We start from the raw sequence: 72089 nt of genomic DNA, 5'->3' as shown, positions 1-72089 counted from the left end.
CGGCACGTAATAGATGCTCAACAGACAAGGAGGCGAGTCAAATGGGCAGGCGCCTGACCTCAGTAGAGGAGTTCAGGGGGCCAGAGAGCCTAGCTCACCTCCTCGTGATCCAGCACCTACGTGATTTGTAACTCCTTTTTTTGTGTGCGTGCTGTAGTCCTCCTCTCTGTGCAAGGCCCATTGCCCTCAGGCCTACTCACGGTGACTGCTGCAACAATTCTCTCTGCCTGCCCCATGCTATTGAGTTCACTCCTCTCTGCCAAGCACCTCCCTTCAGCACAGGGCCATTTCTTCCATCTGATGTAAATTTTCTCCTGACTGATTCTTCCTGCACCAGATGCTGCCCGATTTTTTTCCTCCCCTTTGCAGCAAAACTCCTTTTCAGACTTTTCTATACTCACCGACTCCTCTCTCCCCTGTCTCCCTTAAACTGCAAAGCAGGCTTTATCACCCAACCCTCCCATGAAGCCACTCTCATCAAGGTCACCCGGGACCTCTGCATCACTACATCCAACGGGCACTTCTCGCTCTCACTCTTATGTCGCCCAGCATCAGCACCCTGTGCCTAGTTGACCACTGGCTCTCCCTTGACCCCCTTTGCTTCACATGGTTCCCAAAGCACTATATTCTCCATCTACAGCACTGGGGACACCTCTCACTCTGCTAGGCTGGTGCCTCATCTTCTCCCTGATCCCTTTATGCTGCGGGCAACTGTCCATGATCTTCTCTCCTCTGCTCTTCTCTATATAACACTCACCCCCCTACCTGACTGCCTATGGTCGTCTAGCTTCAGGTTTAGCTTTAGGCACAACCGTTCAGCCAAATTCCTGACTTCCACACAACTCAACAGTATACAACTGCCTATTCAACGCACATGCGTGTCAGGGATATTTACTCAATTCGACATATCCAGACTGAATTCTTGATCCCCTGTCCCAGCTACAAAACCTACTCCATCCTCAGCCTTCCTCCATATCAGTGGACCGTCTTTCCATTCTACTAGCTTCTTGGGAGAAGAAAAAAAAAAACACAGTCATAGTTGACTCCTCCCTGACACTCCACATCCAACCCATCGGGAATTCTCTTAGGTCAACCTCAAAATATACCCAGAAACAGAGCAGTTCTCACCATATCTACTGTTACCAGGATGATCAAAATCACCACCCTCTCTAGCTGGACTTACAGCTATAACTTCCTACCTGGTCTCCCTGCCCCCACTATTGCCTGCTTTCACTCTGTTCTCAATAGAGTAAGTATTCAAAGGGATCCTGTCAAAAGGTGAGTCACATGGTGCTACTTCTCTGCTCAATCCCTCCCTGCCTCCCTCCTCCTGCCCCACTCCCCCCACATTTCACTGCCATCAAGGGGCCAAGTTCCTTGAAACGGCCTACTGGGCCCTCCAGAATGTGGGGTTCTGTTAATCTCTTTGACCATATCTTGTCCTGTTTGCTCATAACATGCCAGTCACAGTGGCCTCCCCACCATTCCTCAAACATGCTAGATGCTCCTGGGCCTTGGAGACTTTGAACTCAATGGTTTTATCGCGTGATCAATATTTCCTTTATATATCAGCAAAGTGAACCCCCTCACCTTCCTCCTTTCTTAGCTGAAATGCCAACCCCCCAATGAGGACAACCCTCACCACCCTTTAGCTTTGAATGTGATACTCCCCTTCTTTCTGGGCCTTTCCAGTGCACTTTTCTCTGTTCTCTGTGGGTTTACGACGCCCCCTCCCCCCCCCAACCAACGAACCAGAGTCCTTATCACCTTCTAAGGCACTGTATAATTTGTTATTGAAAAGGTTTACCTTTTATTTTCTGTTTCCGTGCCTGAGAGCTTGTGTTTTGTTCATATATGTTTCCCAGGCAACGGGAACTGTGACTAGCACAAATAGACCTTTGAAAACATGTGTTGAATGAGTGAATGGATGAATTGTTAGAGAATCTCACCATCCAAAATAACGTGGGCCCACTTATTTTTGAGACTTTGGAGCCCGAGCATGAATCAAGAGCCTCCTGGGTCAGAGTTACAGGAGGGATTTCAGGCACTTCTCATGTATTGCTTATTTTGAGATAACATTTGCAAGGGTGTCATTAGTGACAAGCTGCAGCAAAAATGGACCAGTCCAGAACTGGGCCTGATTTTCAGCAGCTATGTATGGACTCTACCTTCTGTTTCAACCTACCCCTGAGAGTTCTGTGCCTGTTGGGTGATGAGCGGTACAAGCCTAGCGTCCACTTTTCCCCCAAAGCCTCTTCTCCAAGCCCTGCATGGCTGCAGAGTCCTTCTTCCTTAATGCTCTGTGATATTTAACTGTTTCCCTCATTGGGAGCCCTGCAGTAACCTGTTTACAGATCTCAGTACATCTTCATGCCAATCACTGTTCTGCAACAGCACCACTACTTCAAAATCACTTCCTTCACAAAGCTGGGATTCTGTGCTTCTGCCCAAGGGTTGGAGGCAGAGGGATCCTGGCCGCCACCCACCTCACAGCGGTGCCTGTGAGCCCAGGCAGAATCCATATCTGCCTTTCACCATGGCTATGGTCTCCTCTGCCCCCCCCCCCCCCCCCCCGGACTGCTGAGGCCAAGGCCACAGCTCTGGGCCCAAGGAGGACACCCCTCAGCTTGTCTTTTTTTGGAGGGGGGAGACGATGCCATCAAAGTGTCTGGCACAATGGAGACACGCGGGAAATGGCAGCTGCCAGTCTTGCTATGCATTGGGGACTTGGGGGCTGTCTCCACCTGAGCTTCCTAAACAACTGGAGGGCTCTAGGACCCAGAAACTCAATTCACTTTAGAGGCATGCTGGCAACTAAAACTGCCACTTTTTAACTCACTTTGTGGAAACTCTGCTGGGTGGTGGGGGCAGCTTAGGTTGTTGATTTACACAGCAAGAGGCTCCCAGCCTGGTTCCCATCTGGATGCGGCACAAAGCTCAGGAACAATGTGAGAATTTATGGAAAAGAAACAATGAATATTCTGTTTATCTCACCACCTTCCAGAAGCCCCCTTTCCTGCCTCTCCCTCAGCCCTGTCATCCACTCCACAGCCACTGGAAATCCAGCCCTTGTTTAGTGTTGAGCTCATCAAATGAAGATTAACTGTTTGCAGTACCACTGCAGCGTGTGCGGGGTGGGGGAAGGGTGGGAGACACACTAAACCTCCACCAAGGGGTGGGAGGGAAGGAGCCTGGGCCAATGATAGCTTTCTGGCTGGGTGAGGCCAGGTCACCCAATCCTTTGTGCTTCCCTGTGGAGCCTTCTGCCTGGGGCCCTCAGGAGTCCAGCAGTCCTCATTTTACAGTGCAGTCTGTGGTGTGCTCCCACCTTTCTCCCTCTGTACTGGCTCTCTGACTGGATTAAGCTTCTTGACCCACACTTCCAAATCATCATTTTAGACCATTGGGTGATTATTCCCCACCGGAGCCAAAGAAAACATGGATTCAGACAGGCTCTAGAAGGACATTATTTCCTCCCCTGATCTAGCTGGTGCTTCCTATGAAATGGGGGGTGGGGGTGTGGGGTGATTTTACTGACTTGGCAGAGATCATATGCAGCAAGCCCCTGGGACAGAGGAGATGCTCAGTACACCTTTGTTCTGCAGGCTCTCCCACTTCCTAACTGGCTGACCTGGAGCTGGCTGACTTTTTAAAAAAAATTTATTAATTGATTTGAGTGGAGGTGAGAGAGCCTGAGAGACAGAGAGAGAGAGAGAGACAGAGAGAGAGTGGTGGGGAGAGAGGGAGAGGGAGATATCAATTTGTTGTTGTGCTTATTTATACATAAATTGGTTGCTTCTTGTATGTGCCTTGACCAGGATGGAACCTGCCAACTTGGCCTATCAGGAACATGCTCTAAGCAACTGAGCTACCCTACCTGGGCCTGTCTGACTTCTATGAGCCCCTTTGTATAAAAGGGGGAAGAGTTTAAAGTCCGCCTTGTCCCCAAGAGAATTTGAAGCTGCATTTAGGGTTACTGAGACCTGTTCCACTGACTTCACCAGTTTCTTTTGAAGACAGAGACTTTGTGAGTGCGTTGGCAGGCAGAGAGGGACAGCAGGGTGTCCTGCAGGAAAGCACTCTGGATTTATAGGGAAAGGAAATGGGGTCTTGCCTAAGATAGGTCATTTGCCACCCTTGTGGCTCTAGACAGGGAAGTCACTTAGTAATCTGAACCTGAGATTCATACCTGTCTACCTCTGCAGGTGGTATTGACAAATATGTCCCCTCCAGGGCCAGTTACCTGCCTTTTGATTTTTTGCAGCCCAGTTTCTGTTACTCTGCCTGAATCAAAGAAGGCTTTCTCTGTTTTCTTATTTGCTGAATGGATTTGAAGCTGCTGAGGGCTCCTAGTTCCTACTTTCATTTGAAGCCTCCGTAGCCTGCAGGCTTATGTCTATGTGTCCCTGAGCCTTTGTCACAAAGTCATTTGCTAGCCAACCCTGTCCCCAGGAACTTTGCCTTGCACACCTGGAAGCAGAGTAGGACTGACTAAAGGCAAAGACAGAAGAAGATGCCCTGGCGCCTCTTTTGTGTGTGATGGCTGTTCCCTCTGAGCCCCACAAAGCTAGGTGAGGCATCCTTCCTTGGTGTTCCCCATTAGTGGACTTAGTTCATAAAGTGTTGAGTTCTAGGGGGTAAATGTGGTCACTTTGGGGGTGGCCAGATCTCCTTATGCGTGCTCTTTGACTGTAGCTGATAAGTGTAAGGGATGACTCCCACATCTCTGCATTTGCTGCAGGGTGAGGTAGAGGCTTCCCAAGGCCCTGGTGATAGGATGGATGGGAAGTGCATGGAACTCCTTAGTACAATGAGGTAAGTATGAGAGCTGGAGGAGGGTAGAAAGCTGATAGCACGTGACTTAATATATACCATGGGCCACCACCATGCCAGATAGCCCTCTGGATTTACCACGCTGGCTGAGGGAGACAGTCTGAGTGCTAATTCTGCCCCACCCCTTGGACAGAAGCACACTGTACTTTTAAAACAATTCGTACACCCTAACAAACTGTAGTTTCTGAAAGCTCAGGTTCCTTTCAACAATGCCCCAGGTAAAACTCTCTCTGCCTCATCCAAGATTCTATGCTTTTCTGGGGTGTTCCCCCACCATTATTCCAGGATTATCATTATTAATCATTTGTGTTCTCATTATAACCAGCCATAACTCCCACCCTTTGATGTTCTAGACCCTTCTCACCTTTCCCAACTCATTTCTTTTTCTCCACTTCCCCTTGACATACCCTTGACTGTTCAGTGAAGAGCGTGTTTGCCTTAATGTTTAGTCTGTTTTGTGCCTCCATATTAATCTTTTCCCCAACTCCAATATTACTTTCAGACTTGAGGTTGTCATATCACTAAGAATTTTCTGACAGTCACATCTTTTTAATCTATAGTGCCTTACAATGTCCTTTTTCCCTACAAACACCCCTGTCTCCTCTTCCCTCCTGTCAAGCTGATTTAAGTGTATTTTCTATATCTACTGCACTCTGATGCTCCCTTCCCTTTGCCAATGCTGCCTCCTCCAAGCTGAGTTAAGTATCCAAAAAGTACCCGATGCACACTATTTCCATAGTATGCTCTGATGCCCCTTTCAAGTCCCCCCAAGCTAACTGTTGGATTTTCATAGCTCCCTATGATGTCCTCTTTCCTGTTCCAACCCAACACAGGTCACTTTAGCTTTTCTGCATTTTTATGGGACCCCAAGTTCATCCCTATTACAGCACTTACCACACTGCCAGTTTACATATTTGTCTTTCCCATGTAATCTATAACATTCTTTAGAAATGAAGGCTGTGTGCTAAGAAGTATTTTCAGAATGTATATTGGTGATTCACACATAATTGGTGGTCAATAAATGAGCAAGGTGTCTTTGTCATTATGCATTTATTTTTTCCCTATATTATGCAATAACTAAGCAAAATCACGGTAGTTTTAAGTCTTCTTTACACAACAGCAGACACAAAGATTTACAGAAAGGCCAGACATAAACGAATCCCTCAGTCCTTTCACATTTTACTGGTTATTTCAAAGTTTCAAAGAACAGCCTATTCAATGCTATAAAATAGGTACCAGATTATGGAATATGATGGAAAGATTTCATTGTATAACGTTAGCAAAACTGTTATACTAAGTCTCAATGACAAAAAAAAAGAAAAATTTTTTCTTCAATCATATTTTAAACATATTGTGACCTTAATCAACATTGTATTAAAATGAATAAAATTTTACAATATCCAAAGCAAATGCTCTTTTTGCACTTCAAACTATTAGCACTTATCACAAATACCAAACACAGTGTGCCCTCTTCCCCATAATATTCAACTGAGAACCCGGGTGATACACTCCTTGGGGTACCTGTGAAGCTCTTTACACCCCCCACCTAAGGGTCTGTGCCAGATTTCCCTAAGGGGCGGAGTAACCTCCAGCACCTGAATTGAGGATAGCCTCAACTTCTGCATCATCATCCGAATCCCAATCATAATTACATGGCCAGTCCTTGGAGCATCGGTTACGCACCCTTGCAACAAAATGCATGACTTTCAGCTTGCTCGATTCCACGTGTGCTCGAGGTCCCCAGAAGAACTCGTACTCAACAGGACTGCTACGGGGCACTGGCTTATAAATCAGGTACCCTCTGCGCACAAACTCTTCTGTGACAACCTTCTTTGGATCGCCAAAGATGCTGTGCTGCCGGCCAGGTTGCATCCCCAACTTCCCCAGCACTTTCCAGACCAGAGCCTCCTTGGCGCTGTTGCCCATGATGAAGATGAGGGCTAATATGGACATCAGGAGACTTTTCTTGGTGCCTTGGAAATTGCTCCGGGCTACTGAGGGCTTTTGAGCTTGAGCAGTACTGGAGGCTTCCTGAGGGGTGGTGGAGGCCTCCTCTGGAGTGCTTGGGTCTTCCTCCGGGCCGCTAAGGTCGTCCTCGGGGGTGCTCGGGACCACAGAAGCGGCCATCGGGGTTTCTGAGGCTTCTGAGGCCTGTATCTTACGGTTGTTGCGGTTCTCTTCTGCGGCCCTTGCGTTACGGCGGCGCCTACTCTTTCGTCCCCTCGGCATGTCTCTTGCTAGGGGCGCTGAGCCTACAGCAATCCTAGGGAAGGATGCCTATAAATTCTGCAAAAAGCAACTATCTCTACCTTAAGAACCGGCCACCGCTGAAGCCACCAACGGCAATAGAGTCTTTGTAGCAAGAAGCTAGAGATTCTCAGCTACAGTGCTCACTCCCACGCAAGCCGACTTGCGTGAACAACCGCCACCTGCACTCGCCCCAGCGGCCAACGCGCGATAACGCTCGGCAGGATTGGCTCCGCCTCTCTTGCCACGCACTCCCCTCAACTCTCAAAAGGAAGTGGGTGGTTCCTCCACCCAGACTTCCGCTGTCAGCTAGGAAAGGGGGCTGGCCACTGCAGGGGTGGGACTAGGGCCCAAATAACGGCTAGGGATCGGCGAGGTCAGGGGTGTGCAGAGGAGAAGTGCACAAGGACCCTGTATTTATCAGTGTAGTACAAGATTGGCTCGCGGTTCTCGGGAAGGAATGTGTGTCTTCCTTTCCAGGGAAGGCAGGCTGGGTGTGTTTGTGTGGTGGTGGTGGAGGGGGCAGGTATTCTTGGAAGGAATCAGCTATTCCCACCTCTCCTTTCCCGTCTTGACTTACGCGGCGCATTCATTCGCTCGCCCTGTTTTCAGAAGAATTCATGTGTAGACTAATTCATTCGTGGGCCCATCTAAGATCCAGATAAGAGGAGACAGAACTGAAAAAGCAAACTGTGCAAGAGGCGCAGAGCCTTTAAAATGTTATATATTCACGGGATTATTAAGCGGGGCACTAACTGGATCGGACTTGCGTCTGTACAGCCTTACAGAGGAGCAGACTATTGTCTGGCAGGTCATTTAGGAAGCAATTAGAATAAGAAGCAGGAGGGAATGAAAATGAGCCTTAAGGTGGTTGCCATGGGGATGGAGAGGCAGAAAGGCATTTTAAGGGTGATGACTGACAGGCTTTAGTGATTGGGTGAAAGTGGGAAATGGGGAGAGGGTAGCGGAGTGTAGGTTGGCTCTGAGGTTTCTAGGCTTCAGTCTACCTGAATGCTTGACTTCTTTTGCTTCTTTCTCTCGTTCGGTAATCTGAATGTAATTGGGAGCATATTCTGAACTTTATCCACTCCAGGTCTTTGCTCACTGTTTACTCTGCCCAAATTGCCTTTCCTCTCATCTCCAAGTATCTAAATTCCATCTGCCTGCTCACAGACCTTTCTGTCCCCAAGCTTGCCTTGGTCTGCCCCAAAGGGCAACAAGTCAGTATTTGCCCCCTCTGAGAAAGGAGTGTTTAGGGCAAGCACTGCCTATCTTTCTTTTTAAAACTTTTTTATTGAATTTATTTGTGTGACATTGATTAATAAGTTTATATCGGTTTCAGGTGTACAATTCTATAATACTACATCGTCTGTATGTTGCATTGTGTGTTCACCGCCCTAAGTCAAAGTCTCCTTCCATCACTATTATCCCACCTTTACCCTCTTCTACCTCCACCACCTGCCCCCTTCCCCTCTGGTAATCACCAGACTGTTGTCTGTCTATATGAGTTTCTCTCTTTCCTTTTATTTTTTTTCCTTAATCCCTTTACCTTTTTCACCCAGCCCCCAACTCCCCTTCCTTCTGAGAGCTGTCAGTCTGTTTTCTGAATCTATGACTCTTTCTATTTTGTTTACTTGTGAGCCTCCCTTTCCTCATCTTTAAAGTGGGGTTAATTGCCCCGGCCGGTGTGGCTCAGTTGGTTGAGCATTGTCCCATGCACCAAGAGGTCATTGGTTTGATTCCTGGTCAGGGTACTTACCGGGGTTTCAGGCTCCATCTCCAGTGGGGGGCCCTGTAGGTGGCAGGGGATGTATGTTTCTCTCCCTCTCCCCTCCTCTCTCTCTAAAGTCAATAAAAACATATTTTAAAAATTAAGAGGGATTAATTAAAGTACTGGTCTCATAGGATTGTGAGAATTAAATGAGATAATAAGTGAAAAGCGCTTATCACACAGGAAGCACAGCCTTTGCCACTCAAGGTGTTTAGGCAATGTGTGAGAGTGGCGTTTAATAAATGCACATTGAAGGAATACATGATGGAAACGACTTTGCACATGTTTTTACCTGAACTGTTAAAAAGCAAGTGAATGCTTTTTACTAGTTTGGCTGAAAAAGATTAAATGATTGCTTGTCAGGACTTCAGACTAATCCTAGTGAGGGAAGGAGCTCTGTGTAGCCCCTTGATGTCTCCCAGCCCTTGGTAGAGTTTGTGGAATAAGTTCTATGCCTGGTGAACAAGTTCTGGGGTAGGGCACTGTGACCTGTTCGGAAAGCTGAATTGCCAGCTGAATTGCCAACTGAATTGCTCCCAAAGAGGCGAAGCGCTCTCTGTACATGTGTAGAAGGGGAATGCCTGGTATAGAAGGATGAGCACTGAACTCAGACCTGGGAACATGAGTGCTGGTCCAGCCTGTGTCATTTACAAGCTCCTTGACCTTGATGGTTTTCCTAGTATCTGTGCTCTGTGATTTGTCCTCTGGAAAAAAAGAAAAGAAAAGGCTAATTTCTCCAGTCTTGCCTGCCAGGCTTTTTGTGAGGCACTCTCGGAATTCAAGAGCACATACCAAGGACCCTGGGTTGGAGCAGGTTCCTTTGAGTTCAGCTGGGATTTTTTTGCTTGTTTGTTTGCTGTTTGTTTTATATTTGCTGTTTGTGAATCTGTGTGCTGAGAGGACTGCAAAATTAACCAATATTCTTTCAAATAGCTTCTCCATTCTGATGGGATTTTATGGGAATGTAATGTAGCAAACTAATTTTCTCCCCAACAACTTTCTAATTGAAATGTTCTGTATATCCAGAGCCTACCATGACCTCCTGTTTGGGAAGCCTAGCCATAATCCAATCGGGAACAGTGCATGCTCTTTTCTGCATTGCCTTTTGCCCACCAACCAGTTGACTCAGGATAAGGTGCCATTTCTGTGTCCATACACAACATACAAGATTTTTTTTAGTGGATTTATTTTTATACTCATGTTATAAATTAGTTTATTTTCCAATTACAGATGGTATACAATATTATATTGGTTTCATGTACAACATGGTGATTAAACATTTATATACCTCATGAAGTGTTCATCTGGTAAGTGTGACATCATATATACTTATTACAATATTATTGACTTTATTCCCTATACTGTACTGTACATCCCTGTGACTAGTTTTATAACTGGTGATTTGTAGTTCTTAATCCCTTTCATCTTTTTCACCTGATGTTTAACCAAGTTGGTAAATGTAGCTCTAGCTCATTTAAATTTTGTTATGATTTATTTTAGTATTTGCAATGTACCTTTCTCCTGATGGTCTGGACTTTTGCTGTTTCCATTTTTACAGAACAAATACTTTTCCTATTAGTATTTTTCTACCTGTCCCCTGAAAACATGTGCATGGATATCTAGGATCAACATCTATGGGTAGAGTTACTGGATATATCTTCATAGATGTGCTTTGCTTCATTTATAAAAATTGGATCATTCTATACACAATTTCCACTTAGTTCTTTTTCCTAATTAACAATAAAATTTCCTCAAACCATAACTCTAATGTTTTCTTTGTAAAGGCTGAATGATGTGTTCCGTGCAGTGGTTTACAATAATCTCTTCAGGTATCCATTTTTTGGCTGGGTACAGTGTATGTCCAAATCATTTCTTCCTCTACAAACAATGCTGCAGTAAAAGTTCAATTGCTAATTTACCTGGATTTTTAAAAATGAGCAACATATTCAACTGAGTATGAGAGCCAAGTTTATGTTCAGGATGAATGATTTAAAATTCTTCCTTCTTCAACTGAAATCAATGTAATTTATGACATTTTCCTGATTCTTAAATAGGAAACAAAAGCTTGCCTGATTAAATAATTTTATGATATATAAAGTTCGTTGAACATTATGCCAAAGCCACTTAATTGGACATTACTGAATGGCTTTCAACAAGGGACAGGTCTGATTAGTGGTTTGGCTGCAGTATAGAGAATGGACTGTGGGAAATGGGAGAGTGTGGGATGGGAGATTTGATTAGAGGCTGTTGCCCTCATCTAGGCTAGTGGGAGTGGTGGCCTGAGATAGAGTGATGGCAGTGAAGATCAGGAGAAGGGGATGAATATCAGAGCTGATTAGAAGACAGAATCAACAAGCCTTTTGGGACTGCTTGCATTTGGGCAGTGAGGGGAAGAAACAAGTTAAGTGGGCCTCTCAGGGTTCTGGCTGTGGCAAGTGATAAGATTAGGAATGCAGGAGGAGATGCAGGTTGACTGCTGTGCTCTTCTGGGTGCCTTGGCCTTCTGGAGGGGCCCTTCGTTTGGTCCACTCTCTGCAGAATCATTGGATTTGAAATGTCTGCAGAAGCCTTGCTATTATCAGCCTCCCCCAACACACTGGCCACAGAGTAAATAAGGGTGCAGCCAGCCCTCAGAACTGTGGGAGGACTGGATATTGTCCATGGAATTTGAATCTTGGAAGAGATTCAAGGGTAATCCCATACTGAGTTTCCCAAAGACTCTTTCTTAGAATCATAAGCCCCCTCAAAACCCCAAAGTGAGCCAATTAGCCAACTCTGCATTATCATAGTAGTAATGGTGCTTCCTAAAATTCACCCTGAGGTTCTCTGGGGTCTTCAGGGTACTGACTCATCACGAGTGACATCAGGGACAATATGAACAAAAGGTGCCAAATATTATTCCCATGAAATCAGCCCATGTGCTCTTGTGAACCCTAGCTGCACACCACTTGTAGGCTTTAGAGTTCCTCCTTGGTTACTCCTGGACATGCCCAAACCCTTTCCATTGGGAATCCTAGTCCTTCATACTTTCTGTTTAAGGGTTGGAATGACTCTGAGAGGTAGGTGGAATATCTGCCTCCTGAAAATAAAATAATTAAGCAATTACATTAAAGTTCCCCCAGCTGTTAACTGAAACAACACTTATTCTTAACCAATTAACAATTATTGTGTTTCTTTCCTCACCATATATCTTAGATTTAGCCTATTATTATTCATAATGCCAATAATAAGTAACTCCCTTCTGCCATTTTTAATGTGCATATCTCTAGGTGGTCATTCTCATTAGAATGCCCAATGTAAATGTGAGCCATTCTCATGCTGTGACAGGCACAATAACTGGCCTGATATCAAATCCCTGACAGGTGATAGTATTTTTGGCTCACTTCCCCTGATACCACAAGCATTGTTCTTTTCTTCTCTGGGTCATTAATGTCACGGTTCCCTTATCACCACTCTGACTTACGGGGTTTCCTATCTAGATTTATGCAGCAGGCTTCTCTCTGGCTTTACCCCACCTCCAGTCCCTCCTCATCCAACAGGCACCTTGCATGTGGACATTAAGTTCCTCTTGAGCAGGCCCCCACTCATTGTTCACCACCAGACTATTACATGCTCTTTAGGTGCTGTGCGAGGATCCTTGCTAGCTCAGTAGGGCATGGTGGCCTATAGAAAGTCCTCGAAAAATGAGACCTGATGGAATGAATGAATGAATGAATGAATGTAGAAATGAGACAACCTATGTTTCTTCTACACCATCTCTCAGCTGGAGCCTTGGTGTGCTTGCCATTTAGAGCCAGGTTCACCTAGGTCCTGAGCTTTTCCTGACCAGGTAGGGGGACATGCTGTGGACACAGCCCCTCCATGTGTGTGCATGCCTATGTGCAATAATGCATGTGGAAGTCCACCATTCACATGTGCACCAGTGTTTACTTGCTCATGACTGCTTGCTTTTCTGTTTTGCGTGGAGGTTCTGACATTGATCCCTCTGGGTCAAATCATCTATTCAGAGCCTTTCTCGTCAGGACTTGGCGTACATTATCTCACTTAATCCTCACAACTTTCCTAAAGAGTGAGTACTCTAATTTGCATCTTGTAGATGTGGAAGCCTGACCTATAGGTACCTTACATAGGTAAGAAGCCTGGACACAAGAGAAATGGCAGTAGGATATATATATATATATATATATATATATATATATACACATATATAATAATAACCATTTCTTGAGCAGCTTCTCTGTTCCAGGATTCCACTTGCATACATTATTCTACTTAATCCCCACAATAATCCCACAAGGTAGTTACTATTATGCACATAATTCTGCAGATGAGGAATGCTAGACATAACAGGAGTATACAATTGCTCAACATCAGAGTTGAATTTGGGGGCCCAAATTCAAACCCAGATTTGTTTGATATTATAACCCAAGCCCTTATGACAATACTGAGACTGAGGCTCGGGGGGCAGACTGAAGCATCAAGGACTGCTTGTGTGACGGATTGGAAGTAACAAGGCAACTGAAGGAATCCCAGTTGAGCGTAATCCCATTCCTCACCCCAGAGCACTCAGAATCCTAGACGGTTCTTAGGCTGGGTCTTATCTATAGGTAATCTTCACTTTTTCCACAGTTGCCAGGTGTTAATGCTTCATGACTCATAGAAACCTTAATAACCTGGGAACTACAAAAGGGGATCAACTTCCTCATCACAACATACCTTCTGTTTGTCAGTCACCCAGGACTAAATGAACCAGTATCCTTCTTAAAAGGGGTTGTGTGGCTCAGGAAACTTTCAGTATTAATAGTTGCAATTCTGCCTGCTTGTAGTAAGCCCTTGAGGTAGTAAGAGCCCCTGATTGTTTCTTTACACTAGCACCAAAATGTTTGTATCTACTGACCACAATAAGAAATTCATTTTCAACTGTAAATATACCATTCAATATCCCCTTATACTTGTGTTACAATGGTGACAGTAGAGATGGAGAGCAGTGGACAGTGTTAGAGATAAACATGCGGTAAAATAGACTAGATTTAGTGTCTTACTGGCTATAGAAAGCAAGAGAAAGGGAAGAGTCCAGGATAAGCCAAATGGGTGTTTGTTTAGTTTTTGCTTTACGTAATTAATAAAGTGCTGGTACCATTTCCTTAGATAGACAGAAAAAAGGAGGAACAGGTTAACGAGGGGAAAAGACAATGAGTTCAGCTTTGGACATAATGAGTTTGAGGTACCCTGGACACTTTAATGGAGATGCTCATTAGATAGGCAATTGGATAAAGGAATCTGGAATTTCTAAACACTCCCAGGCTATAGCTAGAGATTTAGGAATCACCAGTGCATAGATGATAAATCAAAGAAGGAGGGTGAGGTCACTTAGAGGAAATGATTAAGTAAAATAATATAGGAACAAGCAAGCCTATTATTTAGGGTTTAGGCAGAAAATGAGAGCTCACAATGTTCAGAAAGCATTGTAAGATATTAAAGAACAATTAAAGAGTAAAATAGATTTAAAAGTCATCTCACATTTAATAGAGAGTCAATTTTGTTTTATCACTCAAGTGTTCAAGTAAGTAAAGTTCTTTAGTTGTTTCATAGTAGAAAAGTCATTGTTTCAGGCCCACAAATATGAGATATTTCTAAATCATCATTCCTCTTCTCTGACACACCTCACAACACCCATTGCCTTAGTCTTCAGGGGATGCCATAACAAAATACCATAGACTAAGAGACTTAAACAACAGGAATTTATTTCAACATAGTTCTGGAGACTAGAAGTCTGAGATCAAGGTTCAGTGGGGTCATGTTCTGGTTAAGGCTCTCTTCCTGGCTTGCAGATATGAGCCTTCTCTCTGGGTGTGCTCACAGGACTTCTTTATGCACTCACAGAGAGAGTGAGCAGGCTTGCTGGTATCTCTTCTTAAAAGTACATTAATTATATTGGACCAGGGTCCCACCCTTAAAACCTCATTTAACCTTAATTACTTCCTTAGAGGCCCATCTACCAATGTAGTCACATTGGGGCTTAGGGCTTGAACATATGGATTTTGGGGGAAACACAAATAATGCCCATACTGAACCCCTTCAGATATCCTATCTCCAAGAAACAAACACAAAATCATACCAGTAGGAAAAAAGCTAACAGGAAAAGTATCAGGAAATAAGAAAAGCAGAGGTTGCATTAGGTTCTAAACTGTCCTATGCCTCTCCTACTCCCAACCAGTTTACAGTTACAAACTAACCACTTTCCATTACATTTAATATTTCCTCCCAGATGATTCTGTTTATAAATTACAGTTTCCATCCAAGACAGAACTATTTGTGATCACATGACTATACAATCATATGCCAAAGGTGTGTTATGACATTCAAATTTTTCTCTTAATTTTATTTTTCAATTAAAGGTTACAGGTAATATAATGTATTAATTTCAGATATGCAGTGTAGTGGTTAGACAGTCATATACTTTACAAAGTGTTCCCCCTGATATTTCCAGTACCCGCCTGACACCATACAGAGTTATTACAATGTTATTGACTATATTCCCTATGCTGTACTTTACATCCCAGTGACTATTTTGTAACTTCCAATTTGTACTTCTTAGTCACTTCACCTATGTTACCCAGTGCACCAAGCCCCTACACTCTGGAAACCATCAGTCTGTTCTCTGTATCTGTAAGTCTGTTTCTGTTTTGTTTGTTCCTTTATTTTGTTCTTTAGATTCCACACATAATTGAAATAATAGAGTAGTGGTCTTTCTCTGACTGATGTATTTCACTTGCATAATACCCTCTGGGTCCATCCATACTGTTGCAAGTGGTAATATTTCATTTTTAATGGATGAATAATATATCACAACTTCTTTATCCACTTGTCTTTTGTTGGGCACTTCGGTTGCTTCTTGCTTATTGTAAACAATGCTGCAATGAACATAGGGGTGCATATATTCTTTCCAATTAGTGTTTTGGGTTTCTTCAGATATATCCCCAAAATTGCTGGGTCATAAGGCAGTTCCATTTTTAATTTTTTGAGGAACTTCTGTACTGTTTTCCATAGTGGCTGCACCAATCTGCATGCCCACCAACTGCACAGAAGTTGCCTTTTCTCCACATTCTCAATAACACTTCTATTTTGTAACTTCCAATTTGTGGATTTATTGATGATTGCCTGATATCTCATTGCAGTTTTAATTATCATTTCTCTGATGATTTGTGACAGTGAGCATCTATTCATGTCTATTCACCATCGGTATATCCTCTTTGGAAAAGTGTCTATTTAGATCCTTTGCCCATTTTTTTAAACTGGATTGTCTGTCTTCCCGGTGTTGAGATATATAAGTTCTTTATAAATTTTTGATATTAACCCCTTATTGGATGTATCATTAGCTAATATCTTCTTCCATTCAGTATGTTGTCTTTTCATTTTGTTGGTTTTATTTGCTGTGCCAAAACTTTTTAGTTTGATGTAGTCCCATTTGTTTATTTTTTTCTTTTGTTTTCCTTGCCTGAGGAAATATATCAGAAAAAATATTGCTGAGAGAAATGTCCAAGATTTTACTGCCTATATTTTCTTCTAGGATTTTTATGGTTTTGAGTCTCACATTTAAGTCTTTAATCCATTTTGAGTGTATTCTTGTACATGGTGATAGAAAGTGGTCTAGTTTCATTTTTTGCGTATATCTGCCCAATTTTCCCAGCACCATTTACTGAATAAACTGTCTTTACCCCATTGTATGTTCTTGCCTTCTTTGTCAAATATAGGTGTCCCAAAAAATGTATACACATACTATGAATAATTATAAAGGCAGTGCTTATTAAAATACATTTTCAAAATTGAGCACTATCACCTGTTAAAATGTGTATACATTTTTTGGGACACCCTGTATTAATTGGCCATATAGGCATGGGTTTATTTATGGGCTTGCTAGTCTGTTCCATTGATCTATGTGTCTATTTTTATGCCAGTACCATATTGTTTTGATTACTACAGCCTTGTAGTATAGTTTGATATCAGGTAGCATTATATCTTCAACTCTGTTCTTCTTTCCCAAGATTGCTATGGCAATTCTGGGTATTTGTAGTTTCATATAAATTTTTGGATTATTTGTTCTACTTCTGTGAAAAACACCATTGGTATTTTGATAAGAATTGCATTGAATCTATTGATTGCTTTGGGTAGTATAAACATTTTTAATGATGTTAATTCTTCCTACCCATGAGCATGGCATATGCTTCCACTTATTTCTATCTTCTTAAATTTCTTCGGTGTCTTATAATTTTATGAGTAACGATCTTTTACCATGTTGGTTAAATTTATTCCTAGGTATTTTATTTATTTGAGGTAATTATAAATGGTATTATTTTCTTAGTTTCCCTGTCTGATAGTTCATTATTGGTGTATAAAAATGCAACTGATTTCTGAATATTTATGTTGTATCCTGCTACTTTACTGAATTCATTTATCAGTTTTAGTAGTTTTTGGTGGAATCTTTAGGTTTCCGTATATGCAATAATTATATCATCTGCAAATAATTACAGTTTTACCTCTTTCTTTCCAGTTTGGATGCCTTTTCTTTCTTCTTGTCTGATTTCTGTGGCCAAGACTTCCAGTACTATGTTGAATAAGAGTGTGAAAGTGAACATCTTTGTCTTGCTCCTGATCTAAATATTTTTAGTTTTTCCCTGTTCAGTATGATGTCAGCTGTGGGTTCGTCATATATGGCCTTTATTATTTTAAGGTATGTCCCCTTTATTCCTACATTGCTGAGAGTTTTTAAATCATAAATGGGTGCTGGATTTTGTCAAATACTTTTCTGCATTTATTGATATAATCATGTGACTTTTATCCTTCATTTTGCTTATGTGGTGTATCATGTTAATTGTTTCATGGATATTGTACCAACCTTGCAGAAATAAATCCCACTTGATATTGATGTATGTTTTTAATGTATTGCTGCATTCCATGCTAATATTTGTTGAGGATTCTTGCATCTATGTTCATTAGAAACATTGGCATGTAATTTTCTTTTTTTGTAGTGTCTTTATCTGGATTTGGAATCAAACTAAGGCTGGTCTTCTAAAATGAGCTTGAGAGTCTTCCCTCCTCTTGAATTTTTTGGAATAATTTGTGAAGGATAGGTGTTAGTCTTTTTTGAGAGCTTGGTAAAATTTGCCTGTGCATCCATCCAGTCCAGGACTTTTGTTTGTTGTTTTTTAATACTGCTTCAAATATGTTGGTTGTAATCGGTCTGTTCAGATTTTATGTTTCTTCTTGATTCAGTTTGGAAGATTGTATGTTTCTAGAAATTTATCCATTTCTTCCAGATTGTCCAATTTTTTAGCATATAGTTGTTTGTAATATTTTTGTATAATTCTTTGTATTTCTGTGGTGTCAGTTGTTACCTCTTCTTTAGTTTCTCATTTCATTTATTTGGGTTCTCCCTCTTTTTTTCTTCATGAGTCCAGTTACAGGTTTATCAATCTTGTTTATCTGTTCAAAACACCAGCTCTTGTTTTCACTGAACTTTTGTACTTTTTTTTTACTCTATTTTGTTTTATCTGCTCTAATCTTTATTATTTCCTTCTTTCTGATCACTTTATTTTATTATTATTATTATTAAATTTATTGGGGTGACATTGGTTAATAGGATCATATAGGTTTCAAGTGTACATTTCTATGATACACGATCTGCATATTATATTGTGTGTCCACCACCCAAAGTCAAATCATCTTCTATCACCAAATATTTGGCTCCCTTTATCCCCCACCCCCCCACCCCCTTCCCTTTGGTAACCACCATACTGTTGTCTGGGTCTGTGAGTTTCAGTTTTATATCCCACATATGAGTGAAATCATATGGTTCTCAGCTTTTGTCTGGCTGTCTTATTTTGCTTAGCATTGTATTCTCAACACTTTGGACTTACTTTTTTGTTGTTTGTTTAGTTCCTGTAGGTTTGAAAATAGATTGTTTATTTGAGATTTTTAAAATTCTTGATGTGAGCCTGTAATGCTATGATTTTCCAGCTTTGGGCTGCCTTCACTGTGTCCAATGGATTTTGGGTTGTTGTGTTTTCATTTTCATGTGTCTCAAGGTAACTTGATTTCTTCCTTGATCTCATTGTTGTCCCATTCATTGTTTAGTAACATGCTATTTAACTTCCATGTGTTGGTGTGTTCTTCAGTTTTTTCCTTGTAATTGAATTCTAGTTTCATACCATTATGGTTGGAGAAGATGATTGATGTGATTTCAATCTTGTAAAATTTATTGAGACTTGCTTTGTGTCTTAATATGTGGTCTGTCTTGGAAAATGTTCCATGTGCACTTGAAAAGAATGTATATTTTGCTGCTTTAGGATGAAATGCTCTGACAATATCAGTTCAATCCATCTGATCCAGTGTGTTGTTTAAGGTTGTTGTTTCCTTGTTTGTTTTCTCTCTGGAAGATCTATCCATTGATATCAATAGAGTGTTAAAATCCTCTACTATGCCTGTATTACTGCCAGTCTCTCCTTTTATGTCCATCAATATTTGCTTTATATATATCAAGGTGCTCCTATGTTGGGTGCATAAATGTTTACGAGGGTTATATCCTCTTGTTGGATTGATCTCTTTAGTACTATGTAGAGCCTTTCTTTGTCTCTTATTATAGCCTGTGTTTTAAAGTCTGTTTCATCTAATATAAGTATTGCTACCCCAACTTTTATTTGTTTGCATTTGTATAAAATATATTTTTCCAATCTTTTACTTTTTGTCTGCCTGTGTTTTCCTTTCTGAGGTAGATCTCTTATAGCCAGCATATATATGAATCTTGTTCTCTTAGCCATTCATCTGCCCTATGTCTTTTGATTGGAGCACTTAATCCATTTACACATAAAGCGATTCTTGATAGGTAAGTATTTATTGCCATTTTATTTTTTAATACCATTTTATTTTATTTTTAAAAATTTTGTTCCTTTTTTCCTTCTTCTTAGAGTCCCTTTAACATTTCTTGTAATACTGGTTTAATGGTAATGAATTCCTTTAGCTTTTTCTTGTCCAGACAGCTCTTTATTTCTCCTTCAATTTTGAATGATAACCTCGCTGGGTAAAGTAGTCTTGTTTATAGTTCCTTGCTTTTTATCACTTTGAGTTTTTTGTGCCAATCCCTTCTTTCTGGCCTAAAATGTTTTTTAATTTATTTTTTTTAAAAAATATATCTTTATTGATTTCAGAGAGAGGAAAGGAGAGGGAGAGAAAGATAGAAACATCAATGATGAGAGAGTCATTGATTGGCTGCAGCCCGCAACCCAGGCATGTGCCCTGACTGGGAATCAAACCCTGATCGCCTGAATCTTAGGTCGATGCTTAACCACTGAGCCACGCCCGTTGAAATGTTTTTGTTGAGAAATCAGCTGACCGTCTTATGGGAACGCCCCTGTAGGTAACTAACTATTTTTCCCTTGCTACTTTTAAGATTCTTTCTTTGTCTTTAACCTTTGCCGTTTTCATTATGATGTGTCTTGGTATGGGTCTCTTTGGGTTCACTTTGTTTGTGTCTGTCTATGCTTCCTGGACTTATATGTCTTTCCTTCAGCAGGCTAGGGAAATTTTCAGTCATATTCTTGATCCCTCACTCTATCTCTCCCTCTTCCTTCTGGCACCCTTATGATGTGGATGCTGTTATGGTAGATGTCCCTTAGACTTTCCTCACTTAAAACTTTTTTTCTTTTTGCTGCTTTGATTGGGTGTTTTTTGCTACCAAATCTCTGATTTCTTGTCTTCCAAATCTCTGATTCAGTCCTGTGCTTCACCTAATCTGTTATTGATTCCTTCTAGTGTATTCTTTATTTCCAACTGGTTCTTTTTTATGGTATTTATGGGTTTTTTAATGTTTATTATCTCTCTCTCTTTTTTTAATCCTCAGCCAAGGATATTTTTTCCATTGTTTTTCAGAGAGAGTGGAAGAGAGGGAGAGAGAGAGAGGGAGAAAGAGAGACATCACTGTGAGAGAGACACATCGATTGGTTGCTTCCTGCATGTGCCCCGACCCCCAGGGCTGGGGATGGAGCCTGGAACAGAGGTATGTACCGTTGTCTGGAACTGAACCCAGGACCCTTCAGCCCATGGGCCAATGCTCTAACCACTGAGCAGAACTGGCAAAGACTATTATCTCTTTTTCTAAAGTTCTCCATTTTTGAGCTCATCCATTTTTTCCCTAAGTCCCTTGAACCTCCTAATAACCATTGTTTTGAACTCTGTATCTGGTAGATTGTTGCCTCCATTTCTTTTAGGTCTTTTCTGGGGAGTTGTCCATTTCTTTAATTTGGGTCATGTTTCTTTGTTTTCCCATTTTGGCTTCCTCTCTGTATTTGTTTCTGTGTATTACGTAGATCTGCTGTGTCTTGGTATGGTGGCCATATATAGTAGGTGCCCTATGGGGCTCAGTGGCACAACCTCCCTGATCACCTGAGCTAGGTGCTGCAGGAATGTATCTTGTGTGCGTTATGTGAACCCTCTTCTTTTAGTTTAGTCTTAATTGCTGTTGACCTGTCCATGGTTGGGGTTAACCATCAGGCAGGCTGACTCTGAAGATTGACCCCAACCATAGTGTATGCGCCGTTATGCAGGATATTACCCCATGAAGCAGACAGAATTCACCCTAGCAGATTCTCGTGCCTGCTGATATCTCCCTTTGGGTGTGCTGCTTGTAGAGCTAAGTGGGTCATGTTCTGTTGTACCCTGAAGTCCACTATCCGGTGCATTGTTTCTGAGGTCTCTTGGGAGAGACTCTGGTATGGGTCATTTCATACACTGCTTGTGAATGGTCCTGGGCTACCTGTTTGGAGCCACAAAGTGATCCACAGTTTGTGGCTGCCTCTGCTGGGCCTTGGTGCACACGGGAGGGGCCAAGCTGCATATCAAGGCCATCTTCCACCAGCACTGAGCCCAGGGGTAGGTCAGCAAAAAGCCCAAGTCACCTAGAGTTTCACCTTTGCCTGCCGGCTGTCTATTAAGCTTAGTCACTGAAGGAGCCTCTGGCAGTATGTGAGTTGCGTGTGGTATGCTCTCAGTGAGTCACAAGGTAGGAGCAAGTGATGTTCCCCAGGTTGGTACAGATTCATACTTGGTGCCAGTGCTGGGTCTGAGGCCACTCAGCAAAAGTGTCAGTCTGCACCAAGGCCAGCCACCACCCACTGGAGCCCACAGACCTCTCTGATGGGTTGGGGTCTTAGGCAGTCATCAGGGTGAGGCCAGCAGAGTTCACTAGGCTAAAACAGACCAAGATTTGGCCGTGTGAAAGGAGGGCTATGCACAGGAATGGTGGAGTCTTTCAGGCGTGGGAGGAAAAAATGGCCCTTGCCCTAGAGTTACACAACTCAGTCTCTTCTTGTGTGTCTCTGCCACCTCTCTGCCAAGTTTGCTTAGATCTCCTTGAGATCACCCCCCATGAAAGTCTACACCTTGGTCCAGGCTGGCTGTAGCCAGCTGACTACTCTGCAGGGCTTGAGTTTGTCAGGGTGGGGCCACAGGGAGTTGGAAGGGTGGGGCTAGTGCATTCCTGGAGGCTGATCCCATACTGAGTGGAGTGCTCAATCCAGGAAAGGAAAGATGGCGTCTGCGGTTGGTGCGGGAGAGGGACCCAGCACAGGGACCTTGGTATCGGGCCCTTCAACCCTCTCCCTGAAACGACATAAGCCAATGTCTCCCTGTATGACTCCAGTCCGCTCCAAGCCGCCTTCTGTTCGCCAGAGCTCAGGGTGAGTGTCTCAAAGGATATTTTGTCAGCTGGCCATTTAAGAGGGTGCCTGTTTCTCTAGCAGACTCCTGTCTCTCCCTGGCAGACAGGATCCTCACTGAATTTCACACCAGATATTATGTGGGCTCCCCTTCCTGGCTCTGATGCTTCAGACCCGGGACCTTGGCATTGGATTGAGAACCTTCGCTCCTCAGGGGGAATCTTTGTAGCTGAGATATCCCTTCAGACTCTCAGCTGCCATACATGGGTGCAAGGACAGCCCTTTTTGTGTTTCCACCCTTCCTACCTGTCTCAATGTGGCTTCTTCTGTAAATCCTTGGTTATAAGAGTTCTGTTCAGGTAGTTTTTAGTTGGTTATTCAGGCTGATTATTCTATAATTTAGTTGTAATTTCGGTTTCGTCCTGGGAGGAGGTGATTGTAGCTTCCTGTACTCTGTCACCATTGTGGGTCCCATAACATTCACAGTTTTCAAGGGTCAACTTTTTTGTCATGAACTTGAGTATCTGTGCTCCCTAAACAAATGGACTCCACATGGTTTCACCAGCCTGCCCAGAGATAATTACTGTTAATAATTTTCTTTAGTTTTTCCTCATAGTTTTCTGTACATTTACACACAAAGGTGTATGCGCACTCACAGAGGCTCACTCTCTTTAGATTATGTAATCTCAATGTCACACAACAGATCTTCAACTCATGCACCTCTGATTAACTGAGGGAAGTGCTGCTAAGTAGATGAGGATTCTATAGCCAGGATGTGAGATATCAAACACACACACACACACACACACACACACACACACACACACACACACACACTGTAGCTGGTAACTCTAGTGAGAAGGAAGATTTGGAAGGGAGTCTGAACTTGGAGCCAAAAGTTAGGTCCTGAGACTGTCCCTTTCTTCCACAGGTTTTGTGACAATTTTGGAGTATTATATAGTCCTTTTTTTCTTCAGTTTTATAGAATGTACTATGTGATCACTATCAGCAATGCTGACAAGTAAAAGAGAAAAACAAAGTCAATCAAATTTTCAAAGGTCATTTCAATCTTTCAGTTTTTTCAGACATTCCCATGTTTAAAAAAAATCCATGTATATAATTATTTTACTGGCTACATAGAATTTTATTTCAAATTTTGATAGGACATCCTGTTCTGTGAGAAAAATTTTATGTCCATTCCACATGAAATGCATGCTTTCTGTACAACTATCTTTCTTGTTAGGTTAATGGTGAATAATTGCCCACATGGTGTCCTGCAGAAAGAGAAACACTAGGGGAACCAGGCAACATGAGGAGAACACTGGAGTGTTAGGCAGGATATCTGCACCCTTTACTCACTACGTCATCTTCCATAGGTCTCTTTTTCTCCCTGCCTCATCTATAAAACTGTGCAATACAACCCATCTCTCCTTAGTCATAAAAAAAAAAGATTTCCATAGTGTCTCTTATTCTCTAAGGGAAGGCAGTAGTACACAGTGGTTTAAAGGCATGGGCTCTGAAGGGAGACTACCTAGGATCAATTCTAAATTCAACCATACACAAGACTGCAAACCTTGGAAAGATACTGAATATTTCTGTGCCTCAGTGTCCTTATCTGTGAAATCATGTTGAGGATTAAATGAGTTAATACATGTAAAGCACTTAGAATAATGTTTGGTTTGTGGTACATTTACAAATAATAATAGCTGCCTCTGGGCTGCTGAGTAGGAGTTCCCTTAAAGTGTCTCCAGTTATATCTAAAAACTCAGCACCATGCTCAGGATTCACCCTCAATATCTAAATTTTCCTGCTGTTCAGCAACTTGCAATATTCTCATTGACTTCCTACCTCTTCTCCTTCCATAATGTCTAGTTCAGAATAAAATACTAGTAGCAATACAAAGGTTACCATTTATTGAATACCTACTACTTGCCAGGCACTTTATTCATTTAGGAATTATATGTACTGAACATTTATTATACTCCAGGCATTAGCCTACCATTAGGGTTTTAAGGGTGAAGTCACAGTTTATTAGTGGAGACAGAAAATTGAAAAAGCTAAGCGTCACAGGTGCTGTCTTTGATTAGGAGAATTCTGGATGAGGCATATGGGCATGAAGGAGGAGAAATCAGCCTAATTAAGTGTGGTCCAGGAAGGTATCTTTGAGTAAATGAGTCACCTTTAGACTGAGAACTGAAAGTTCAGTAAAAGTTAAGCAGGGGAAGATTCAGAAAGTGTTCCATACAAATGGAACAGTATTTTTGATGACCTGGAAGCTAAAATGAACACAGGAACTTAGGATTTTGGTTATTGTAAACCATTATCTCTAGGGGCCAATTTTGTTTTAAAGAACATTTCATTGATTTTCTAGAGACAGGAAGGGAGAGGGAGAGGGAGAGGGAGAGGGAGAGGGAGAGGGAGAGAGAGAGAGAGAGAGAGAGAGAGAGAGAGAGAGAGAGAGAGAGAGAGAGAGAGAGAGAGAAATATTGATGTGAGAGTGAAACATCACCCTGCTGCCTCCTACACACCCCCTACTAGGGATCGAGCTTGCAACAGGGGCCTGTACCCCAACCGGGAATCAAACCAGCAACGTTTTGGTGAACTGGGCAGTGCCACACTGGCCAGGGCAAGAGGCCAAATTTTATTGCCTTCATGTGCATGAACTGAGGATCTCAAGGCACACATAGAATTTTTAGTTCGTAATATTACACTATATAACTGTATCATAATTTATTTCACCACAACCTTGCTGCAGAATATGTAGAGTATTTGTTCATATTTAGAATCAATGTTGTTGCTGTCATCCTATCTATACACATTTGGACATATGTCCACCTACTTAGTTAGAATATATTTCCAGTCATGGAATTTCTGACTCAGATGGTTTCATACATTTAAACTTTGATGCATATATCTAGATATATGTAGCCTGACTTCCTTAGATGGTTGTGTCATTTCATAGTAAGTATCACCAGTAGTGTGTGGAGAGTAAATGCTTTACCACATCTAACACCACCCTAAGCATTGCCAAGTATGCTACAAATAAGCAATCTGATAGGTAAGATACAATATTTCCTTGTTGCTTTTACTGAAGTTTTTTAGATGTAATTGGCATGTAATTTAATAAGTTTTGACATATGTATATAATTCCATTTTCTCCAAATCCTTGCCAACACTTGTTATTATGTGTGTGTTTTTCTTTTTTTTCTTTTTTTTTGGTTGTTATTCATAGCCATGCTAGTGAGTGAAAAGTGGTTTCGATTTGCATTACCTGATTTGTGTTTGACTTTTTGCAGTGACATCATTAGCATCCAAAGCCCACAGTTTACTTTAAGATTCACTCATGGTGGTGTACATTCTATGAGTTTGGAAAAATGTATCATGATATATTTCCATCAGTGTAGTATTATACAGAATAGTTTCAGTGGCCTAAAAATTTTTTGTGCTCTTTTTATTCATTCCTTCTTCACTCCAGCCCCAGGCAACCACTGCTCTTTTTAATTTCTCAATAGTTTTGACTTTTAAAAAATATGTTTTTATTGATTTTGTAGAGAGGGGAAGGGATAGGGATAGAGAGATAGAAACATCGATGAGAGAGAAACATCAATTGGCTGCCTCCTGCACACCCACCACTGGGGACTGAGCCCAGATTAGGAATCGAACCAGTGACCTCTTGGTTCATTGTTTGACGTTCAACCACTGAACCACCCTGGCCAGGCAATAGTTTTGACTTTTTTCAGAACGTCGTATAGTTGGAATCATAAAATATGTAGCCTTTTCAGATTGACTTCTTTCATTTAGTAATATGTATTTAAGATTCCTCTATGTCTTTCCATGCCTTCATCGCTTTCTTCAGTGCTGAATAATATTCCATTCTCTAGGTGGACCACAATTTACTTATGCATTCACCTACTGAAGGACATCTTGGTAGCTTCCAAGTTCTGTCAATTATGAAACAGCTGCTATAAAAGTCTGTGTGCAGTCTTTTGTGGGGAGATAAGCTTTCAACCCCTTTGGATAAATACAAAAGCACAATTGCTGGATCCTATGGTAACCTAAAGAGTATGTTTAGTTTTGTCATAAATCACTAAACTGTCTTCCAATATGGCTATAACATTTTGCATTTCAATTAGCAATGAATGAGAGTTCCAGTCATTCCATATTCTTGCCAGCATTTAGTGTTGCATATATCCTGTATATTGGCCTTTCTAACAGGCGTATTGTAGTATTTCAGTGTTGTTTTAACTTGCATTTCCTTAATGACATGATGTGGAGCATATTTTCATATGCTTATTTATCATCTTTATATTGTCTTTGGTAAAGTGTTTGTAAAGGTTTCTGGCCCATTTTCAATCAAGTTTTTTTTCCTTATTATTGAGTTTTAAGAATATTTTGGATAACAGTCCTTCACCAGATACGTCTTTTGCAAATATTTTCTCCCAGTCTGTGGCTTGTATTTTAATTCTCTTGACATCATCTTTTGCAGAGCAGAAGTTTTTTTAAAAAAGTAGTGATGTCCAGCTTATCAATTATTTCTTTAATGAATTATGTCTTTGTTGTTGTATCTAAAAAGGCATCACCATACCCCAGATAATCTAGGTTTTCTCCAATGTTATCTTCTAGGAGTTTTATAGTTTTGCATTTTAAATTTAGGTTCCTTGTCCATTTTGAGTTAATTTTCGTGAAGGGTGTATGGTTTGTATTTAGATATATTTTTTTGCTTGTGGGTGTCTGGTTGTTCTAGCACTATTTGTTTAAAATATTATCTTTCTCCACAGTAGAGCCTTTGCTCCTTTGTCAAAGATCAGTTGACTATATTTATATGGGCTTATTTCTGGGCTCTTGGTTCTGCTGCATTGGTCTATTTGCCCATTCTTTTGTGAGCACCACACTCTTTTGATTTTTGTGGCCTTATAATCAATCTTAACGTTGGGTAGTGTCAATGTTCCAGCTTTGTTCTTTGCAAAATTGTATTTGCTATTCTGGATCTTTTATCTCTCCATATTAACTTTAGATTCAGTTTGTCAACATCCACAAAATAACTTGTTGGATGATCTCAAGTATGGTGATGTTCTTTTAGATACAACAACAAATACATAATTCATGAAAGAAACAATCGATTGATAAGCTAGACATCATTACATTTTTTTAAAAACTTGCGCTCTGCAAAAGACAATGTCAAGAGAATTAAAATACACGCCACAGACTGGGAGAAAATATTTGCAAAAGACACATCTGATGAAGGACTGTTATCCGTAATATACAAAGGACCCTTAAAACTCAATAATAATAAGAAAAAAGTTGGGATTGCATTGAATCTATAGATCAAGTTGGGAATAACTGACATCTTGACAATATTGAGTTTTTCTATTCATAATCATGGAATATCTGTACATTTATTTAGTTCTTTAATGTCTTTAATCAGAGTTTGAAGTTTTCCTTACATAGATATTATGCATATATTTTTTAACATTTTTATCTAAGTGTATACTTTTTTGTGGTAATGTAAATTGCATTATGTTTTTAATTAAAAAGTGTATACAGATTTGGAAAGAATAAATAAAACTCTCTTTGTTTGCAGTTAACTTGATCATCTAGGTAGAAAATCTGAAAGGATCAATATAAAAACAACTGGAACTAATGAGCAATTATAGCCAAGTCTCAAGATACAAGGTTAATATTCAAAAGTCAATAAATTCCCAATGTACCATTGTTGCTTCAAATATTTCTTCTGTTCCTTTCTCTATTTCTTCTTTTGGTTTTATCATTATGCATATGTTACCCCTTTTGCAGTTATCCCACAATCCTTGAATATTCTTTTCTGATTTTTTTTGGTCTTTTTCTCTTTGCTTTTCAGTTTTGGAAGTTTCTTTTTACATATCATCAAGGTCAAAGATTCTTTCCTCAATCATGTCCAGTCTACTAATGAGTCCAACCAAGGCATTCTTCACTTGTGATATAGTGTTTTCTGATCTCAAGCATCTTTTTGATTCTTTCTCAGAATTTCCATCTCTCTGCTTCCATCACCTATCTGTTATTACATGTTATATACTTTTTCATTAGAGCCCTTAGCATATTAATCAGTTATTTTAAATTCACAATTGGGTAGTTCCAACGTTTCTGCCATATGTGACTGGTATTGATCCTTGTTCAGTCTCTTCAAACTGTGTTGTTGTTTTTTAAATATATCTTTATTGATTTCAGAGAGAGGAAAGGAGAGGGAGAGAGATAGAAACATCAGTGATGAGAGAGTCATTGATCGGCTGCCTCCTGCACTCCCCCAACCAGGGATCGAGCCCGCAGCCCGGGCATGTGCCCTGACCGGGAATTGAACCCTGATCGCCTGGATCCTCAACCACTGAGCCATGTCCGGATGGGCCAAACTGTGTTTTTTGCCTTTTTGTATGCTTTGTAATTTTTTTTGAAAAGTGGACATGATGTACTGGGTGCAAGGACCTTTGATAAATAGGCCTTTAGGAACATGGCGATAATGTGTGGAGGAAGGGTGGTATGAATCTATAGTCCTATAATTCTCAGTCCTTGTCCTTAGACTGTGAACTTCACCGGTGCTTCTCAGGTTTTTTTCCCCTTTAGGTGGGACAGGATATTTAGAGTAGGGTAGAGTTGGGTATTTCCCTTTCCTCAGGTAAGCTAGGGGCTGATAAAATCCCAGCAGGTTAGGCTCTGGTAAAATAGTTTCTTTAGAGAGCAAGCCTTGTTAAGAAGAAAAGAAAATCCGGTTTATTTCAAAATGATTACTTTTTCCCTCCCATTGCCAGTGGCAGGAGGGTATTTCCCTCTGATATTCACTGTGAGGGTCTAGTAGAATTCCTGGAGGTAAAACTCAAAAAAGAGTGGAGGGCCCCTATGACTGGGCTGCCCTGGAGTTTTTAACTCTCAGACTTGTCTAGAAAATTATCAAGTGCAATTCAGGTTTTCCTATCCCAGTAGTGGTTCCCGTAGAGGTTTATGTGTGTAGGCTTCTGCTCTGGAGAGTTATCATTCTCTATATCTGCCTGCCTGTCTGTCTAATTTTAGGGGCATCAGTTTTCCTTGTGACTTATTTCTGTGATGAATCTAAGAAGACATAGATTATTCAATTTGGTCAGCCTTTTACATGTTGTTAGTATGGAGTGGCAATTTCTAAGCTCCTTGCATGCTGGGCAGGAAACCAAAAAGTCCTCCATTAGAAATTATTCATCAAATCCTTAAGTCTAGTTAACTGGAAGACCATTTCAAGCAAAGAGGTGAGAATGGGGAGGAAAGAGCTGCCAGCAGGATATAAGCATAAACTCATAGGGTTTTTGGAAGTAACAATGATAGCTATGGGATCAGAGGAAGAAGGGAAGGGTGGAGGAGAAAGAAGGGCAGGGAAATTATGAGGGACAGTTTTGGAATTGGAGACTCATGGGTGTGGTTGAGGATAGACAAAATTAATTAAAGTAGTAAAAGTAAACATATTTTATTGGATCTTAGGGGTCTACACTACTTTTTTTTTTCTGAGATGGATGGTTGAAAAAATATGGGGTGGGATCTAGACAGATGGGATGCTGATGTATTGGATTGTGTGTGTTTATGTGTATATGAGTATAGTGGATGTTAGACAGAAGCACTGATAGGAACTGGGATCTGAAATAGAAGGACGTTTACATTTCTAGCATCTAACATATTTCCTGGCTGCTCAATAAATATTTGTGGAATGAATGCATGAATAATGGCAGAGCTTTCTGAAAAGAACCTATAATAAAATGTTTAAGAAGTAATTTGATAAAAATAAAAAGCAAACTTTATCTCTTATCTATGTAAGATTCTTTAATGAAGATGTAAAAATAAACAACCAGTATATCTGGGTAGAGACCAGAATCTTAACCTCTAGAACACATAGGAATGCATTGTACCAACAACCCTATTCATCATTCTTTGTAATTAACTCTTAATTTGGCTTAGTACCTTAATCATTTTTCAGCCCCCTTTCTTCCACAGCCATCCTCCTACCCCTATCCCTTTTTTTCCTCTTTGCTCTTCTCCTCTCTACCTTCTCTCTTCCCAACTCCCCACTTCTCCCCCTTTTCATCTTCATCCCTACCCCTCCTTTTCTTCCTCTGTTCCTCATGGACCTTGATAGAAATAGTGAGAATCGGTAGAAAAAAGTGATGTTTTCAGGAAGGGGTAAAGGAAGACCAGCAACAGGGAGACAGTGAATTCTTATAAAAGAGCAGTTTAAGGGAACAATATGGCTGGCAAAGTCTGGTGAAGGGGTGTTTATGTTTGAAAGCTACCTTTTACATAACAAGCACATATTAATTACATTGAGTGCCTTTTTGGGGTCAGATGACTGATCAAGATTATTCCACCCACTCCCAACTCCTTTGGTACTGCCATTGTAGCAAAATCACTTAGGAGGGTATTGCAATTACCCAGCCAGAAAGTATAACAGCTGGAACAAAAACAGCATCAGTAAGAACAAGAAGGAGCAGACAAATTGTAGAAAAGGACTAATGAGAAATTCAGAACTCTCAGCACATAACTCCATCCAAAGCCCTGAAATAAGAGGCTTGACATAGCCCTAGGATGACCCCCAGCTCCACATTGATCCCATTCTTTCATTAAAATGCTTGTCTGTGTTCTGGCCAGTGTGGCTCAGTGGTTAGAGCGTCGGCCCGTGCACTGAAGGGTTCTTGAGTTTGATTCCTGGTCAAGGGCATGTACCTGGGTTGCAGGTTCGATCCCCTGCCCTGGGTCTGGGCGCCTGTGGGAGGCAACCAACTGATATGTCTCTCTCACATCGATGTCTCTCTCTCTTCTTCCCTCCCTCCCTTCCACTCTCTCTAAAAAATCAGTGGAAAAAATATCCTCAGCTGAGGATTAACAACAACGACAAAAAAAGCTTCTGTGAGAAAGCTCAACCCTGCGAGAATTACTGTTTGTTCTAGTCTGATGGTAGGTCCCTGACCTACTTTTCTCAGAGCATTTGATAAAAAGGGATTACAGTTGTGAATATGTATCTCTTGCAACTCAGAAGTGTCTTTCTCAAGATCCTGAGAGTCATTCCCTTGAATAATCATCAGGAAGGTTAGGGCTTCTGTCTTCCAGTATCTGTGGGAAGATAGACTCCTAACTTTGATAACTGCCAGCTAGCAGATACAGCTGGCTTAATCGCATTTACACTAACCAGTCTTTTGTAATTTTTCACTTCTCTGACTCTACTTATCCCTAGCCCCCCCTGCCACCCCTCATAGTCCCTGTAAAATGCCCAATTACCTCTGCACAAATTGGAATGGAGCTCAGCTTTTCTCCCTACTGTCAATAATTATTGAATAAAATGTGTTTTCACTGCTTTAACTCAGGCTGTGTTTATCTTTGACACTAATCATCACTTAATCCGACTGTCTTGTGTGAAGGGTAATGAATCTAAAGTGACTTCCTGGTTTGGGACTTAGGGTCTTTCACCCCTCAGGGAAAACAACAGGAGCTGGTTTGAGCAGCTGGTGGGGAGAAGGAAGGTGACTAGTGAGTGATAGGGCTAAGGAATCCCGTGATCAGAATAGAATAATTTTTTCTTGAGACATGGCAGTTGTGGTGAGAAGGGATCATACAGGATAGCAACTAGGAAAGTCTGGGAGCAGAAATCACCATGTTTCTATTTAGTTTCCCTTCTCTTCCCTCCCTTCCTTCCTCTGCTCCTTCTTTCCTTAATTTTATTTCTTAACGAGTAACATATAAATGTGGTTTAAATATATATGTATAATTTCACTATATATACAATATATACATTTATATAAATGCAAGGAGTCCCAAAAAGTGTACACACACACTTTGCATAATTATAAGGGCATGTTTATTAAAATACATTTCATTTTCATTTAATAGCTATCAGCTGTTAAAGTGTATATACATTTTTTGGGGGACACCCTATATATATTTATATACACTAAATATACAAAAGGGCTTAAGATGAAAAGCAAGAGTCCCCTAACTTCCTATCCTCTGCCTCTCTCCAGAAGCAACTCCTTTGAACTCTTTTGGCCATTTTTTTCTGGTGGTCTCATTATCTAAACATAGTAAGGAAATATCTGTCAGTAGTCCTTTATTATCAATTTTAGACTTTATCTATTGAGTTTTTACTATGGTATATGAGAATTTATTTCCCTTACTTCTAATTTTAAACAAGTGGGGAGATAAGTGTGTGTGTCCTAAAATCCCCGATGACCCCCTGGTCCCAACAATAGCTTTTATTGAGCGCTACGTGGTTAGACGTAGTTGTAATTAGTTCAGATGATATTAACTCATTTAATGACAAGCACGGTTACAGGGACAAATAATAAAAAAAGGAAGGTAGAAACTTAAAAAAACAGATTTTCTTTACAATGCCGGGCCTTCCGCACCAAAAATGTTAAGGGTGAAATAGCAGTGTTGTTTTTTTTTTTGTTTTTTTTTAAATAGCTAGCTTTGAGGCACTGAAATCACAACCGTCTCCTTTAATTTTTCGCGTTGGGCGGGTGGCACCCGGCGGCCCCCAGGGAAGCGCCAGCTGGCGGGCCAGGCCCCACCAAGCCACAGCATAGGGAGAGCCAGGACCAAGGGACGGCGACAGGCGGCACTCTGTCTTTCCCCGTGCAGTCTCTGTGGTACTCTTCCCAGCTCCAGCCCCTTTGGTAGCGGCAGTCACGTGACGGGCTCTGGGTTTACGGCAAGTGCCCACGTGATCCTGGCCTGCAGTCGGGTGGCTGCGGTGAGGTACCTGGGCTCCTGAAGGGCGGGCGGTTAGGTCGTAAACGTCGCCTCAGGCGGACTCTCCGGGTTGGGCGGGCTCGGGAACGACGTGCCGGCTGAGGCGTCCATCGCTTAGTGCCTACCCGGGTCTGCTCTTTCTGCCACCTCTGCCTTCGTCGTCCCCACCTCCTTGCGGGTGAAGTCACCTTTGGGTTTCGAGACCTTGGGGCGTGAGGCCCACACTCGAGACCACCCCCACCCCACCCCTCTTTCCCTCTCACCCTCCGTTTCTTCCTAGCACCACCGAATCACTTAGCCTGTGAGCTGGCCGGCTCGGCTGTGCCTTGAGGCCAAGTTTGAGGTGGTAAAGGTAACCGTGGGGAAAGCATCCCCCCAGTGGACAAAGGCGAAGGCAAGAATAGAGCAGGCCCAAGGGCCGCAGGCGTTGAGAATAGGCGGCTGAGGGGGTGAACAAGGGAAAAAGAGAAGAAAAAGAGTACTGCGGCTTTAGAAGGGACTGGAAAGGACTTGTTGCACGATGGAAGAATCTGACTCTGAGAAAAAGATGGAGAAAGAGAATCTGGGGCCGAGAATGGATCCTCCCATTGGGGAACCGGAAGGATCGCTTGGGTGGGTGAAGGGTATTATGCCAAACCTGGAATCGGGAGCTGTGGGGGTGGGGGGCTTCTAACTGAAGGGGGTATTGTGAATTAGAACCTTCCACCGAACCATAACTTGCTTCTGTTTACCAGTAAGGTTGATTGGTATCATGCTTTTGGCAACAGGGTAAACTGTAAAGAGGACTGGTTGGTAACTGAGCCGAAATAACCCTTGGGAGAGAAAGGGACAAGCCTAATACCAGCCCTGGGAGGTGTGTTCTAAATGAGGTGACAGTTATGAATTGCTTTGAATTATCAATAAAGGAGATTTGGCATCATCTTATTAAGGATAAGAAGACTAAAAAGAGGGTTGGTATTTCCTGGGCAGAGATCAGTGGCTTTAGAGTGCTTTCTGTGCCAATTTGTATCTGAAATGGAATCTTGTATTTTATATGCTTTGTGCCTATAATGAGTAAAATATGACTTGGAAGGACTGCTGAAGGGCTAAAGATGCTCCCAGATCTTTAAAATAGGAGCTGGCTTAAAAAAAATAGAGGACATTTAAATACGACAATATTGTTTGATTTATTAAAGCACTTGTATATGTTGCTTTGATAAAAAAATTTTTAAGATTATGGAAAATTGAATCTTGAATTTTAATGGCTCATTTATATTCCTCAATAAATCTAGGCGCTATCTCCTGTGCATGTAATTAGGGGATAAGGAGCATAAATCCAGTTTTATAACTTAGGAAAATGAGGGCCTCTACTCAACGGAGGTCCCACACACAGCTGTACTCAGCTATTGTGTTAAACATGCTCTTTTGCATCTCTACGTTTATTTGTATTTTTAAATTCCAATTTCTAAGGCAATTATATCATGGAACTCTGTCTTTTGGTTTATATCTGCAGGTGGGCACTGCCAAATACAGCCATGAAGAAAAAGGTAAGATGTGTTAGGTACATCAAAAACATGAAGGTAAAGGTAAGAAGTTACTATTCAGAAAATATATTTGTAGTATACATATACCATCTTTCCTGGCCTGTTGCAGGAACCTTCTAAGTGTTCTCCCTGACTCTTGTCTCTTTCTTTGCTACTTGATTTAATTTTTCTAATACATAAATCTAACTGGGTCATTTACATACTTAACTTTTTGTAACTTCCCAAAGTCCATAGAATAAAATCTGAATGACATCATGGCATAGAATGCCCTTTAAAATTTGATTCCTGACTAAACCATCTGCCACATCTATGCGCCTTATCATAGCCATACAGAATTTGTTTTTCTCCAAATTTCCAAATTAACTTGCATCTTGTGCGAGCCATACACACACAGTACACAGGCCTCTGCCTGCACATTTATGCTGAACCCAATTCAAATGTTACCACTATAGGGTCTTACATGAGTTCTCCAGGTGGAATTGAACACTCTTTCTCTTGTGCTCTATGGTACCCCCTTGGGGTTTAGGCAGAATCTATAAGAGCACAGCTCTGGAGCAAATTTGTGAACCACTTGGGCTTTTTTGTTCTTCATTTGTAAAATGGTGATAATATTACCTATCTCATAGGGTTGTTAGGAAGTTTAAATGAGAAAATACATGTAGAGCACTTAGATCAGTACCTAACACAGTTAGCCTTGGTAAGTCTTTCATAAACGATTGAGGTAAGATTTCTTAAATTTAAAAAAAACAACGAAAGAAATATATCATATTTAGGCTTAACTTCATCTCATAATTCAGTAAAAAACTCCAGTCTGCTAAGAGAATGTTCTTGATGAGCCTATCTAAAGTTGCTATCAACAAGGATGTCTGCAAATACCAGAAATTTATGCATGAATAAGAATAAAAACAAAATGTTTTTTGTAACAACTTTAGACTGGATCATCAGTAACATTTCTTTATTGCAGTAAAGTTATATAACTAACTAGCTAGATTAAATTGAGCTTGAGTGCAATACACTTTCATTAGTACTCCCTTTATTTGTAATTAGAAATTTTTATAAATTACTTTAGGATTGAAGATAGGACAGGCACCCCCCTTCACTTGCAAAGCAAGGTAATTTGAACTATGTTTCATAAATTTGAAAAGATGTGTAAAATTCGCCTTATCCAATTCCCTCCCAGTGCAAGAATCTATAGCATCTTTTTAAAAAAAAATACATCTTCATTGATTTCAGAGAGAGGAAGGGAGAGGGAGAGGTAGAAACATCAGTGATGAGAGAGTCATTATCGATCGGCTGCCTCCCGCACACCCCCAACTGGAGACCAAGCCCACAACCTGTGCATGTTCTCTGACTAGGAATCGAACCGTGATCTCCTGGATCCTAGGTTGACGCTCAGCCGCTGAGCCACGCCTGGCCAGGGTACAGCATCTTTGACAGGTGTCTTTATTAAATGCTGACATTGACAGGAAGGCTGTTCACCTTCATAAGGCCAGCCTTTCCATTAGACAATTCTCATTGTTAATAACTTGCTTGTCTTATACCTTTGTTTTGATAGCTTGTTCATTCATTTGATGAACATATTTTGAGCACCTGTTATATGTTAGACACTGGAGCTACAAAGGGGATTCTTTCTGCCATTCAGGAGCTTAAACCAAAAAAAATGGATAACTGCAATACATTACGGTCTTTGCAGTGGTATAAGAGTGTCATGGAAGGACAGAAGTGAGACATACCTAAGCCAACCTAGGGCGTTGAGGTCAGAGAAGCTTTGTTTTGTTAATCCTCACCCGAGGATATTTTTTCTATTGATTTTCAGAGAGACAGGAAGAGAGAGAAAGAGAGATGTGAGAGAGAGAGATGTGAGAGAGACACGTCGATTGGTTACCTCCCACACGTGCACTGAGGGGTGCCAGTGATCGAACCTGCAACCCAGGTGAGTGCCCTTGAGCAGGAATTGAACCCAAGACCCCCTCGGTGTATGGGCGGACGCTCTAACCACTGGGATACACACTGCCCAGGGCTAGAGAAGATTTTTGAGGAGGTGATTACTGAACCAAGTTTTGAAGGATAAGTGGAGCTTAGCTGAAGAAAGAAAAGGGAATAGAAAGTTACTGGGAGAGAGTACAACGTGAAACAAAGACATAGAGCAGAGGTCCCTGGAGATCTGGGATCAATCAAAGGACCTACAAGCAGTTTGGTTCAGTATGGCTGGACAATTCAAGTTCCAGGCCAGGAGGGTCATAAGATGAGGATAGAGGCGTAAATAAGCCTGATCAAGGAGGGTGTTATATATAGTTTAAGGATTTGATCCTGTAGGCCATGGGACACTTTTGAAAAGAAAACAAGAGTAATTAATGGAACAAAATCATGGAGGTAAGTGGAAAGGATGAGATCAGTAGCAGAGATGAAAAGGTTGACCTTGAGCAGGAAGAAAAACTTTCAGTTGTACTAAAATCTCCTGCCCTGTAGTTCAGTGCATAAAAAATTAGATTATGTGAGATCAGATTTCAGTTTCCTCTCAAGTTGGTATGTCTCTAACATAGTTTTGAATATATGATAGTGTATACTAATAGCATAATAAATTCATTGCAATTCTATTGCCAAGAAGATGTGTGACTCATGATAGCTAAACAACTGGCCCCTGGAATTCTAAGTATCTCTGCCTTTACTGTTGGTTGAGGAATTAGTTACCAGTATCCGCACCAGGTTGTTCATATTGTCACTTCAGTAAAACATCAAGTACAGGAGAGAAATAGATCCCTGTAGACATGATTTGCTTTAAATTGCTAACTTCTTTTCATTATTTTCCCCCACTTTGTCCTTAGGTGCTATTGATGGGTAAAAGTGGATCTGGTAAGACCAGCATGAGATCTATTATCTTTGCAAATTATATTGCCAGAGACACACGTCGACTTGGTGCAACAAGTAAGATGTTTTATCTTATTGTAAAGTCAGGTGATCTTAACTATTAATGGTCTGCATAACACACTTGGTTGCAGTAACTTGGCAATGCAGAGGTTGAAAGATTTGTTTGCAGCATGTTTTCTCTTTTTTCATTTCTTCTCAGCGGCGTGTGGCCTAATTCTGGTTACTACTGCTTGCTCTCTTGGGGTGGTTCTTTCTTTTCTAGGTTGCTTACCAAGTGGGATGCCCTTGTGCAACTTCTTTTTCCCCTGCTCTTTCTTAAACAAGCATAGGGACCCTTTTGTTTGTTCATTTTTGGGGGGTGTTTGTTTTTGACTTTTTATATAAAAGGAAATTAATTGGTAGATATTAACAAGCGTAACAGTAAAACCGCCTAAGATTTTTTTAAAGCAGTGGTTAGTCTTAGTCTTCATTAAAAGGTAAATTGCTGGGGGTAGAGGGTTGTGAGAGGGAAGTTAATCTAATCTTTACCCTGCTGCTTCTTTTCTTGGATACACATCGATGTTCTCATTGTAATTCCAGGTTTGACTTGAGAAATGTTTCATTGCCTTTATGGTTTGAATGTTAAATCTGGCTTCTTAGTATAGGCTAACTGGGCTGCCGGTGGATCCATGCTTCTGAGACTCCTTATGTCTCTAGGCTATATTGCCATTTCATTTTGCAGCACCCAAGCATTTCTGGATTCTGCCTTGGTCCTTGCCTCTAAGTGATGAAACCATTGCCCTTATCTGGCTTTTAAAGATTTCTTGATCTGGGTTTCTAGCATACTGAACACTTTTAGGGACAAGCCTCCCACTACTTTATAAGGTATCTCACTCTGATTTCAAGAACATCAAACATTAAAAACACCTTATGTTCCAGAGGCTGGGATACAAAGGAGAAGGAAACCTCATTTCTGTTCTTAAAGTGCTAGAGGAGTATAGTATAGACTCTCAATTGGAGCAGCTGTAATGGTTAGAAGGCTATATCTTAGTTACAGTCCTGAGTCTGTTTCCCTTTATTTCTGTTATCTGGTCCCCTTTCTGCTCTCTTGAGCCTCTGCAAATATTTGAGTATGATAAATGTCTCAATCAATCCTCGCTATCTCTTAAACTCCCAAGTCTTATCTTTCTTAAGTTATACATCTCCAGTTCTTCCATCTGTTCCTCATTTGACATCATTTTGAAGAAATTTTAAGGACTTGTTTGAACATGTCTACATTTTTCCTAAAATACTGAGACTTGAATGTCCACATGGCCTGATCAGAACAGAGTAGGACTGTTACATCTCTTGCTCTGGAGAGCACAGTCTAGCTCTCTTTTTGTGGAGTGACTTTCATTATACTGAGTCATACTAAAAACACCCAATTTCTTTTCACATATATTATTATTTATTTATTATTTTCTTTTTCAATTTTATTTTTGTTTAAAATATTAAAGATGTCCCTTTTTCTCCCCAATGACCCATTCCACCCCATCCCCTCCCCCTCCCCAGTCCCTCTCCCCACCATTGTCCGTGTCCTTGGGTTGTGCATATATGAATATGCATATAAATTCTTTGGTTACTCTCTCCCCCTCCACCCACCCACCCTCCTCCGTCCCTCTGACATTCATCAGTCTGATCTATGCTTCCATGTCACTGAATCTATTCTGTTCATCTGTTTATTAAGTTCTTTAGATTCCACATATAAGCGAGATCATGTGATGTTTTTCTTTCTCTGCCTGGCTTATTTCACTTAGTATAATTTTCTCCAGGTCCATCCATACTGTCCCAAAGGGTACGAAATACTTCTTTACAGCTGCATAGTATTCCATGGTGTAAATGTCCCACAGCTTTTTTATCCACTCATCTACTCATGGGCACTTGGGCTGTTTCCAGATCTTAGCTATTGTAAACTGTGCTGCTATGACCATAGGGGTACATATATTCTTTCTGATTAGTGTTTCAGGATTCTTAGGATACATTCCTAGGAGTGGAATCACTGGGTCAAAAGGCAGCTCCATTTTTAATTTTTTGAAGACCCTCCATACTGTTTTCCATAGTGGCTGCACCAGTCTGCATTCCCACCAGCAGTGTACCAGGGTTCCCCTTTCTCCACATCCTTGTCAGCACATGTTGTTTGTTGATTTGTTGATGGTAGCCATTCTTACAGGTGTGAAGTGATACCTCATTGTGGTTTTAATTTGCATCTCTCTGATGATTAGCAACATTGAGCATTTTCTCATATGTCTCTTGGCCATCTTTATGTCCTCTTTGGAGAACTGTCTATTCAGGTCCTTTGCCCATTTCTTAATTGGGTTGTTTGTCTTCCTCTTGCTGAATAGTATGAGTTCTTTGTACACTTTGGAAATTAGCCCCTTATCAGATGCATCCTTGGCAAATGTGTTTTCCCAGACCGTGGGGTTCCTTTGATTTTGAGGCTGTTTTCTTTTGCTGTGCAGAAGCTTTTTAGTTAGATGTAGTCCCATATGTTTATTTTTTCTTTTGTTTCTCTTGCCCTAGGAGATGTATCAGTGAAAAGTCCAGTACGTGGGATGGCTGTGACTTTACTGCCTATGTTTTCTTCCAGGATTTTTATGGTTTCGTGATTTACATTTAAGTCTTTTATCCATTTTGAATTTATTTTTGTGTATGGTGAAAGTTGGTGGTCTAGTTTCATTTTCTTGCATGTATCTGTCCAATTTTTCCAGCACCACTTACTGAAGAGAGTGTCTTTACTCCATTGGATGCTCTTGCCTCCTTTATAAAATATTAACCGACCATAATGGCATGGGTCTATTTCTGGGTTCTCTGTTCTGTTCCATTGATCTATATGCCTGTTGTACAAATACCAGGCTGCTTTGATTACAGTGGTTTTGTAGTACAGTTTGAAATCCAGTAATGTGATCCATCCCACTCTGTTCTTTTTACTCAAGATGGCTGCAGCTATTCAGGGTCTTTTTTGGTTCCATATAAATTTTTGAAATGTTTGTTCTAGATCTGTGAAATATGCTGTTGGTGTTTTAATAGGAATTGCATTGAATGTATAAATTGCTTTGGGTAGTATGACATTTTAATGATATTAATTCTTCCAATCCATGAGCATGGTATATTCTTCCACTTGTTTAAATCTCCCTCTGTTTTTTTTTTTCAGTGTCACATAGTTTTCCAAGTACAGGTCTTTTACATCCTTGGTTAAGTTTATTCCTAGGTATCTTATTTTTTTAGTTGCAATGGTAAATGGTATTGTTTTTCTTTTTAGTTTCTCTTTCTGAGAATTCATTGTTGGTGTATAAGAATGCATTGAGCCCTGCTGGGCGTGGCTCAGCGGTTGAACATCGACCTAGGATCCAGGCAATCGGGGTTCAATTCCTGGTCAGGGCACATCCCCGGGTTGTGGGCTTGATCAATGACTTTCTCATCATTGATGTTTCTATCTCTCTCTCTCCCTCTCTCCTTTCCTCTCTCTGAAATCAGTAAAGATATATTTAAAAAAAAAAAGAATGCCATTCGTTTCCGGATGTTGATTTTGTATCCAGCTACCTTGCCAAATTCATTTATCAAATCTAGTAGTACTTTGATGGAGTCTTTAGGGTTTTCTATGTACAATATCATGTCATCTGCAAATAATGACAGTTTTCCTTCCTCTTTTCCAATTTGGACACCTTTTATGTTTTCTTCTTGTCTGATGGCTGTGGCTAGGACTTCTAGTACTATGTTGAATAAGAGTGGTGAAAGTGGACATCCCTGTCTTGTTCCTGTTTTTAAGGGAAATGGTTTTAGTTTTTGCCCATTGAGTATGGTGTTGGCTGTAGGTCTGTCATATATGGCCTTTATTATGTTGACGTATGATCCCTCTATTCCCACTTTGCTGAGAGTTTTTATCAGAAATGGGTGCTGGATTTTGTCGAATGATTTTTCTGCATCTATTGATAAGATCATATGATTTTTGTCCTTCATTTTGTTTATGTGATGTATCACATTTATTGATTTGTGGATGTTGTACCAGCCTTGCATCCCCGGAATAAATCCCACTTGGTCGTGGTGTATGATCTGTTTAATGTATTCTTGGATCCAGTTTGCTAGTATTTTAGTTAGGATTTTAGCATCTATGTTCATCAGGGATATTGGCCTGTAATTTTCTTTCTTTGTAGTGTCTTTATCTGGTTTTGAGATTAGGATGATTCTGGCCGTGTAAAAGGAATTTGGGAGTTTTCCCTCCTCTTGAATTTTCTGGAATAGTTTGAATAGAATAGGTGTTAACTCTTCTTTGAATGTTTGGTAAAACTCGCCTGTACATCCATCTGGTCCAGGACTTTTGTTTGCTGGGAGTTTTTTGATTACTGTTTCAATTTCGTTAGTTGTTATCTGCCTCTTCAGGTTTTCTGTCTCTTCTTGATTCATCTTTGGAAGGTTGTATGCTTCTAGGAGTTTGTCCTTTTCCCCCATGTTGTCCAATTTGTTGGCATATAGTTGCTCATAGTATTTTCCTACAATCCTTTGTATTTCTGTTGGGTCAGTTGTTATATTGCCTCTTTCATTTCTGGTTTTATTTATTTGGGTCCTCTCTCTTTGTTTCTTAGTGAGTCTGGCTAAAGGTGCATCAATCTTTTTTATCTTTTCAAAGAACCAGCTCCTGGTTTCATTGATTTTTTTGGTATTTTTTTTTAGTGTCTATGTCATTAATTTCTGCTCTGATTTTTATTATTTCCTTTCTTCTACTTCCTCGACACTTTTCTTGCTGTTCTCGTTCTAGTTCCTTTAGTTGTTGTGTTAGCTGGTTCATTAGATCTTTTTCTTGTTTCTTGAAATAGGCCTGTAATGCTATGAATTTTCCTCTCAGGACTGCTTTAGCAGTGTTCCATAGATTTTTTTTGGGTTGTTGTCTGTTCATTTTCATTACATTCCATGAAGTGTTTGATTTCTTCCCTGATCTCACGGGTAACCCATTCATTGTTTAATAACATGCTATTTAGCCTCCATGTGTTTGAATATTTTTGAGTTTTTTAATATTGGTTGATTTCTAGTTTCATGGCATAGTGATCCGAGAAGATGCTTGATATGATTTCAATCTTCTTATATTTGCAGAGACTTGCCTTGTGCCCTAACATGTGGTCTGTTTTTGAGAATTTTCCATGTGCACTTGAGAAGAATGTGCATTATTCTGCTTTGGAGTGGAATGTTCTGTAAATGTCGATTAAATCCATTAGGTCTAGTGAGTCATTTAAGATCTATGTTTTCCTGTTGATTTTTTGTCTTGATGATCTGTCCAATGCTGACAGTGGGGTGTTAAAGTCCCCCACTATGATTGTGTTGCTGTCAATCTCCCCCTTAAAGTGCCCCAAGAAAGTTTTTATATATTTAGGTGCTCCTATATTGGGTGAATAAGTGTTTATAAGGGTTATTTCCTCTTGTTGGATTGATCCCTTTAGTATTACATAGTATCCCTGTAGTATTACCGTCTTTGTCTCTTTTTATGGTCTTTATTTTGAAGTCTGTTTTGTCAGAAATAACTCCAGCTTTCCTTTCCTTTCCATTTGCATGGAATATTTTACTCCATCCCTTCACTTTTAGCCTGTGTGAGTCTTTTGCTCTTAGGCGGGTCTCTTGTAGACAGCATATATTTGGGTCCTGTTTTCTTATCCATTCAGCTACCCTATGTCTTTTGATTGGACCATTTATTCCGTTTACATTTAAGGTTACTATTGATATTAACTTATTTAATGCCATTTTTCCCCTTTATGCTGCTGTACCTTTCTCTCACTATTCCTTCTTTTTCTTAAAGCAGTCCTTTTAGCATTTCTTGTAATGCTGGTTTGGTGGTACTGAACTCCTTTCGCCTTTTTTTGTCTGGGAAGCCCTTTATTTCATCTTCAATTTTAAATGATAGCCTTGCTGGACAAAGCAATCTTGGTTGCATGTTCTTGCTTCTCATTACTTTGAGAACTTCATGCCACTCCCTTCTGGCCTGAAGAGTTTCTGTCGAGAAACCTGCTGTCAGCCTTATGGGGGTTCCCTTGTAGGTCACTGCTTGTCTCTCTCTTGCAGCCCTTAATATTTTCTCTTTGTCCTTGACATTTGCCATTTTAATTATGATGTGTCTTGGAGTGGGTCTCTTTGGGTCCCTCTTGTTTGGAACCCTCTGTGCTTTCTGAACTTTTGTGGCTTTCTTCTTTGCCAGCCTAGGGGAGTTTTCTATCATTATTTCCTCCACCAAGTTCTCTATCCCTTGCTCTCTTTCCTTCCCCTCTGGCTTTCCTATAATGTGAATGTTGTTTCGCTTCATGTTGTCCCAAAGCTCCCTTAGACTCTCCTCATGCTTTTTAAGTGTTTTTTCTTTTTGCTGCTTTGATTGTTTTTTTTTGTACCTTGTCTTCTAAGTCACTTATTCTATCCTCTGCTTCATTGAACCTGCTTTTAATTCCTTCCAGTGTATTCTTGATATCAGATACATCATTCTTTATTTCTGTCTGATTTTTGTTTATGTTATGTATCTCTTTTTTCATGTTTTCCCTAAAGTCCTCAATCTTATCCTCTATTGCCGTGTTTTTCTCTTTAAGTTCCTTGAACATCTTTATCAATACTCTGAACTCTGTTTCTGGTAACTTGCTTAACTCCATCTCATCAAAGACTTCTGGTGATGTTTCCTTTTCTTTAATTTGGGGGTTGTTTCTTTGTCTCTCCATTTTGGGAGGTCTTAGTGTTTATATTTGTATATTAGATATATTTGCTGTCTCCCAGTCTTATGGGATGGGATTTTGTCTTGTGGGTTCAGTGGAGCCCAGAGTTGTGTTTTCCTTATACTTTTGAGCTCTTTGCTCAAGGCGTGTCCCCCTTGTGGGTGTCCCTTTTGCAGTTTCTTTATGTTCTCCTGTTGTGGTTGGGTCTAGATTGTCGTTGATCAGTCCTTGCGAGGACTCTCTTCTCAGGTTGGCTAACTGTGTCTCAGCCCCAACCTCGTTGTGTAAGCTGTTGTACAGTCACAATGAAAACAACCCACGTGAAAATAGAACTGGGAGAGTGACGGGAGAACGCACACACACACACAAAAAAGCTTTAAAAAAAAGAGAGAGAAAAGTAACACCTAGAGAGATGTATATTGTTGTTAACAGTGATGAAAATTCCAAAAATATAATAAACTACAATGTAAAAAATAGAGAAGATACTGGGAGATAACAGAGGCAGAGAAAAGATTCTGAAAGAAGGACCAGCAAAAAATTAAGGGAGAGAATAGGAATAGGATAATAGTTGAAAATGACAAAATAAAAATACCCTAAAGAGAATATGAGAAACTAACAATCAAACAAAAAGACAGGAAGACAGAAGGGCGGATAAAAGAATGAAAGAAAAGAAGAAAAAGAAAAAAGAAAAAGAAAAAAAAGTTACACCAATAGATCGAGAGGAGAGAGAGAGACATATCCCAGGCAGGGAGGGAGTCCAGTAAGAGATTTGGTGGAAACTATAGAGGAAAGCAGTAAACTTGGTTATAATGATAAAGTCCCAGTTGTTAAGCAGGGATATCAGGAAAGTCTTGATATTAGAAGCAAGGATAAAACAAAACAAAGCAAATAAAACAAAAATAAAAACAAGCTAAGCAAGATAAAATTCATTTATAAAAAAAGAAAAAAATTTAGTTAAAAATGGTTTTTTTAAAAAATTTTAAACACATTATTATAAAATTTAAAAAAGAAGGGAAAACAAATAAATTTCCCCCCCCTTTCTCTTCTTCCTAAGGAAAAAAGAGAAAAAAACAAAAAAACCAAAACCAAACAAAACAGAAGAAAAAAAGATAGTCAATCAGGTGAGTTTCTTCTAGGCAGCTTATGTTGTGTGAGGCTCACTGTTTTGTATGCTGATTTCAGTTTTCCTGGGAGTTACTTGTGTGTCACCCAATGTGAGGAACCGTCTAGGTTGGGCTCTGGTGTCCTTAGGTAGATGGTTGATCTGAGGCTCTCCATGGACCACCTCCTTTTTGTCAGCTATTTTGCAACCTTGTAGTTGCCTGGTCTTACTCCAGAGTCTTCTGTAGAGTCTTTAGGGTGCAGGGTGGCTAATGTAGCCCAGGGTATCACTCCCCTTAGAGGTGTCGCTGTCAGGCACTCACTGTGAGGGAGTTAGTCTCTGCTCCACAGCCAGCTCCTCATTCCCTACCCTGTCCTTTGATTCTAGGTCCCCATGCTCTGCCCTGTGGCAGCTTCAGATTGATTTCAATCTGTTGCCTTTTCTGTAAGGGTCATTTCAGCAGCCTGGGCTCAGTGGGTTTGATTAAAGAGCATTCCGGTGAGCCCTATGGCTGCCCAGCCCCCAGCAGGGGTTTTCAGCATTTCCTCCAGTTCCCAAACAATAGTCCCTGGGTCTTATTCTTATACAGTCCTCTTGTGAGCTGTTCTCTCTTCCCCTCAGGACTGTGCCCTGCGGGTGTGTCTGGGGCCTCAGTGAGCTGGACCGGCCCCTTTCTTTTTGGGGGCACTGCTCCTGGCTGCAGGCGAGGCAGGCAGGCTAGGCGTGCTTCCCCCGTCCCTTCCCAGCTCTGGTAGGCTGTTTGCACCAGGCCCGCCCCTTAGATAGTGTACTGTGCCTAGGCCAGTCCCAGCTTCCACTGGTCAGCCTGCCCAGTGCACACTGGGAAAGTGGGAGCCATTTCTGCCATCAGACTCAGAAAGGCGCAAAGCAACACACAGGCAGAGAGTCTGCCCTGCAGGGTCCTGCTGCCCACGTGCCAAGGCCCCCAGTGGGGGGCAACCCAAAGTCAGATCCATGCAGCTCCCCGCACCGCTGTTCTCAGCAAAGCTGTGGCAGCTTCACGCGCCACCATGGCGCCCCTCAGGGCTGGTCACAGATCCCAGACTCTCTGCACCACGAGCTCAGGGCTGGAGGGCTCCTCCCCTTCCCCGCCCACGCAGATTCAGTGCTTTCCGGGGCTCAACACAATCCCCCACAAGGAGGCAGAGGGTCCCCGTGTGCAGCTGCTCAGCACAGTTCTCTGGTCCCTTACTACTCGGGTCCTACACACTTTGGGACAGCCGTTCCTATGGTGGGCACCCTGAGCATTAGATGCTGGTCATGGCCACCACTAGAAGCTTTGTTTTGCTATGAAGGCGCCGTTTGCCGTTAGAAGCTTTGTCTCCTAGGAAAGGCGCCGTCCCCTCCTCGTGGACTCACTGCTTCCCTGGGTCCCTCTGCCCTGTGAGCGGGGCACTCCTTCCCCTTTCCCCCGCTCCGTGTGTGACATCCCCGCTTTTGTCACTAGAAGTCCAATGCGCTATCCATTGTGCAACAGAGCCCCCTGAGATCCCCGCTTTTGGAGGCCTGTCTGTACTCCTGAGGGTAGGGAGCTTTGCAGCCTCCAAGTCTCCAGGCTCGGAGCCCAGCACTGGCATCAGGGGTGATTCCCCCTTTCTATGCCCCCCTCTTAGTGGACTCTATGATGTTTCTTCAGTGCTCCCCGCTTGCACTCCGTCCACTCAGGTATGTTTCTCTGTTTTTTCCAAGCTGGCTACGTAGGATTTTAGGAGTAAATTGAGTTCGTGGCGGGGGCGGGGGCGGGGGGGGGGGGCTTTGCTGCTTCTCACAGGGCCACCATCTTCCCCTCCTTTTCACATATATTATTATTAAAACACATATTATCCTTCTAATTCTTGTGCAGTTAATAGTTTGAACCTAAGAATAAATGATTATCTCGTGTTAAATTATTTAGTTTTTTGTTTGCTTTAGCTGATGACATGTTCCTGAACCAGTGTTTGTTAACTGTGAAGTCCAGAACAAGTCACTCTCACTGGGACTCAGTTTCCTGATCAGTAGGAAAGAGGTTTACTTTTATTTTAGCTATTTATTCTCTCATCTGATGTGTTAGATGTTCTTCCTAGCCTTCGTACAGTTTGTACATTGGATAAGCGTCTCCTCTAGTTTTCATCTAAGTAGTTCATCAAAAATTTTGCTCAGGACAAGGTCCTTTGGACTGTCATGCCTCAAGAGACTTCCTTCTAGAAAGTACCTGTCCAGTTTTCTCCCTGTCTTGATTTGCTAAATTTTATTTTTTTCCTATTCTTCCCAGTTAAATATCTAGACCTAATAATCATATGGTTTTATAGGTTAGAGGAACCTAATGTTTACTGTATGCCATTTTATTTACTTTAGTTCTTTTATATATATATATCTTTATTGATTTCAGAGAGAGGAAGAGAGAGGGAGAGAGAGAGATAGAAACATCAATGATGAGAGAGTCATTGATCGGCTGCAGCCCGCAACCCGGGCATGTGCCCTGACTGGGAATCGAACCCCGATCTCCTGGATCCTAGGTCGACACTCAACCGCTGAGCCACGCCCGGCTGGGCTACTTTAGTTCTTATATTAACTTCATTTTAATAGATGAAGAAAGTGTGACCTAGAAGTTCAGCACACTCAACTCGTAAACACTAGAGCTGGAATGTCAGTCTATGCTCCTGCTCTATTCAATATGCTACAGCCACAATTCCTGGAAGACTTCTTTCTTTTTGTGTTTTAAATTCTGCACATTTTATTGAAGCACCCTTTTCAAATTCAATTAATGTTTTTGTTTTAGGGTAAGCAGAGTTTACATACTACCCTAAGTCTAGTGAATAGTCTTGCAATCCAAATTTCAGAACTAATCAAGCTACTTGAAATAGTTTTGAAATAATCTAGCAGCATCATTGAAAAGTTATGAACAGTATGTTGCAAATTATATGACTCCATATATATTAAAGCAGGTCATTTATTCAACAAGTGCTTTTCTGGAGCTTCCTGTGTGCCAGGTGCTGTGAATGGGATGGAGCTCTTGCCCTTAAAGATATCTCAAGTGGGACCTTTATTGATAATACTTCGTTAGCACTTACTGTATTTCCTTAAAGGTAGTAAAAGTATACTTTAAAATATTATGTTGGCCTTAATGCTTTAGTGTATCATTAGCTAGTTTGTCATTGTTGAAGAAAGGTCTGGGTTCTGCTGCTTAACTTATAGACTAAAAATACATTGTTTTTTTTACTTGCTATTCCTTTTTATGCAGTTTTAAATTTTTTCTTTAAAAGTAGTAAAAGAGTACTTCAAAAGTATTACATCACCTTTAATGTTTAGTGTTTTTCTAGATTGTCATTGATAAAAAAGTCCAGTTTTATTTTGTTAAACTTAGAGCCTACTTTATTTTGAAATTTGAAGTAAGGATACAGAATGGTGATATAATTACTTTATTAGGGGGCTGTTAAAATGTGTTTATTGGAAGAATAAATTTGTCAATAAAAGTATGATAATGAAGTATTTTATTCTAAAACACTGTTGACGGCTCTGAGATTTCCTGCCTTCTCAAAATTCTATTCCCTTGGCTTTTATTTAATGCTTTATTATCCTGGTTTTCTTCCTTAATCTTTAACCATCCCTCCCTCTGTTTTAAAGAATATTTTCTTCTTTCTGCCCCATAAGTGTATGTGATTTCCCAAAGCTCTGTTCTTGGTTCTTTCCAGTTGCTCTTATAACAGCAGGACAGGAAGACTAGGAGAGCAAGAGGGCCATATAGGAGACATGAGACTAAAGAGGGAGGCAAAAAGTGGGAGTTAGATCTTAAAGTGCCTTATAAGTCATGTCAGGTAGTTTAAACTAAGAGTAGAGGGCAGCCCCTAGAGAACTTTAAACAGAAAAGTAACACAGTCATATTTTATTCTTTTTAATTTTCAACTTTAATGACAAGAGTATAATACTTGTGAAAAATCCAAGTATCACAGAAGTGTAGAAAGTCTATTCCTTTCCTAATTATCAGGCCTTTTTTTCTTGGGTGAATACAATCATACATAAATCATACATAAACAGAGATATACACATTCAGAGATATGGTTTTTTTTAAAGAAAACTGGAATAAAAATCTGCATTTTGGAGAGACCACTATATCTGTAATATGGAGGATAGACTGGGGCGGTGGGTGGGGGAGGCAAGGGTAGAAACAGTTTAACAAATTAGGAAACTATTTTGGTAGACCAGGTAAAAGATGATGGAGGCTTAACTTGGGTTAGGGTGGTGGTCATAGATATGGTGAGAAGCAGATGGATTTGGGATATATTTAACAGGTAGAGTAAATGGGACTTGCTGATAGGTTTGGGGGGAATGGTAGAGGAAAGAGTGGACTCAAGGATGAAACTAAGATTTTGGCTTAGGCAACCGGTTAAATTTACTGAGATGGAGCAGAATGAAAGAAGAATAGATTTTGTGGGAAGAATGGGGAGATGATGAGTTATATTTGCATACATTGAGTTTGGGATACTTGTGGTTTATTCAAGTGAAGATATCTAATATATGATTCAGAAAAGAAGGAGAGAAATCTGTATGAGAGATACATATTTATGAATTACCAGTATCCAAATGGTAAATAAAATACTATGAATAGATTAGCTTGCCTAAGAGAAGAATACATAGAGAGGAGCAGGTGGCCAAAGATGGCATCCTGAAGAACTCTCACATTTAAGGGACAGAAAGAAGAACAGGAGCCTGTGAAGGAGGGTCTGCCAGAGAGGTTGTAGGTGTGATATCAGAGGCCGAGAGAAGAGAATTTTTTGAGAAGAGAGTAGTCAACAGTGTCATACTGTAGAAAGTAAGACAAGGACTAAAAAGTCCACTGGATTTGGCAGTGGGGCCATTGGTCACTTAATGAAAACAATATCTGTGATAAGGGAATAGAAACCAGATTTCTATCCCATGTGCTCCATGTCTAAACAGTCACTGAATCCTGTCACTTTTGTTATTGTCTTTCCCTTTCTCAGTAGCACTTCTTTCCATTTTTTTTTAGTACTAGACCGTTTACATAGTCTTCAAATTAATAGCAGTTTGAGCACCTACTCTCTCGTAGACTCTGTTGGAAATACAAGGACATGTAAGATATGATTCCTTTTCCAAGGAGGGGGAAGTAAAGGGGAGAAGGGAAGTAGTTTGAGCACCTACTACGTGCCAGGCACTTCTTGTATGATAGGTCCTTTAATCCTCACAGTAATCTAGTGAGGTCAGTAGTATGCCTCCCAGCTTTTTTACTAGAAGAAACTTATACTTAGGGGTTAAGTGACTTGCCCAAGGTCACACAGAGAGGTAGAACTAAGAACTGTTTTATTCCAATGCCCATTTAAAAAAATAATGCTTTGCCGCTTATGATCCAGTTTATGAGAATGTAAAATTGCACAAAAGTTAGCAGTCAGTTTAAGCAACAGCTTCGAGATAGTCATAGAAGAAACACCACTGTGTGATTGACTGACTGTCACATAAATTGTAAAGGTGATAGTTGGTAGACTTTGAGAAATTTCAAGGATAAGAATTTTTATTTTTCCTCCTTGTGACTTTTAGTGCCTGGCAGAGAGTAGGTGCTTAGTAAATGTTTGAATGAATTCAGAGGGAGTGACGACGGTAAGTGGGGATGGCCAGGTAGGGCTTTTAGAGGAGGGGGGATTTTAGTTGGGTCTTAAAAGATGAATCTAACTCTGAAATAAAGGTGGGGAGGACTTTCTAGGCAGATGGACAGAGTAGGCAAAGTATAGAGGGAGTGGGAGGGAAGTTTAAGGCAGAGGTCGCAAACAGGCAGCCTGCATGCTGGATAAGGCCTGTAGATGTGTTTTGTTTGGCCTGTACAGTGTTTTTTTAAAAATTGGAATTAGTTATTAACATGTAAATGTTCCCATAAAAATCTGGATTTCCCACTACAATTGAACAATTTAAAGACCTGTTAATCTTAAACCCATGTTCCTGCATGGCAAATGAGCTAGAGCTGAGCAACTGCCACTCACTCCATTGTCCCCTTGGGTAAATGTTTACTCTTTATAAATAATCAACTTTGCTCTTGTACGTTTACTGGCCTGGCCCCTATTAGCAAGTTTGCGACCCCTGATGTAAGGTATGTTGGGGGTTGGGGAGGTAGTGGGGTTTGGGAGGACTATGAATAAACCAAATTGGACTGGAGCAAAAGGCATTATTATTGTGCCACATTAGGGAATATAGAGGGAGATTGGAAGCTACATTCTGAAGGACCTTGACTGCCCCCCTATAGACATAGAGCTATTGTAAGTTTTTTGAATGGGGAGTGACATGTTCAAAGTAGTGTTAAGAAGATGAACCTGGCAGTAGCCTATAGGATGAAGTAAAGTGGGTAAGGCTTCCTGGTGGAAGGTAATTATGGAGCTATTGTAGTTGTGTAGGCTTGAGAAGGGAAGGGCCTTCCTTAATGTTAGTGGCAGGTTGTAAAATAAGGAGTGGGAATTGAGAGAGATCATGGGAATAGCAATGAATTGAATGTGGACAGAGGAGTCAAAAATGACCCCCCACCCCATGTGAAATTGGTTGGGTCAGTAACCAAAATAAGGAAATCATTAGAGGAAGTGGATATGTTTATGTAGTATGTTTTTTGTATTTTTTTTTGTTTTAATTTTTTGTGTGTGTGGAGAGCATTGGTAGGGGCAAATGGGTCAAGGAAGTGCTCTTAAATGGTATACGTCTCTGTCTTACATGTTGAAATTTTAACATTAGTATTATAATTGGATGTTCTTTCTGCTCTAAGCACTAAACTACTAAAAAGTAAAATGACTTACATGAGAGCCAGTTCTGTAGCTCAGGGTAGTTTGGGTGCCCACCTTGCCACTAAACCACACTACTAAGCTGAAATCACCTTCTTGTGGCTTTGAGCATTTCACTCCACTTTGGTCCTTCTAAATTCCGGGGCTTAGTGCTTTGCTTATTTTGAATTTCACCTCGCATGCTCCAATTACTAGATTTGTCATATGTATCTTCCAGTTGATGTAGAACATTCCCATGTTCGATTTCTGGGAAACCTGGTGTTGAACCTGTGGGACTGTGGTGGGTAAGTACCATCTGATTACTTGTTTGTGAAGCCAGTGGCAGTAATCATGGCATCTAGTATACTCAGCATGGAGAATGCACTAGAGTAACTATCATTCATAATAGATACATTGGATAAAAGTATCTTTAGAATTGGCATTTGCTTAACTAAAGATCCCTGACTTTTATGTATTAATGATCCCCAGGCTATCTAAGCACTATACATAAGACCTGAGCACACATCCTTCCACTGTTGAAGGAGGAGGAGACAGTCTTTTCTGTCACGGCCAAGGCAGTTCTGGAATATCCCATTGCAAATGGACATTCACTGTGTTTGTATGCTGGTATTGCTCCCTACCCTGTGGCCATTTGCATCTCTGTGCTGAAGCAGCCTTGTGTAGTGTAGTGGTTAGGAACCTAGGCTCTGGAGTTACATAGAGTTTGTATCTCAGCCCTGTTAGCTGTGTTATTTTGGATTGATCATTTAAACTCTCTGGGCCACAGCTTCTTCATCCATACAATAGGGATAATGATGGTGCCAACTCATAGGGTTAAGTAAGATAATATATTTTAAAAAAATGCATAGCCAAATGCTTCACAAAATAAGTAGATATTGTTAGCTCAGTGTTTCCCAGCTCCTAGCTTAGAACCAGCCATGGAATAGGTGCTCAATGAGTATTTGTTGAAAAAAATAACAAAATAGCCAAATATTCCATGAGAAAATGACTCCGTTATTGCTAGCAGATGTATCACTTAATACCCTAGCAGGTTTCTCCGTACAAATCCTTCCTCATTATCATTGCTTCCAGTTTTATGTTCTCTGTCAAGATTGGTCCAAGTCTCTTACTTTTAGGCAATAAGATACTGTCATTTTTACACATAAAGCAGCTGAGGACCAGTGAGATTATGTATCTCCTAAGGTCACACAGCCATTTAATAATAGCAAAGTGTAGGACTAGAAGCTAGGTTCATGATTTTTTTTCTATAACAAAATTCTGTTTTTAGCTAGGCGTCTGATAATTGAGAACTTCTTAGGAAGCAGCACACAGCCTAAGGAGCAAAGAGCAACGTTCTGCTAAAATGTTATCTTGGAATCATTTTCATATAAATCATTTTCATATAAATGATTTCATATAAATGATTTCGAGTATTTGACTAGTTATTCATCAGTAAATATTCACTGGGCACCTATTCTATGGCAGGCTCTGTGCTACAAGCTGGGAAACAATGGCAAACAGTAACAGACATGTTTCTTGCCTTCATGGAACTTTCTGTTTAGGGAAATAAATGCCATTAATTAAAAACTCATGCAAAAATGTAATATTACACTTGTAAATGTTAAAAAGAAGAACAGTGAATTGGAAAGAGGGTTTATGATGACTGGATTTGCCCATCAGGGAGGTCAGGGATGGTTTTTGTGAGGAAGTATGGATTGAACTGAAATCTAAAGGCACAAGTAGAGTTAACGAGATGTAGAGGTAGCGCCATGTGAAACACAATGAACACCATGTGTCAAGGCCCGTTGGTGAATAAACCATGGGCCACGAGAACCGAGGGCAGGTCAGAGTGTTTGGAACCAAGGAGAGGAGCATAGGGTGGTGCAAGGCTTAAGAAGTAAGAAGTGGAGGCCAGACGGATTTGTTATTATTTGCCCTTTAATTTGAAGCCTTAAGATCATCTTTCACACAAGATACATCATAAGTAGAAGTGACTAAACTGAGGACTTGCTTGTTTTTTTCCTACTAGACAGGATACCTTCATGGAAAATTATTTCACTAGCCAACGAGACAACATCTTCCGAAATGTGGAGGTTCTGATTTATGTCTTTGATGTGGAGAGCCGCGAGCTGGAAAAGGATATGCACTATTACCAATCATGCCTGGAGGCCATTCTGCAGAACTCTCCAGATGCCAAAATCTTTTGCTTGGTGCACAAAATGGATCTGGTACAGGAGGATCAACGTGACCTGGTAAGAAACAGAAAGGCGCTGCAGCAAATGATGGACATGCTTTGTAAACTTCTCTAGTAGAGGTATAGGTACATTTGTGCCATTCTTTTTTCAGGGGAAAAAAATCTCCACTTAAGCTCTTAAGATCTGTCATTTTTTTAAAAATTTATCTTTATTGTTGAAAGTATTACAGATATCCCCCTTTCCCCCCCCAATTGATTTCCCCCAACCCCAGGCCTTCACCACACTATTGCCTTGTCCGTGGGTTATGCATATATGCATAAAAGTTCTTTGATTAATCTCCCCCCTCTTGCCTTCTCTCTGAGATTCATCAGTCTATTCCATGCTTCTGTGTCTCTGGATCTGTTTTGTTCCTCAGTCTATTTTGTTTGTTAGATTTCACATAGGAGTGAGATCATGTAAAACTGAATCAGGAAGAATCAGAAAACCTGAATAGGCTAATAATAACTGATGAAATTGAAGCAGCAATAAAAAAAACCCCAGCAAACAAAAGCCCTGGTCCAGACAGCTTCACAGGGGAGCTTTCTAATTCTTTAAGTTGTAGGGCTAAATAGTTTATTAAAAATTTTTCTTGCTTTTTGAGGTAGGCCTGTAGTGCTATGAACTTCCTTCTTAGGACTGCTTTCGCTGTGTCCCATAGATTTTGGGTTGTTGTGTGTTCATTTTCATTTATTTCCAAGAAGTTTTTTTATTTATTTCTTAATCTTACTGGTAACCCATTTATTGTTTAATACATGCTATTTAGCCTCCATGTGTTTGAATGTTTTTGAGTATTTTTACTATAGTTGATTTCTAATTTCATGCTATTGTGGTCTGAGATGCTTGATATGATTTCAGTCTTGAACTTGCAGAGACGTGTTTTGTGTCGTAACATGTGGTCTATCTTTGAGCCTGACCCATGTGCACTTGAGAGGAATATATATTCTGCAGCTTTGTGGTGAAATGTTCTGTAAATATCAGTTAAATCCATCTGATCTAGTGTGGCATTTAGAGTCACTGTTTCTGTGTTGACTTTTTGTCTGGAAGATCTATCCAGTGAAGTCAGTGTGGTGTTAAAGTCCATGACTATGACTGTATTGCTGTTGATCTCTCCATTAAAGACCTAAGGTTATTATTGATAGGTCCTTATTTATTGCCATTTTAATTCTTCATGCTTATGTTTCTCTATTTCTTCTTCTTATTACAGCAGACCCTTTAACATTTCCTAAAATGCTGGTTTGGTGGTGATAAACTCCTTTAGCCCTTTTTTGGTCTGGGAAGCTATTTCACCATCTATTTTGAGTGATAGCCTTGCTGGATAGAGTAGTCTTGGTTTCAGATCCTTGTTTTGCATTACCTTGAATACTTCATGTCATTCCCTTCTGGCCTGTAGAGGTTCTGATGAGAAGTCAGCTGACAACCTTATGGGAACTCCTTTGTAGGTAACAGATTGCCTTTCTCTTGGTGCCTTTAAGATTCTCTCTTTGTCTTGAATTTTTGGAATTTTAATTATGATTTGTCTGGGTGTGAGCCTCTTTGGATTCTTGTTTGGGACTCTCTGTGTCTCCTGAACTTGTGAGACTTTTTCCTTCACCAGGTTAGGGAAGTTTTCTGCCATTATTTCTTCAAACAGGTTCTCTAACCCTTTCTTACTTTCAACCTCTTCTGGTATTCCTGTGATATGACTATTGTTACATTTCATGTTGTCCTACAGCTCCCTTAGACTGTCCTGCTGTTTTTTAATTGTTTTTTCTTTTTGGATCTCTGATTGAGTGATTTTTTTTCTACCTTGTCTTCTAATTCACTGATCCAGTCCTCAGCTTCCCCTAATCGGCTGTTTATTCCTTCCAATATATTCTTTATTTCTGCTATGTCATTCTTCATTTCTGGCTGGTCGTTTTTCAGTTTCCATACAATTTTTCATGCTGTTGAGCATCCTTACAATCAATATTCTGAACTCTGTATCTGATAGATTGCTTATCTCCATTTCATTTAGCTCTTTTTCTGGAGACTTCTCTTGTTCTTTCATTTGTGGTTTGTTTTTTTTGTCTCCCCATTTTGGCTGCATATTTGAGTTTGTTTCTATGTATTAGGTAGGCCTGCTAGGACTCTCAGTCTTTTTGGAAGGTCTCTGGTTCAGGGCAATGTCAGACACTGTTTGTGACTGGCCTTGAGTACCCTGTTTGGAGCTATCAACAACCCATGGCTTGAGTTCCCCTCTGCTGGAGCTGGGTGCATTTGGACAGGACCAAAATGCACACCAAAGTCTGCTTTTCCAAGGCCCAGGTCCAGAAGCATATCAGACAAAGACTTAAAGCACTCTGAGGTCTGTCTCTGTCTGCAGGCTGATTAATCTGATTCTCTTAATGAGCCTCAGGCTGTAGAAACTCCTCTGGGTAGGGCTAGAGGTTTTCCAGCAGGGTGGGACAATTGCTTCCCGCCCCCAGGCAAAAGCAGCAAACTGTCTGCCTGAGAGAGATGTCCTCTGCAGTATGGGGGAATGACTTGGCATAGGAATCCAGAGGGGTGCCCTCTGAGCTCTATCCCCAGAGCCCAGAACCCTAGATTCTCCTCACACAGCTCCAGCCCACTCTACCCTCCCTCTGCTGGAGTCCAAGGTGAGTGGCTGCCCACATAACTTTGTGCATTGACTCTTTAAGAAGGTCCCTGCATCTCTACCCATCTCTCTCTGGCAGACAGAAACCCTGCTGCTTTTCACAGTCAGATGTTATGTGGGCACCTTTCTCAGTTCTGGTGTTCTTGGCTGGGAAGCCCCAGAGTCCTCAGTGGGAACCCCCCACAGCTGAGATATCCCTCCGAACCATCAGCTGCTGCCTTTGGGAGCCCAGCCAGCCCTCTCGTGCCTCCACACTTCCTACCAGTCTCTTTGCGGTCTCCACTTTTCCTCCTTGGTTATGAGGGTGCTTCTCCAGCTCGTCTTCAGTTCCAGTTGATTATTCAGGATGCTTTTTCTATATTTTAGTTGTAATTTCAGTTTGGTCCTGGGAGAGTGTCAATGTAGCTTTCACTCAGTCCTCCATCATCTTTAATGTCCTCTCATTTGTTTTTTTTAAACACTCATAAATAATTTTTCCTTGGTAAGGGAATGATAATATTCATTTAATAAATAATTTTCAGATTTAGATAAGGAACCTGACCATGTAATGTCACTAAACTGCCTTTATATACTTTTAAAATATGCAGGCCCTGCTTTACTCTCCTCAGAGCAGGGAGTTACTGTCAAGCCTAGAAGACCAACCAGGGGTGAAATGAGGAAAGGTCACAGCTGTCATTAGGTTGACTTAGGAAGCTGGTATGCACTAGTTCAATGCCAATCACACTGTGTTAGGCACAATGCCAAGTCCCTTATCATTGCACTGATATGGTATATTTATCTTTTCTAGCATGGGAGTTATTAGTACATGTAAATTTAAACCAGAAGAGACACAGTGGGAAGGGAAAACTCCCAGCTAGCTATGAGACTCCCAAGACTGGCCAGTTGCAAATATAGTCTAGCTTTAGTTTTCCCAATATAAAATAAAAGGATTGAGTTTTAAAGTTTAAGCTGAAATAGAATATCCTCTATTTCCAAGGATGAACATGAGGAAAGCAGTTTTAGAATATGCTAGAAATGTGGAAGAATACAGTCTCTCTTTGGGTTGGAACCTAGGGGTCTAAGGATACCCTTTATTTAACTAAAGGCTTTTTTGGTAATAGCTGTGGTCGGGAATACTTTTTCCCCATAACTAGTTATAGGATTGCCTCCAGTGTTCTAATTTTTGGGTATGTTTTGGTGTTTCTAGGTTAGCTTATAGGCTTTCAGAAGCCACTGTACAGAGTTCTGTATTTGATTCTGAAAACTACTGAGTATCTAATCTTTTTATTAGCTTCTCCCTCTCATCACTAAGTTTTAATTCTGTTTCAGTTCAGCAGAAAATCCTATATGTAGCTTGGGGCTTGAGATTGTGAGGGTTTTATTATTGTCAGTCGTGCTGTTGTTTGTTTTGTTTTGTTTCCTCTAAAAAAAATCACTTCATTCCCTGGCTCAGTTTGTAATAGAAAAGCCTAGAGCATTCCAACAAATGATCTCCTTATGGATTTTTTAATTCTAATTTTTAGTGATCAACTTATTGTTTTCTAAATGCTTATATAAATATCTCCAAAGATACATTAATGTTCTTTGTGGGATTTTAAACTTAATTAAGAAAGATATATTCTGTTTCATTAAAGATTCAGTCAGACTTGGAAGTTTATTTATTTATTTTTTAATCCTCACCTGAGGATATTTTTCCGTAGCTTTTCAAAGAGAGTGGAAGGGGTGGGGGGAGAGAGAAAACATCCATGTGAGAAAGACACATCTGCTGGTTGCCTCTCATACGCTCCCGATGCCAGGGATCGAGCCTGCAACCGAGGTAGGTGCCCTTGGCTGGGATCGAACCCGGGACCCTTCATTCTGATGGCCAATGCTCTAACCACTGAGTCAAACTGGCCAGGGCCAGACTTGGAAGTTTTGAAGTAAAAATGTGTGTGTGTGTGTGTGTAGATAGCTAGCTAGACAGATAGATAGAGGGAAGGGGGGTGGAGAGGTTGGTTTGTAGATTTTATGGAATTGATTCATATAATTGTGGAAACTGGCAAGTTTGCAATTTTGAGGGCAGGCCTGTAGGCTAAAGATGCAGGGAAGAGTAGATGTTGCAGCTTGAGTCAGAAGGCAGTCTGGAGGCAGAATTCCCTCTTAAGGCCTTCAACTGACTGCATAAAGCCCACCTACATGATGGAGAGGAATCTGCTTTAAGTCTACTGATTTAAATATTAATCTCATCTAAAAATACCTTCACAGCAACATCTAAACTGGTGTTTGACCAAATGTCTGGGTACCATGGCCTAGCCAAGTTGATATATAAAATTAACCATCATGGGGAGAGGCGGGTGGGGGACTGGGGAGGGGAGGTGGAGGGATTGAGCAAAAAAGAAAAAGAGGGGGAAAAAATGTAACCACCACAGTGTATACACATACTCACTACATACCCACCCATTCATGGAAAATGTGTGTGTGTATTTGTATAAATATATTTTTTTCATATGTGGGCACATACATATACACATATGATGAATAGATACTTGTGTGCGGGGTGTTATATCTATATAGCCAAATAAATACAGTCCATACAGAAATAATATACATGAGTGTATGCATATATGGATGCAGAGAGAAAGATGTCTATAAAAGTTAAAGTATTTTATTTACAAAGCTTGATATGGGATACTGATCTTGAAATGACCCAGATTGGGTGATTTAGAATGTTAGATGTTCCCAGCCAGTGTGGCTCAGCGGTTGAGCATCAACCTATGATTCAGGAGATCACGGTTCAATCCTTCCTGGGTTGCGGGCTCGATCCCCAGTAGGGGATGTGCAGGAGGCTGCCGATCAATGACGACTCTCTCATCATTGATGTTTCTATCTCTCTCTCCCTTCCTCTCTGAAATCAGTAAACACATATATATATATATTTTTAGAAAGAATGTTAAATGTATTTTTTTTAAGTTTCCTCTATACGGTAAATTTTATTTTTTAACATAGTACTCTCAGTGAGTACTCAGCATAACCAGCATAGGCCTGAAGAATTCCAGTAGCTATTGCACTTTTAGACCTGACCTGAAAACATTTCTGCCATCCTAGTTTCTGAAGTAATGTACACATTGGAAAATTCCTCTGAGGAAAGAGGAAATGCTTTCTGTTTAAAACATGCTGAAATAATTACGTCTCAGATTTTGCAAAGAGGAGAGTTGTATATCCTGATCAGCATGTTGGACTTTTTAATTCAGATTTTTAAAGAGCGGGAAGAAGATCTGAGGCGTTTGTCTCGCCCATTGGAATGTTCTTGTTTCCGGACATCTATCTGGGATGAAACTCTCTATAAGGTGTGTATGTTTCTCTGAGTTCCCTTATATTAGAGCATGAAAAAACACAAGAAGGTTATCAAAACTAAAAGATTTTAAACTCTTCCATAGCCATCTAAATATATTGAACTAAAAAAATTCTATAATAAATTGTTTGAAAAGTATCAAAATGAACTTTAAGAGATTTTGGTTTTGATCTTAAGTTGGGTCGACATACCTGGCAACCACACAGAATTGGCCCGTTTGGTCATGATTAATTTCATACTGATCTTCATGACAGCTGAGGTTTCACTGGCTGTCATCCATTTTGACCTGTTGTAGTCTCAATGCTGATTGGAACTGTGTCTAATATTCAAGTACTTCTACAGGATATATGCTAGTCTGCCTAAGTTTGGATGGCAATAGAAAAATAATATTTAAGGGAGAGACTGGAAAAAGGAGTCTTAGAATGAGACGTTATGCCTAGAATTGGGTAGCTTCCACTTTCATGCCGCCAAATGGAGACTAGCATTCTTTCAACCAGAAAGATTGTTTGCTGAAATGGATACCACACTGCTTGCAGTAATTGTAGAGGTTACAACAATAGCTGTGTTATGGATAAAGCTGAAATTACCTTATTGGCACATAGGTTCCTTATCCTGCTTCCTCCCTTTCTCCTACTGATCCAGCGATTTGAAAGACTGGCTCCTTGACGTCCTCCTGTGGTCAGACCTTTCCTTCAGACTGCTTCTGATATCTATTGACAAGTCTGACTCTGGGTAGGAAAACATCCTTCTCTGTCACTGGTAGCTACAGCCTCAGTATCAACTGCATCCGACAAGTGTCTACAACCAGAAGCACAGAAACTTGATATACCAAGGAGAAAAAACCATTGGACTTTAAGAATAGCCATTGTTTTATTTTTTTAGCTAATTCATTTTTACCCTCAATATTATGTTGACCCAGCCTCACTCTAATAACAGATCATTTTTGAGATACCTGTCTAGGAAATACTGTTCTAGATTAATTTGGGACGAATTTTTCTCAAAGCCTTATTCCCATAGAACAGGTAACCGTGACTAAGGATGGACATGACGCACTGATAAGAACCAACTGCGGTGTGAAGGATGGCAATACATAACACCACCAAAGACAATTGGCTAATCACAACACTGCTGTGAGTGACAATGTCTCTGCTGTGGTTAGCTTTGGTGTCTTCTCCAAGGTAAATTCAGCAGTGACATTAACACCGACCTGGGATCTTGGAACCTGAAACCCCATGCCTAAGTAGTAAAACTAATTGGAACAGAGACATGCCACTACTGTCGCTTACATAAATGTTGCATAGAGCTAACTTAAATTTTTATATTAAGTTTTATTCTACAAGCACTCATCACATATCTGCTTGATGCTATAGGACACACAAATGACTAAGACCAGGTTCCTGCCCTCTAGTAGGGGAGAGAAGGACATTACACACCTTACCAGACAAATTAGAGTGAGATTGAAGGACGTATTATGATGCAAATTCAAATAAAAGAGCCTTAAGAAAATAGAGGAAGGGTCATTAATTTCAACTCCTTTCATTAGTCATACTTCTCTAAATGAAGTCGGGTTTTAGGCAAACACGCAGTGTACCATTTTAAATTCAGTAATTTATACAGCTGAAAATAAACCTTTTGGAATGATAATGCCACTAATTTCTCTTGTATGTTATCCCATTGAGGGGAGGGGCCATTTGTTTGTGGCTCTGATATTTTCACAAAACTGATTCTTAGATGTATGTTAAATGCAGCATTATTAGGTTCTGATTTTTAGCACAATCTACACTGTTGGATTTAAATATTTGTTGAATGACAGGACTAGAAGCTTTTTAGCCCAATAGTAGATCAGAGTTTTCAACTTTTCCTAAGATAACATGATGGAATTAAGTTATTTTTAATTTTTAATTATCAATGGGAAAGTTTCTCTAGCATTTTATAAAAGTGTTTGAAATTAAAAAAAAACTACAACTGAAGGATAAATATCAAATATGAGCTTTGCTTTCTCATTTTATTCGTTTTATATCATATTGGTTATCAGCATTTGGGACTCAATTATCACCATATTTTTTTGTCCGTATGTCGTAGTGTGCTTACTCATTTGCAAAGGTCTGGGACTGGCTACCTGTTAGTAATATTATGCCGTGCTTCTGTTCTGTTAGGCTTGGTCCAGCATTGTTTATCAGCTGATTCCCAATGTTCAGCAGCTAGAAATGAACCTAAGGAATTTTGCTGAAATTATTGAGGCTGATGAAGTGCTTCTATTTGAGAGAGCTACTTTTCTGGTGAGAACTTTCTGCTCTGCAAATATACTTCACTTACCTTCTTTTATTCAACAACATGTTGCTACTCTCAGGAAGAACCTTTGCCCCTCTTGTCATTATGTTAGCATGCATAGCCTTACTTATAAAGTAGTATTGTCAGTAAATGACCTGAAAGAAATCTTTTGGTTTGCAGCTCTTTAGTAGTTAGTAAAACTTAGATTTTTGTAGGTATGCCTTATTACTGAGTTTAGATTATTTCTGCAAATCATTGCTCATTTGTGTTGAAGTATCCCTGTTACCTATTGAATTTTATTATGAAATGAGGGTTATTTCCCTTTTGAGGGAGCTCACATCCCACCACTTTCTCCAAAAAACTGAGTTGAAAACTTTTAACATGGAAGAGATATAATTGTCAGCTCAGTAACATAGCTAAGAGTTCAGATGGAGAGGTAGAAGGAAAAAGAGGAATGTTGATATTTTAATTTTTGTTATAAATTCAATTTAACAGCTATGTTAGAGCCTACTGCATGTATGGCCCTTAGAGGGGATACAAAAACCAATATTATATTTATAAGTAAAAATTTTAAATAATAATAATAGAAACTAATTTGAGATGTCACAAAGTACTGCAAAAGTAATTGCTGATCAGCTTAGTAAATTTAACTCTGAAGAGTAGCTTATAGTAAATAATTTGTTTCTGAGCTCTACCAATGCTTAGTGATTTTAGACACATTTCTTAACCTCTCTGAGCTTGGTTCCCTCTCTCTAAAATGGAGATAATAATATCTATATCATAGGTTCTGGCAAGCGACTCAGTTTTTGCTTCCTACTGGAAAACTACATCTGTATATTCAACCTATAGGAAATGCTTGTCTGGTTTTATTAAAATCTGAAAGTGTGAGGGAAAGTGTTTTCAGCTGGCATGGGTGTCCATCCTAGATAGGTTCACTTATAAATAGTCAATTCTTAGAGGTTAGAATCATTTAGTTAAGATTTTTAAATATACCAAAAGCCACTTGGTTATAGGCTTTATTAAAATTAAATACATTAAGTGCACCTCAGGAACAGCTAAGAATTTGTTGTTGTTAATCCTCACCAGAGGATATTTTTTCCATTGCTTTTCAGAGAGAATGGAAGGGAGGGAGGGGGAGAGAGAGAAACATCGATGTGACAGGCACATCAATTGATTGCCTCCCACACTCCCTCCTGACTGGGCCGGGAGCAAACCTGCAACCCAGGTACCTGCCCTTAACCTGGTATCAAACTTGTGGCCCTTCTGCGTGTGGGCCAAAGCTCTAACCACTGAGCACACCGGCCAGGGCAAGAACAGCTAAGAATTTTTATTTATTTTTCCTTTTTGATTTGTACTATTTTTCTTTTTATCAGAGAGCATCCTGTGAAATATTGAAATAAGATGAATGTTTAATGATTAAAGTAAGTGATAAAGAACAGCAACAAACCAAAATAGATAATACTTAAGTGATCTAATAAAATTATAACCAAACGGTACTGGTTGGGTCATCCATAAGGCTGTTGAAATTATGCATAATTTTGGCAGCATATAAGACAGAGGAAAAGAGACAATAAGCCAGGTACCAAGTCTGCCCTGAGAATCAGGTGACCAAGAGACTGACAGATGCCTGCCTGGAGGAGTAGCAGTGGGTGGGGTGATGTGACTCCACTGCAGGGATTTAAAGGACTTTGTTCTTTTTCATAGGTGATTTCTCACTATCAGTGTAAAGAGCAGCGTGATGCCCACAGATTTGAGAAAATCAGCAACATCATTAAGCAGTTTAAGCTGAGCTGCAGGTAAGCGATCTTATCAGATCTATTTATCTCTGGGAAAAATTAGTTATTTTTGAGAGGTTCAAATAACTATTGTGGAATACATTTCTATGTCCAGAATAGTTCCTTCAATTGAAAAGAAATCTAAACTCTAAGGGAGTCTACAGCTGACAGAGGTGAATAAAACCCATTTGTCCTTTAACATCAACTCGAGTGATACGTTTCAGAAGAAACGTATGAGAAATATCTAAGCAGGGTGCTCTTTTGGGATGTTTGATCATGTGCAGGAAGAAACAAAAAAATGTCCAGGAGAGTTTTTCTTTTAAATTATATCTTTATTGATTTCAGAGAGAGGAAGGGAGAGGGAGACAGAGATAGAAACATCAATGATGAGAGAGTCGTCATTGATCAGCTGCCTCCTGCATGCCCCCCACCAGGGATCAAGCCCACAACCTGGGCATGTGCCCTGACCAGGAATCGAACCTCAGTCTCTTAGATCCTCGGTCGACGCTCAACCGCTGAGCCACGCCCGGCTGGGCTCCAAGAGAGTTTTGAAAAAGAAGAAAGAAATGTAATTTACCCTACCAAATACCAGGAATTTTTATAAAACTACAGTAATTAAAATAGGAAGGTACTGATTCAGGAATGGTACAAAATAGTCTAGAAATATCTGATCATGTTGTCTCAGCTTTGATTAAATACAATTGGAGTCTTAGCATTGTGAATATAGGAAGATGAGATGGCTGAACATCATAATTTAGTAAATATTTAAGAATCAAAATTCTTATCCTGGTAAAATTTTGATACCAAGACAATAGAATAGGTATAAGTTTACTCCTTTTATACATTAGCATAAAAGGCACTTTGAGACTTATTGGCGTGTTTAATGCTAATGTTTTTTGTTTGTTTTTTAAATGTATCTCTATTGATTTCAGAGAGAGGAAAGGAGGGGGAAAGAGAGAGACAGAAACATCAATGATGAGAGAGTCATTGATCGGCTGCCTAGCCCACAACCCGGGCGTGTGCCCTGATCGGGAATTGAACCCGGATCTCCTGGATCCTAGGTCGACACTCAACCGCTGAGCCACGCCCAGCCAGGCATAATGCTAATGTTTTGAAGGAATATTGAATAGAGGAATTTCAACTTGAAAAAGCTTCTTAAATATTAGTGAAATCTTTTATAACATGATTTTTAACATGGATCTAAGTATAAACCCTCTTTCATTATACAGTCAATATCAAGTCCTCTCTAAGTCACTTTCTGAAACATGTTAAATTCAGCATTAGAGTTTCCTTGGAAAACAAAGTGAAGTGTTTAACTGACTTAATGCAGTGGTGAATTGAGGTATAATGCTATGAAAATGTTTAACCTAAAACATAAGAATTCTTTTATTGCTATTATTTTATGTTCTTTACTCTCTTCTCTTTTCTCTTATAGCAAGCTGGCTGCTTCTTTCCAGAGCATGGAAGTCAGGAACTCTAACTTTGCTGCTTTCATTGATATCTTTACATCCAACACTTATGTGATGGTCGTGATGTCTGATCCATCCATTCGTAAGTTTAAACTTAGCTGACATAGGTTCAAAGCCATATGTTCTTTAAACTTATTGCCCTAGAGGTAGTACTTTATTAGATACTGAAAAATTATTTTATAGTGAGGATGGTTATACAACACTGTGATTATACTTAAAGCCACTGATCTGTACATTTAAAAATGGTTAAAATGGTAAATTTCTCTTTTTTAAAAAGATTTTAAATTGATTTTCAGAGAGAAGGGAAGGGAGAGGGAGAGAAAAACATCCATGTGAGAGAAACATTGATCTGCTGCCACTTACATGCCCCCTGCTGGGGGCCAAGCCCACAACCTGGGCATGTGCTCTGATTAGGAATCGAACTGGCAACATTTTGGTGCATGGGATGATGCCCAACCAACTGAGCCACACTGGCCACAGCTAAATTTCCTGTTATGTATGTTTTACCACAAAAGAACTATCTTAGTATTAGTAATAAATATTTTTTCTATTTAATAAATGTATATGTTGAAGCGTAAAAGTAATTTAGGCTCTAGGGTATTATATTTTCTTCTTGGGAACTTCAGAAGTCAAGTTACTAAATCTAGGGATTTTCAAGAAAAGAGAACCCAAATGTATGATTAACATTCTGTATGGTATAGATTTTTAAAAGACTAGTCAATCCAAGCTCTGAGCTATTAAATATTGAACTATTTTATATGTCATTGTATATTTCTAAGTACCATATTCCCATAGTTGTGCTATGGGCATAAAGGGAAGTATTTGGTGCTTCCATGACACAATAGCTAGGGTCATCTCAACCATTGAAGTAAAGGTTCTAGCAGTATTTCCAGATGTTCCCAGAAGTTTAAATTATCTCTGATCCACTGGCTTTTTCTATCTTAGGTTAATATTAAAATATAAGATAATGGGTTTTATACTATTTGCCCCCAAATAAAAGATTTTGAAAATTTATGTTGGAAATTTTGTGTTTAGAATATAAACACATCTACTTTTTCAGAAAAACTAGACCCTGGTTAACTTGGGGCCTCCTATTCCTGTATGTTGTCTGTGACATACTACATTGAGGGATTTGGCTCTCTTTTGTTTGCTTGTTTTTACTAGTCAGACATTCTTTTGACTACCCGTACTTATTTTGTTGGATATCTACCCCATCCTATCCTCAGCTTCTGCAGCTACTCTGATCAACATCCGAAATGCCAGGAAACACTTTGAAAAGCTGGAAAGAGTGGACGGACCAAAGCAGTGTCTTCTCATGCGCTAAACATTGCCAAATGTTGTTTCAGAAAAAAATTGAAATACTGTTTCTTAATCTTAATGTTGTATTCATATATGTAGGCTCAGAAATGTTGTGATGCTTACCACTTCTGTATTTCTTCCCTACTCCCCAGTCTTAATGTTTAACCTTGAATGCTATTTACTCAAATAGCCAATGAGAAATTAGAAGATGAGCTGTCCATGAAGTTGGTCTGACATAAAAGTAGGTAATATGTAATTGTTCTGATAATAAGGTTCTAATAGTGTGTTCTGATAATCTTGTTCCAATAGTTGTGTGTGCCAAAGCCTCTTCCAACATTGTCTTGTATTCCTTATCAGATAGTAACCTAGAAGTCTGAAATTTTACTGTTTCTCAGCATGCATTAAAAATATTCCTTAACTCCAATTGTAAATAAACTTTTGCTGTTAGGGATTTCAGTGTCTTTTTCTTTCTTGTTTATTTAAGTTTTCGCTAAGGAAGAGCACATTAATTTCACAGTTATCCTCGGGGAAGAGGACCTGCTCGTTGAGAAATAATACAAAATAAAGTTGGATTTGAAGGATGGAGCCTGCTTTTAGCCTTAAATCTAGGCAGAAGAGTTTAGATGTAATGTGTTTGGAAATAGGAAACCATTGTAGGCTTTTGAGGAGGGGAATTACATGAAAGGAATTTTAAAGAAAATTGACCTAAACTTTATAGGCTGACTAATGGCAGCTGGGGAAGCTCTGGTGGTAATCCAGGCCTGGGGTATGTTGAAAGCCTGTTCCAGGATGTAACTGGAGAAGGAATGAAAAAGTTGAGAGGATTACTCTCTTCTTGCCCCCCACCCATGGACATAGACAATAGTGTGGTAGGCCTGGGGAGACAGGGTAGAGGGGGTCAATAGGAGAAAAAAGGGGGGACATCTGTAATACTTTCAGCAATAAAGATAAATTTAAAAAAAGAAAAAAGAAAAGCATCATAGAGTAAAATTGAAAAAAAAGTTGAGGGGAAATAATAGGATTTGTGAGGTATAACTCTTCTTTCTTTGAGGTCTGGAAATGGTTAATTTTATATATTCGGTAACACCTAATGGGCTATGCCTTCATTATGCTAGTCAAGTATTATTATATGTGACTTCATCCCTTAAGGAAAACATGAAGCATTGTGAACTGGGAAAAATGGAGCTTGACAATACTAACTAGAGTTACTCGAAGCCCTAACTTTTTTAGTTTCCATAGATAGGATAACAACACAAAATCATTTAGGGAATCTGTAGCACAGTAGACTCATCTCACTTCTCTTGTCTCTATGTTTTAAAGAAACTTCTTCCAGACCACCAGAGCTTCACCTTTTCCCATCTTATTATCCCCAGTTGAGAGAGTTTTCACTGAACAGCAAGAAACATGTTTTTCTGGTACTCTACATTATGTAGATTAACAATTACGTAGATTAACAAGTCTTAAAAGAACTGCATTGGGACTAATGAAAGTTTGTTAAGTAGATGGTCCAGATTTTTTATCCTGTTAACATCTAAGGTGTGATGTTATCCTAGGAAATGAGCAAATGAACCAGGGACCTATTCTGTGACTAACAGGAGTCATGATTTGGCATGTTCTTGTGATCCTCAATACCTGTGGTGGGAATTGAAGGAGCTACCTGAAAGTGTTTTGGGGTTTTTTTTGTTTTAGAAATTGGATGGATAGATATACAGACATTAAATTGGATGAGCAGGGAAAACCCCATAAACTTTTATGCTTATCCTATTTGATCTTGGGTCAACTTTTGCTCAGATTCTAGTTATAATTTAGATGTAGAGGATGTATAAAAGGATGAAGGGTTAACAAAATAAGGTTATGATTCAACATAATCCTTATGGTAATGACCAACCAGTCTTCTTTGTCACTGAAGACAAAAAAAAAAATATTTTAAGATTTGAGCCACTTAGAAATGGAATTAAACACAAGTGTACAGTAATGGCATGTACAGAGAAATGGAGAGAAGTAATCGAAAGCAGAGATGGAGTTCAGTTTGTTCATTAGATTCCACATATAAGTGAGATCATATGGTACTTGTCTTTCTCTGACTGGCTTATTTCACTGAGCATAATGTTCTCCAGATCCATCCATGCTGTCGGAGAGGGTAAAATATTTTTCCTTTTTAAGGCAGAGTAGTAGTCCATTGTATCAATGTATCACAACTTTTTTATTCACTCATCTACTAATGGACATTTGAGTTGCTTCCAAATCTGGGCTATTGTAAATAACGCTGCAGTGAACATAGGTGTGCCTGTGTTCTTTCTTTTTATTGTTTATCTTTATTGTTGAAAGTATTACAAATGTCCCCTTTTTTCCCTATTGATCCCCTCCACCCTGTACCTCTACCCCCAGGCCTTCACCCCACTATTGTCTGTGTCCATGGGTTATGCATGTATGCATATAAATTCTTATATTAATCTCTCCCCACCCACCCACCCTGCCTTCCCTCTGAGGTTTGTCAGTCTGTTCCATACTTCTATGTCTCTGGACCTATTTTGTTCATCAGTTTATTTTGTTCATTAGATTCCACATATGAGTAAGATCATGTGACACTTGACTGCCTCTTGCTGACTTATTTCGCTTAGCATAATATTCTCCAGGTCCCACCATGCTGTCTCAAAGGGTAAAGGATCCTTTGTTTTTACAGCTTAATAGTATTCCATTGTGTAAATGCCCGAGAAGATCTTGATATGATTTTAATCTTGAACTTATAAAGACTTGTTTTATATCCTAACATGTGGTCTATCTTTGAGAATGTCCTATGTGCACTTGAGGAGAATGCCTATTCTGCAGCTTTGGAGTAGAATATTCTGTAAATGTCAGTTAAATCTATCTGATATAGTGTGTCATATAGAGTCACTGTTTCCTTGTTGATTTTTTTGTCTGGAAAATCTATCCAGTAAAGTCAGTGGGGTGTTCAAATCCCCTACTATGACTATTGCTGTTTATCTCTCCTTTAAAGAAGAGAAGTGTATGTTTTTTTTCAGCCTGTGTGATTCTTGTTCTGAGGTAGGTCTCTTGTAGACAGCATATATTTGGGTCTTGTTTTCTTATCCATTCAGCTACCCTATGTCTTTTGTTTGAGACATTTAAACCATTTCTATTTAAGGTTATTATTGACAGATATTTATATATTGCCATTTTATTTCTCTATACCTATGTTTCTCATTCTATTTCAACTTATTACAGCAGTCCCTTTAACATTTCTTGCAATGCTGGCTTGGTGATAAACTCCTTTAGCCTTTTTTTTTTTTTTTTTTTTGGTCTGGGAAGCTCTTTATTTCACCATCTGTTTTGAATGATAGCCTTGCTGGATAGAGTAGTCTTGGTTTCAGATCCTTGTTTTTCATTACCTTAAATACTTCATGCCTTTCCCTTTGGCCTGTAGAGTTTCTGATGAGAAATCAACTGACAGCCTATGGGAGCTCCTTTGTAGGTAACAGATTGCTTTTCTCTTGCTGCCTTTAAGATTCTCAATTTGTCTTGAATTTTTGGCATTTTAATTATGATGTGTTTGGGTGTGGGCCTATTTGGGCTCTTCTTGCTTGGGATTCTCTGTGCCTCCTGAACTTGTGAGACTTTTTCCTTCACCAGGTTAGGGAAGTTTTCTGCCATTATTTCATCAACCCTTGCTTACTTTCTATATCTTCTGGCACTCCTGTGATGTGAATATTATTATGTTTCATGCTGCCCCACAGCTCCCTTAAACTGTCCTGTTTTTTAATTGTTTTTTCCTTTTGGTTCTCTGATTGAGCGATTTTTTTCTACCCTGTCTTCTAATTTACTGATCTGATCCTCAACTTTCCCTAATCTGCTGTTCATTTCTTCCAATTTTTTTTTTAAATTTCTACTATGCCATTCTTAATTTTCTTCATAGTTTCTATATCTTTTTTATGCTGTTGAGCATCCTTATGATCAATATTCTGAACTCTATATCTGATGATTACTTATCTCCACTTCATTTAGCTCTTCTTCTGGAGAATTCTTTTGTTCTTTCATTTGGGGCTTTTTTTAAAAAAAAACAAACATCTTTATTGATTTCAGAGAGAGGAAGGGAGAGGGAGAGGGAGAGAGAGAAACATCAGTGATGAGAGAGTCATTGATTGGCTGCATCTCGCATGCCTCCCACTGGGGATTGAGCTTGCAACCCAGGCATGTGCCCTGACCAGAAATTGAACCGTGATACACTGGATCATAGGTCAATGCTCAACTGCTGAGCCATGCCCAGCTGGGCGAATTTTTAAACATTTTGATGGGATACCTAATTTTACTTAATCTTCAGCTGTTCTGTCCCATTTTACAAATGAGGAAAACTGAGGTTCAAAGAAATTAAATAACTTCTCCACAGTTTATCAGCTAGAAAATTATAAAACTAAGTTTAAATCTAAGTTTTCAGACCCCAAATCATGTTGTTTCACTGTTGCTGTTTAAATTAGGATTCATTAGAAAACCCAAGGTTCTGCAAAGGCCTCTCACAATTTCTTTCCATAGTTAATTTATGTGAAATGCACCATTCAGTCTCATCACCAAATGTCTTGAAATTACCTTTTTCATCCTTGTTGATCCCCTGTTGATTCTTCTGAATGGAAACACAGCTACAATACTCAGATTGGTTATACTTTTAATGAAAGAAACCATATTGTACTCCCAAGAATCTTAATGGTAACTGAAGCTAAAATAGAACATTAATTGTCACACTATGTCATGACCAGGTCACTCCAGTCTTGGTGCTGGAACATTAGCCCTTACGATTTTCTCCTTAGCAGATGCTTTAGCTGGTTTCCATGAAGCCTTTGCACAATTGCTGATGATAATAGGCTCCATATATTCTTTTGAATTAGTGTTTCAGGTTT

General features: G+C 40.1%; 2 protein-coding genes across 3 annotated transcripts; one reads left to right on the top strand and one right to left on the bottom strand.

The window, feature by feature from the left end:
- Positions 1–5866: 5866 nt before the first annotated feature.
- Positions 5867–7273, bottom strand: MAGEH1 (MAGE family member H1). Its single transcript, XM_016213247.2, has one exon. The coding sequence runs from the start codon at positions 7060–7062 to the stop codon at positions 6403–6405; it is 660 nt and encodes a 219-aa protein (XP_016068733.1). The 5' UTR covers positions 7063–7273; the 3' UTR covers positions 5867–6402.
- Positions 7274–33315: 26042 nt separating this feature from the next.
- Positions 33316–67651, top strand: RRAGB (Ras related GTP binding B). 2 transcript variants are annotated; one of them, XM_016213254.2, is made up of 11 exons: positions 33316–33903; positions 34784–34817; positions 37640–37739; positions 50485–50568; positions 52467–52533; positions 54258–54480; positions 60286–60381; positions 62543–62665; positions 64362–64453; positions 65868–65983; positions 67128–67651. In XM_016213254.2, the coding sequence occupies exons 1-11, from the start codon at positions 33812–33814 to the stop codon at positions 67223–67225; spliced, it is 1125 nt and encodes a 374-aa protein (XP_016068740.1). In that variant the 5' UTR covers positions 33316–33811; the 3' UTR covers positions 67226–67651. The 2 variants fall into 2 exon arrangements, with proteins under 2 accessions (XP_016068740.1, XP_016068741.1); XM_016213255.2 differs by lacking the exon at positions 50485–50568.
- The last annotated feature ends 4438 nt before the right edge of the window (positions 67652–72089 follow it).

This window comes from Miniopterus natalensis, chromosome X, assembly GCF_054644295.1.
Source record: "Miniopterus natalensis isolate mMinNat1 chromosome X, mMinNat1.hap1, whole genome shotgun sequence".
Classification (NCBI taxonomy): Eukaryota; Metazoa; Chordata; class Mammalia; order Chiroptera; family Miniopteridae; genus Miniopterus; species Miniopterus natalensis.
This window is presented reverse-complemented; position numbering and strand designations above follow the sequence as displayed.

Excerpts from the sequence above, each read along its gene's own strand:
- MAGEH1 (XM_016213247.2), bottom strand. The coding sequence starts at position 7,062 with ATGCCGAGGGGACGAAAGAGTAGGCGCCGCCGTAACGCAAGGGCCGCA.
- RRAGB (XM_016213254.2), top strand. The coding sequence starts at position 33,812 with ATGGAAGAATCTGACTCTGAGAAAAAGATGGAGAAAGAGAATCTGGGG. Across the intron at positions 60,382-62,542 it reads GGGATGAAACTCTCTATAAG|GCTTGGTCCAGCATTGTTTA; the intron begins GTGTGTATGTTT and ends CTGTTCTGTTAG. Across the intron at positions 62,666-64,361 it reads TTGAGAGAGCTACTTTTCTG|GTGATTTCTCACTATCAGTG; the intron begins GTGAGAACTTTC and ends TCTTTTTCATAG.